At 37.7% G+C, this 72,089-nt stretch overlaps 2 protein-coding genes across 2 annotated transcripts; one reads left to right on the top strand and one right to left on the bottom strand.

The window, feature by feature from the left end:
- The first annotated feature begins 38,724 nt into the window (after positions 1-38,724).
- LOC122041177 (low-temperature-induced cysteine proteinase-like) lies at positions 38,725-43,151 on the top strand. The gene is made up of 5 exons (XM_042600777.1): positions 38,725-39,259; positions 41,530-41,762; positions 41,844-41,981; positions 42,068-42,580; positions 42,733-43,151. Exons 1-5 carry the CDS (start codon positions 38,761-38,763, stop codon positions 42,868-42,870), a joined length of 1,521 nt encoding a protein of 506 aa, XP_042456711.1. The 5' UTR covers positions 38,725-38,760; the 3' UTR covers positions 42,871-43,151.
- A 642-nt stretch (positions 43,152-43,793) lies between these two features.
- LOC122041176 (peptide-N4-(N-acetyl-beta-glucosaminyl)asparagine amidase A-like) lies at positions 43,794-45,797 on the bottom strand. Its single transcript, XM_042600775.1, has one exon. It carries the CDS (start codon positions 45,723-45,725, stop codon positions 43,920-43,922), a length of 1,806 nt encoding a protein of 601 aa, XP_042456709.1. The 5' UTR covers positions 45,726-45,797; the 3' UTR covers positions 43,794-43,919.
- Between the last annotated feature and the right edge of the window lie 26,292 nt (positions 45,798-72,089).

The following is a 72,089-nucleotide window of genomic DNA, read 5'->3' as shown; positions in this document are numbered from 1 at the left end:
AAGAGGAAAGAAAAGGAAAAATAAAAAGGGAAAAGGAAAAACATGAGGAATATTTTAATTTTTGTAAAAAGTTTTTCCTTATTTGCCTTGGGCAAGTATTATAAAAGAAGGGGAGGAGAAGCATCATAGGTTAATGAATTCTTTTTCTCTCTTCTCTCTAGTCTCCTCCTTAGGGACTACCCCTAGCTCTTTATCATGCTAGGGCCGGCCACATATTACTTGTGATTCTTTTAAGTGGCCAGATACAAGAAGGAGGAGGAGGAGGAGGAGGAGGAGGAGGAGGAGAAGAAGAAGAAGAAGAAGAAGAAGAATGAGACATCTAATTCTAGTCTCTTGCTTGTGTTCTCTCATGGTGGCCGATTCTTTCCCTTTTCTTTTTCCCTTGCTCTCTTTTGTTCCTTGGTGGTGGTGGTGGCTGGATTTTAGAGGAGGAAGAAGAAAGATTTTGGGTGGTGTTCATCTTGGAGGATCGTCGCCCACACGATGTCCAAGGCGAGGCGAGGAATACGGCAGAAGATCTCGAGGTCATTAGCATACAAAGAGAAGGTATAATTAGCAATTATTTTCCGCATCATGCAAGTTATTTCTTTTTGTAAGAATTCCAAATACAAGAGGCATTAGATCTAGTTTTTCGAATTTATTTTTCGAGTTTGTGTTTTCTTTGTTTTTCGAATTTGTGATTCGATTGTTCCTTTTGGTTAACCTAGAGTTATTTAAGGAAATTAAATATTAGCTTTCTTTAAAAGACTTTGTATAGGCGGTGGTGGTTGCTCCCATATCCAAGAAGGCCATGTGCCTCGCCATGCAGTCCTGGAAGCCAATTTTGAAAATTAATATTTAATGAAATTAATAACATAGGTGGATTTGAATCAATAGTGTTAAGTTCTGCTTGCAATTCAAATCTAAACCATTAAGAACAGATAAGTTAAATTTGGAATCAATGATGTTAAGTTCTGTCTGCGATTCCTAATTTAACTTCTAAAGAACACAATAGGTTATTTAAGGAAAGGTTTGACACTTGTACAAAATTTTTGTACAGTGGAACCGGTACGTTTTCTAGGACTAACCAACAAGTTGCTGCCTACTTTAGCCACCGCCATCGGGTCAAGTTGTCGCATCTATCTCGCTTCTTATTCTGCTGCGTCTCTGGTTCTCCAAAAGCACCACGCCTCACTAAGATACAATCTGCGACAAATATAGAATTTTGCATATATCGATCCTATATTCCATAAAGGAATGTACATGTATTCTAGATCGAACAAAAATAAAATTCTAAAAATAATACAGCTCTTGCTGTATTTGATACATACAATCATGCACACAAAATAATGCCCTTGACATGTCCAAGGGTCCAATCACACACAATATCTATATGTCATAATAGTTGGAGCCTGCAACCACAAAGTTAGCACATCCTACTATTATCCTACCTAAATTATGTATGACATGCACATAATTAGTTTGAAAACCAAAATACACAGAGGCAAACCCTAGCTCTGATACCAATTGTTGGTTAGTCCTAGGAAGATCGTACCGGTTCCACTGTACAAAAATATTGTACAAGTGTCGAACCTTTCTTAAATAACCTATTGTGTTCTTTAGAAGTTAAATTAGGAATCGCAGACGGAACTTAACATCATTGATTCCAAATTTAACTTATCTGTTCTTGATGGTTTAGATTTGGATCACAAGCGAAACTTAACACTATTGACCCAAATCCACCTATGTTATTAATTCCATTAAATATTAATTTCCAAAATTGGCTTCCAGAACTGCATGGCGAGGCACATGGCCTTCTTGGATATGGGAGCAACCACCACCGCTTAGACAAAGCCTTTTAAAGAAAGCTAATATTTAATTTCCTTAAATAACTCTAGGTCTAACCAAAAAAACAATTGAATCACAAATTCGAAAAACAAAGAGAACACAAACTCGAAAAATAAATTCGAAAAACTAGATCTAATGCCTCTTGTGTTTGGAATTCTTACAAAGAGAAATAACTAGCATGATGCGGAAAACAATTGCTAATTATACCTTCCTTTGTATGCTAATGACCTCGAGATCTTCTGCCGTATTCCTCACCTCGCCTTGGACGTCGTGTGGGCGACGATCCTCCAAGATGAACACCACCCAAAAGCTTTCTTCCTCTTCCTCTAAAATCCGGCCACCACCACCACCAAGGAGAAGAGAGCAAAGGGAAAAGAAGAAGGGAGAGAGAGGGCCGGCCACCAAGAGAGACTCCACCAAGAGAATAAGAATTGATGTTTCATGAAGCCTCCCCTCCCCTTTCTTTTATATTACTTGCCCAAGGAAAACAAGGAAAGACTTTTTACAAAAATTAAAATCTTCCTCATGGTTTTCCTTTTCCCTTTTCTTTCCTCTTGATTGAATCAATCACCAAATATCAATTGGATGATGATTTATAATTATTTATTTTGGCCGGCCACCTCATCAAGAAAGAAACAATATTTTTAATAAAATTTTACAATCCCTTATAAAATTTTATAAGCTCTCTTCTAATTTCCTAAAGTAGGAGTTAAAAAAAGGAAAGTTTTAAAAAATTAAAACCATGTTTTAAAATTTAAAACTTCTCTTATAAAATTTCCTTTTTTTAACATGGTGATAGAAAATTTAAATTTTAAAACTTCTCTTCCTTTTTTTCTAAACCATGAGGATGGTTAAAAAAGGAAAGTTTTAAAACTTTTAAACTTTCTTTTTAAAACATGTGGCCTAATTCAAATAAGGAAAGTTTTTAAATTTAAAATCTCTCTTTTAAAACTTGTAGTTTTCTACAAAGAGAAGATTTTAAAAATTCAAAACACCCCTCCTTGTTTGAATTATTGTGGCTGGCCCCTACATGCTTGGGCACCAAGCAAAGGGGCCGGCCCCTTAAGAGGATAATGTCGCCGGCCATTGCTTGGTCACCAAGAAATTGACTGACCCCATTCTTGGACACCAAGATGGGTCTTTCATTGGATGGACTTGAGGCTTAAATGAGGCTACGATAGGGACCTAGAGGAGAGATTGGTTTTGGCCTTCCGATGAGCTTGAGTATCCTGTGTTCGCCCCGAACACACAACTCAAGTTCATCGATAATAACTCATTCCACTAGAGAGTTATTATCGCACTACCGCACCAATCCCAAATTACATTATGGGCCCCTTCTTATTATGAGTGTGTTTGAAACATCCCCAGTTTTTTTTTTATGTCTCCCATCAACTATTATTTGAATGATCGTAATGCAGTACTAACAGAGAAATTGTCATAACCCATGGACATGACCGTATCAACATACGTTTATCGTTATGAACATAAACTCCTCAAACTTCCCCACCCGAAGGACAAAGAAATGAAAATAACTCTCGCAGGTCATCCAGTACGCTCTGCACTCCCGGACAACGGACAGTACCATGAGTCCATCCCGCCTCCTCGTCTACTCTGTCCGTGGGCCTTTCGGCATATCCTGGAAGTCATCCTCACCTGTAATATAAATGTGGTGAGTCTACGACCCAACAAGTACAGACCAATATGAGTATGATGATATCCATAAGGTAGTAGAAATAGCAACTAGAAACCTTTTAAAGAAAACATAGCACAACCAAGTACGACATAAGAAAGATATAACATGCAACAGTGATCCTACGTAGCTATTAAGGTGAATATGTCACATATCCGGTAACTACATTTAGAGCCAGTCAACAGTCCCATGAACCTAGAGGTACCTCATAGAGAACATGCATCCAGTCATATAGCCGAAGCTAACCATATCAGTCAAGTTTGGATGGGCCCTCCCCGGGTCACCCATCCCGTACTGCTACCACATATGCTCATACTCATCCTATTAGCTACATAAGAAAGAAAAGATAAACTGTCCTCATTATTCTGTATCAGTTGAACATGCCTTTCTATTGCATTCTTTCTGTAACCATTTTCGTATTGAAGAAAAACAATGAAATCATGCATCCTCAAAAGAGAGTAATCAACCATGAAATTTCATCTTTTGTTCAGTTAGCCTTACTAGAAGAATCTAACAAAAATGTGCATCATGGTGAAAAGAAAAATTAAAATTACAATCCTACAGCACTGTACTAAGTTTCAACCCACATGAAATTTACTCCAATGAATCCAAAACTACATAAAGTTAACTCCCGGTATAACAACAGTATAAATACAACAATTAGATATTACTTCATTTTATAGATCTATTACTATCAAATGGTATAGAATATCTAGCATACTGTCTGAACCTTCCACTAACTTCATTCATATATGGCATAGGATACTTAGTGAATATGAAATCTGTTCGTGCATAATAGAAGATAGGCTATATTTCTAATTATTCCATATTTCTACATCTCCTGCAGCCAAGGAAAACAACTAAAAGCTTACTCACATAATAGAGCCCGAGATGGAATTAAACTCCTACAGCATAGATAAAGAACCAAAGTAGGATTCCAACAACCCGAATTCAGTTAACATGAGTAAACTTCAGCTACTTGGAAGATAAGCACTTTATTTAAAGAAGGACCACCCATCTCTATTATTACAACGAAGAGGAAACCAATGCCAACCCAATTGAATCAGTTCAACAACTCAAACAACAGATGTCATTCGATCAAAACAAAAGACTCGGCACCAGTACTTGGATCAACACTTCAACAGGACAAACTATAGCTGCTTAAGTACAGCACTACAACACAAGAAATTCCATAACCTTTTCAATTCTTCCAATCTTTACCGAACACAAATGTACAACATCTAGATAATGGAGACCAAAACAGAAATTGAAAACCTCAGCAAAGAAATCGAATAATCTTGAGAGGCAAATCCACATTGAATCCCAGCTTCAAACAATGCTCACAGAAACCTAACGGAATGCAGCTAGATCATTAACAAACCCTACAGAAACCCAAACGATCCTTCCCAAAGCTTCCAAATGCACAAAAGAACATGTTCAACATCATGGCAGGTACTTAGGGCTACCAAAGACTGGACACCAAGGTCAAATTGACAAGAAGTAACCATTCGAAACTCATTCCAATCACGTATTAAAGCAAAAACATTGAGAAAACCCAATTCAAAAACCAGATTTCCGCAGAAACCTCAAGCCGAAACATAAACACCATAGGGAAAGCTGATGCGCAACTCAATCCACCAATCTAACCCTACAATCGAGAATATCAACTTGTCTAGCTACTTGTTTCCTATCCTACTGATCTCAGATCTTCATCGTGACGAATACTTACAGAGACTGCCAAGAACTTGACCAAATCATCAAGACAAAGCCAAACCAGACCATTCCCAGCCACAAACATCGAAATCTACTACGAAATCTTGAAGGAAATCCCAATACAGAGCAAGAACACAAGGAAACTTGAAATCGCGTCAATTCCCAACCTAGCAGAAGCAGGAAAATTCACGAGGCGAAACCATAATATCACAGAAAACCCTAAATCACACTCCATTCAACCAAAACAACATCGAAGCATACTATCAGGCTCACCTAGGCTCCTATCCTCTACCGTATGGATCTCACATCCTCAAATAGACATGTACTTGCCTTTCCTTGTGCTTCCGCCAAAAGCCCACACCAAGCGTTACCTCGCCGCCGATGAGATTTGCCCGATCATGGTGTCCCCAGGGTCGGAGGCGTGGTGCTTCGCTTGGCCGGAGCTTAGAGCTTGGTGGGATGCTCCGTCGCAGCCGACGAGTTTGGACGAGAAGAAGAGATCGCCGATCGAAGGAGTCAGCGTTTTGGGCTACAGTGCACGGTAGCATAACTTTTTCCCTTTTATACCTAAATTATCTAGCCTAACCTACGATAATCATGTTTAATTAGTTCCTAGCTTAATTGTGTACCATTTGTTTCCATCAACCTTAATCGTTCCATCCCCTACCATGTGTTGTTCGGTTTTATTTTAATTCCCAAAACATTCCTAAAATTCATAGGAATCTTTATAATTTGATCTCGTAATTAGCGCTTGTGTGACCTTAGACACTTTCGTAAATAAATTCTTTAAATTCGCTCGTGGGTCCTTACAATTCTCCCCCCTTATAAAAATTTCGTCCTCGAAATTTGACTTATCAAATAATTCAAGGTAGCGGTTACACATTTCTAGTTGGGTCTCCTATGGTAAACTCCAAATTCCCCCGTCGTTGGTTGGCGTCACTCTTCTGGCGTCTTTACGCCGTACGTATCCTGTCCAGGATCTTGACCACTAGATTCACAATATGTGTCCTACTTTTCTAGGCCCAGAACTGCCATGTCTTCTACCTTATCCACGAACTAGAAAAATAACTTATTTCCAGTAAATTTATTCAAATTTCAAAAAATTTCCTGAAATGCCGAATTTCTAGGAAAATATCTTATGTATCTCAAGTAAGACTTATCGACCTCAACTGAATTGTATCAGTACTAGACAGTTTTGACATGCTAGTAAATGTGTTGTCACATTATGCATTTGGCTTGTTTAATGGTGTATGTATTACTATTTGTCATAAATTTTAAATTAGTTGTTAGTGTATAATTAAACATATACAAATAACATCCTACATCTCAATATGAATATGCCTTACTATAATTTGATTATAATAATCTTTACAACTTTACTGATTGGGCTTCCTAGAACTCATAATTATCCATTTTTCATATATATATATATTTTAATTGCACTTTCTTATGGGGTCAATTCTAGTGTTGTACAATCCAAACTTGTTGGTAAGCCTAATTTTGTATTTTGACTTCCACAACCACCGAATGTGTTTAGAATTGGTTAACAAATTGATCTCAAATCAAACTCCTTGCAGCTGTGCTATAAGCTTCTAAATATGCTGATGGTAGAGGCTAATATGCTATAAGTTTGCCATGTTTGTCAAATTTCATCTTATGATCATCTATCCTGTCATTTATTACTGATGCATATATTATAACTTAGTTCAAACATGACAATTTGTAGAGGTAATTAGATTTAAGCATGGATAACAACTATTCTCTTCAACCAAGCATGTGCCAAATATATTAACTATAAGGTATCATGATATGATGATCCTAGCTTCCATCCTAACATTTGTAGTGATGCATATCCAAACATGTACAAGACAATATCTAAAGAAAGGAACCAGAACTTATGAACGTACTTCACAAAAATTCAGATTTGGAAATTAAATCTTAGTAGAAGCCAATAGGACACATTGTTATATAAACTGGAACACTTACCACATAGAAACCCGTATCTTAAAACTTAGGTCCGGAACAGAAGCAAATAGAATTACATAAACAGTTATAATATCACCACATGATTCCAATTTACCAAATCATATGAGTTAGATTCAAAAAGGCATGAACATTTTCCACAATTTTAAGTAAACACTATATTCAAATACTAACATCCAAACTTTAGATCAAACATCTTAGATTATATGAAGCAACAACATGATTCTCCATTAAATCCCAACATATTTTATATTAAGTTCAACTAAACAAACCAGAACCTATAGCTTAAGCATTATTAAAATAACTAAATCTAAGTTACACATGTGCAGAGCAATTACAGGTATATTCTAGAGATAAATATCTACATCAGGTATGGAAATCGAATTTCACTTACTACTTCCCATGAGCTAAACAATTATTTACGCATGATGATTTTATTACCAATCTCACTTAGTTATACTAAGCTATACACATTTAAAGCGTCACAATGGGAAACACAACTTGATTAGACTCATTTGAATTGGCATTCCAGTATTTGTAACTGTACTTAAAACAAATAGCAAATAATAACAGAACAACAATTGACAAGACAACAACATATACAACAATATCAGGTAAGCCTACAGCTAAGCCCATAATGAAGAAATCCAAAACCTTAATCATTCCTTGAGACAAGTTACTCTATGTCGCTTATGTGCAGGACAACAAAATTTACAGCAAGTAACAGTTAAAACAGAGAACTAAATCTGGGACTTCCCTGAATCACCATAATAAACACCTAATACTACTCATGAAATTATGATTCCAGGCAAACCAATTTGATCATGATACTATTAACCCGATCTACATGTAATGAATTCATTGGGGCCATCACAGCCTGAACATTCTAAGGAAACAATTGAAATCAGTTCAAATATGCAAGGTCAGTGATATCCAACTTAACAGAAATTCATAGTTATTGACAATAAATGCATATCTAAAGATTTATGAGTGAAGCCCTTGAATTGAAATGAATGGAAATAGGGTATGTATCAATATGATGATATGACCCGTTAGCCCAAACAAATAACATGTGAAGATAGCATCAGTGACTCCTCCCAGCCAAACACCTTAATACCTAGGACAAATACTTAACTAAAGGTAATGGTTATTTATGCAATAGTTTGATAGGAAACATGATCAAAATGGTAACTTACACAAACTCTGATAAGTCAGAAAAACCCATGATCGTATCTATTTGTAAATACACTATGAAGGATGAGCAATACACCAAATTAAACCAAAGATGTTGGAATAAACTTCCATACGAAATAAAACGGAAATAAATCAGTCACTTCCATTCTTCATTTTCTTTAATTTTTCTTAGCTAATCACATAAAAGGAGGCAACACAAGGCACCTTATGGTTCACAACTCACCTGAGTTAATGAATTAAAAGATGATTCAAGCAAACAACTCATTTACTCTATGGTTGATGACCTTTGAAAAGTTGGGTTACCAGATAGCTCTCAACTATAATATTAACAAATAGCCCTATATTAACTTTGGTGATGCACAATAAAAGAAACTAGTTTAGGTAGTGGATAGACCAATTTATGTATTTCCTTTTTCCACCATTTCCCGAACAGTATTAACCTTACCTGGGAAATACCAAAGTTTCACAAATTCCCATCAAGAACAAAGACCAAAACTAGCTACACAAATTAGACCACCTTCATGGTTATGCTTAGATGACCCTAATAGAATCTCATACCTTATGCACCTTTATTTTAGATTTACATTTATTTCATAGAGCAACTTCAGTGTAAGGAAGTACATAATCTTAAACTTCAAACCAGAGAGATGATCAAGATATGCTGCTTAAAGGGACAATCTATATCACCAATGTTGGCAAAGCAATAATAGCCAAAATACTAGAATTTTTAAAGAAAAGTCTTACAATCTTGAAGGCAAGAGTAGTCGAGTTCCTGACGAGATGACATGCGCATGCTGTCCCTTAGGAGTGTCGCTCTGATACCAACTGAAACATGCCCAGTTTTTTTTTTTTTTATCTCTCCCATCAACTATTATTTGAATGATCGCAATGCAGTACTAACAGAGAAATTGTCATAACCCATGGACATGACCCTATCAACATACGTTTATCATTATGAACATAAACTCCTCAAACATCCCCACCCGAAGGACAAAGAAATGAAAATAACTCTTGCAGGTCATCCAGTACGCTCTGCACTCCCGGACAACGGACAGTACCATGCGTCCATCCCCCCTCCTCGTCTACTCTGTCCGTGGGCCTTTCGGCATATCCTGGAAGTCATCCTCACCTGTAATATAAATGTGGTGTGTCTACGACCCAATAAGTACAGACCAATATGAGTATGATGATATCCATAAGGTAGTAGAAATAGCAACTAGTAACCTTTTAAAGAAAACATAGCACAACCAAGTACGACATAAGAAAGATATAACATGCAACAGTGATCCTATGTAGCTATTAAGGTGAATATGTCACATATCCGGTAACCACATTTAGAGCCAGTCAACAGTCCCATGAACCTAGAGGTACCTCGTAGAGAACATGCATCCAGTCATATAGCCGAAGCTAACCATATCAGTCAAGTTTGGATGGGCCCTCCCCGGAGCTCATCCCAGGTCATCCATCCCGTACTGCTACCACATATGCTCATACTCATCCTATTAGCTACATAAGAAAGGAAAAGATAAACTGTCCTCATTATTCTATATCAGTTGAACATGCCTTTCTATTGCATTCTTTCTGTAACCATTTTCGTATTGAAGAAAAACAATGAAATCATGCATCCTCAAAAGAAAGTAATCAACCATGAAATTTCATCTTTTGTTTAGTTAGCCTTACTAGAAGAATCTAACAAAAATGTGCATCATGGTGAAAAGAAAAATTAAAATTACAATCCTACAGCACTGTACTAAGTTTCAACCCACATGAAATTTACTCCAATGAATCCAAAACTACATAAAGTTAACTCACGGTATAACAACAGTATAAATACAACAATTAGATACTACTTCAATTTATAGATCTATTACTATCAAATGGTATAGAATATCTAGCATACTGTCCGAACCTTCCACTAACTTCATTCATATGTGGCATAGGATACTTAGTGAATATGAAATCTGTTCATGTATAATAGAAGATAGGCTATATTTCTAATTATTCCATATTTCTACATCTCCTGCAACCAAGGAAAACAACTAAAAGCTTACTCACATAATAGAGCCCGAGATGGAATTAAACTCCTACAGCATATAGGAATAGATAAAGAACCAGAGTACGATCCCAACTACCCGAATTCAGTTAACATGAGTAAACTTCAGCTACTTGGAAGATAAGCACTTTTTGAAAGAAGGACCACCCATCTCTATTATTACAACGAAGAGGAAACCAATGCCAACCCAATTGAATCGGTTCAACAACTCAAACAACAGATGCCATTCGATCAAAACAAAAGACTCGGTACCAGTACTTGGATCAACACTTCAACAGGACAAACTACAGCTGCTTAAGTACATCACTACAACACAAGAAATTCCATAACCTTCTCAATTCTTCCAATCTTTACTGAACACAAATGTACAGCATCTAGATAATGGCGACCAAAACAGAAATCAAAAACCTCAGCAAAGAAACCGAATAATCTTGAGAGGCAAATCCACATTGAATCCCAGCTTCAAACAATGCTCACAGAAACCTAACGGAATGCAGCTAGATCATTAACAAACCCTACAGAAACCCAAACGATCCTTCCCAAAGCTTCCAAATGCACAAAAGAACATGTTCAACATCATGGCAGCTACTCAGGGCTACCAAAGACTGGACACCAAGATCAAATTGACAAGAAGTAACCATTCGAAACTCATTCCAATCACGTATCAAAGCTAAAACATTGAGAAAACCCAATTCGAAAACCAGATTTCCGCAGAAACCTCAAGCCGAGACATAAACACCATAGGGAAAGCTGATGCGCAACTCAATCCACCAATCTAACCCTACAATCGAGAATATCAACTTGTCTAGCTACTTGTTTCCTATCCTACTGATCTCAGATCTTCATCGTGACGAATACTTACAGAGACTGCCAAGAACTTGACCAAATTATCAAGACAAAGCCAAACCAGACCATTCCCAGTCACAAACATCGAAATCTACTACGAAATCTCGAAGGAAATCCCAATACAGAGCAAGAACACAAGGAAACCTGAAATCACGTCAATTCCCAACCTAGCAGAAGCAGGAAAATTCACGAGGTGAAACCATAATATCACAGAAAACCCTAAATCACACTCCATTCAACCAAAACAACATCGAAGCATACTATTAGGCTCACCTAGGCTCCTATCCTCTACCGTATGGATCTCACATCCTCAAATAGACATGTACTTGCCTTTCCTTGTGCTTTCGCCGAAAGCCCACGCCAAGCGTTACCTCGCCGCCGATGAGATTTGCCCGATCATGGTGTCCCCAGGGTCGGAGGCATGGTGCTTCGCTTGGCTGGAGCTTAGAGCTTGGTGGGATGCTCCGTCGCAGCCGACGAGTTTGGACGAGAAGAAGAGATCGCCGATCGAAGGAGTCAGCGTTTTGGGCTACAGTGCACGGTAGCATAACTTTTTCCCTTTTATACCTAAATTATCTAGCCTAACCTACGATAATCATGTTTAATTAGTTCCTAGCTTAATTGTGTACCATTTGTTTCCATCAACCTTAATCGTTCCATCCACTACCATGTGTTGTTCAATTTTATTTTAATTCCCAAAACATTCCTAAAATTTATAGGAATCTTTATAATTTGATCTCGTAATTAGCGCTTGTGTGACCTTAGACACTTTCGTAAATAAATTCTTTAATTTCGCTCGTGGGTCCTTACAGTGTTAGTCTCCTTGTGTTTAAGATAACGAATGTCCATTAATTAGGTAAGTTACTAACAACTCACTTAATTAATATCCAGCTCCAAGAGTAGTACCACTCAACTTCATTTTCATGTCGGACTAAGTCCACTTGCAGGGTTTAGCATGACAATCCTTATGAGCTCCTCTTGGGGACATTCTCAACCTAGATAACTAGGACACAGATTCCTTCTATAAACAACAACACACACTATAAGTAATATCATTTACCAACTTATCGGGTCTATTGATTTATCGAGCTAAATCTCACCCTTTGATAAGTTAAAGAAATAAATACTAAATATATGTGCTTGTTTTTATATTAGGATTAAGAGCACACACTTTCATAATAACTAAGGTCTAGTTCTTTTATTTAGTCAGTACAAAAAGAACTTACCTAAAATGGTCCTGCTCAACACACTTAGAGTGTACCAATGTAATTTATTAGTCATGATAAACTAATACTTAATTACACTACAAATATTATAATGGTTTGTTCCTTTCCATCTTAGTCGTGAGCAACTGTTTATAATTTATAAAGAACCGACAACATGATCTTTTGAGTGTGACACCACACACCATGTTATCTACTATATAAATTAATTGAACAATTACATTTAACAAATAAATATAGATATTTACCAATGTGATTCTTTTATTTCAAAAATAAATGTTTGCAAAAGCTAGGCTTTTAGTATACATTCCAACAACCCTATAGGTTCTTGTAACGTTGGCAATGCTCCTAAATCCATTTAGAAATATAACCAATGAGCGGTATCTAGCAACACATCATTACTACCCAAGTTACAAGAATGTTGAGATCCAACATCACCATTGTGACTATTAATTGTGACTCTCATAATATGTGACAATGTCCTTCTATCCTTGACATCTAAATTGATCAATTGAGGCACAGACCGTGTCATCCTCTAATCAATCTATGTCTTGAACTCCAAGTAGACTCACTCTAATCAAATTAGCTCAATATCTCATATTGACTTATTTGGGCATGACCATGCACTTAGTGGTCTCACTCTATTAAGAATCATGATATCACTTCCGTCATATAGGAGGGATAGATCCCTTCTACATCACTCACATCCCTCGGCATAATTTGTTACATACCCAGTAATCGCCTTTATAGTCCACCCATTTACAGGCGACGTTTGACGAAGCCAAAGTATGCAACTTCTTATGTAGGGAACCATGGTGACTTCAGGTCCAAGGACTGATAGTCATACTAATAGTCACATAAGAAAGTATATGACACTCATATAATGATCCATGATACTTTCTCATGGCGGATCATTCAGTATACATTTTCCAATGCATACCCATGTGTCAACTTGATATCTAATATTCATGACTTGTGAGATCAAGTCATCGAGTTGACCTACATGCTAGTCTCATCCCATTAACATTGCCCCTGAATGTTAATACTTGACTAGGAATGATTAAGAGTAGTGTTCTCTATATCATCTCATTATCAATTCAACCAATCGATTGATATAGATAAGAACCTTCTACTCAAGGACACTATTATACTCAGTTATTTGATACCAATACAAGTAAGTATAATAACCATAAAGAAATGCCTTTACAAATATATATAGGAATATGATACATCAAGTCCATACAACAATCATCACATGATCGGTTCTAGGACTCTCACTAACAATCTCCCACTAGCACTAGTGCCAATCAGTGTAGGCTCTAACACCCAATGACCTAGTGTGACCATCATGCTTTCTCTATGCCAAAACCTTGGTCAAGGGATCAGCGATGTTAGCCTCTGTGATTACTCTACAAATTTTCACATCTCCTCTATCGATGATCTCTCGAATGAGATGGAAGCGCCGTAGTATATGTTTGGTCCGCTGGTATGAGCGAGGTTCCTTAGCCTGCGCAATTGCTCCATTGTTGTCACAATAGAGCTCTATAGGATAGACTATGCTAGGAACCACCCCAAGCTCAATAATGAACTTGCGGATCCAAACTGCCTCTTTTGCTGCTTCTGATGCAGCAATATACTCGGCCTCTAAAGTGTATACTAAATGTTGGGTTTTCCGGGCCACAAAAACCGATTTTTGTGTTGCGGAAACCCCGAAATTCCCATGCCACGGATCCGTGCGAAGATTAAAATTTTGTAAAACTTCGAGTATGAGTTTGTTAACCTAGATCTACACTAGATCTACAAAAGATAAGAGGTTACCCTTGATGTGAAGCCCTTCGCGTAATCCCGCTCGTCCAAGGTTCGCTGGATCTCGAGAGTATCAAAGTAGATACTCCTCTATGTGTATCCACACAAGCAAGAGATGGAGAGAAACCACTAGGATGTGCTAGCACCCTTGATGGTCTTGGCAAGGAGGAGGAGAGGGAGAGAAGAAACCTAGAGAGGAAGAAGAAGAAATGAATGAGAATGAATTCTCACCTTGTGTAACCCCCAAGTGGTCGGCCACTTTAGGCTTATAAACTCCCATGGAATATCAAGAGTCAAGTCTCTTGATCTCCTCCATGAGGTGACATTTAGTCAAGTCAAACTTGACCAAATGAAGAAGCCTTGATGATGTGGCATTGGTCAAGTCAAAGTCAAGTCAAAACTTGACTCTTCATCTTCCTACTTAAGTCAAGTCAAACTTGACAACTTCTCTCCCTTGGTTGATCTAATCTAACCATTGGTTCAAGCCAATTTTAATTTAATGGATCTCTATTCATTGAATTAAATTAATTAAATGAGTTTAAGTCCAAATTAGACTCGCTTAACACATGAACCAAATTGAGTCCAACTCAATTAGCTCAATTTGAATTACTCTTAATCCAATTTGGTTCATCACATGAACCTAATTCTTTAAGTCCATCAAATGAACCTAATCTCCATCAAATTGCCCTTTGTGTGTGACCCTATAGGTTCTTGTAATGTTGGCAATGCTCCTAAACCCATTTAGAAGCATAAGTAATGAGCGGTATCTAGCAACACATCATTACTACCCAAGTTATAAGAATATTGAGATCCAACATCACCTTGTGACTACTAATTGTGACTCCTTACAATATATGACAATGTCCTTCTATCCTAGACATCTAGATTGATCAATGTGAGGCATAGACCGTGTCATCCTCTAATCAATCTAAATCTTGAACTCCAAGTAGACTCACTCAATCAAATGAGCTCAATATCTCATATTGACTCATTTGGGCATGGCGATGCACTTAGTGGTCTCACTCTATCAAGAATATCGATGTCACTCCCATCATATAGGAGGGATAGATCACATCTACATCACTCACATCCCTCTGCATAATTTGTTACATACCCAGTAATCGCCTTTATAGTCCACCCTATTACGGGTGACGTTTGACGAAACCAAAGTACGTAACTCCTTATGTAAGGAACCATGGTGACTTCAGGTCCAAGGACTAGTAGTCATACTAATAGCCACACGAGAAAGTATATGACACTCATATAACGATCCATGATACTTTCTCATGGCGGGTCATTCAGTATATATTCTCTAATGCATACCCATGTGTCAACTTGATATCTCCATATCCATGACTTGTGAGATCAAGTCATCGAGTTGACCTATATGCTAGTCTCGTCGTATTAACATTGTCCCTGAATATTAATACTTGACTAGGAATGATTAAGAGTAGTGTTTCCTATATCATCTCACTATCGATTCAACCAATCGATTGATATAGGTAAGAACCTTCTACTCAAGGACGCTATTATACTTAGTTATTTGGCACCAATACAAGTAAGTATAATAACCAAAAATAAATACCTTTATTTATATACAAGAATATGATACAACGAGTCCATACAATAATCATCAAATGATTGGCTCTAGGGCTCTAACTAACAATCTCCCACTAGCACTAGTGCCAATCACTGTAGGCTCTAAGGCCTAATGACCTAGTGTGACTGACCATCATGCTTTCTCTGTCCCAAAGCCTTGGTCAAGGGATCTGCGATATTAGCCTCTGTGGGTACTCTGCAAATCTTCACATCTCCTCTCTTGATAATCTCTCGAATGAGATGGAAGCGCCGTAGTATATGTTGGTTCGCTAGTGTGAGCGAGGTTCCTTAGCCTGTGCTATTGCTCCATTGTTGTCACAATAGAGCTCTATGGGATCAACTATGCTAGGAACCACCCCAAGCTCGGTAATGAACTTGCGGATCTAAACTGCCTCCTTTGTTGCTTCTGATGCAGCAATATACTCGGCCTCTATCATAGAATCAGCTACTATGCCCTGCTTCGAACTCTTCCAGCTCACAGCACCACCATTTATGCAAAACATGAACCCTGACTGCGATCGATAATCATCCTGGTCGATCTGGAAGCTGGCATCACTGTAACCCTTTACAGCTAGCTCGCCATCGCCTCCATATATCAAGAAATATTCTTTAGTCCTTCTTAAGTACTTAAGAATATTCTTGACCGCTATCCAGTGACTTTCACCTGGATCTGACTGGTATCTGCTCGTCATGTTCAAAGCATATGAGACATCAGGACGAGTACATAGCATGGCGTACATGATAGATCCTATGGCTGAGGCATAAGGGATCTGATCCATGCAGTCTCTCTCCTCTCTAGAAGAGGGACCTTGAGTCTTCGAAAGACTCACACCATGTGACATCGGCAGAAATCCCTTCTTGGAGTTCTGCATGGCAAACCGTAGGAGTACCTTATCAATGTATGTACTCTGACTTAGGCCAAGAAATCTCTTAGATCTATCTCTATAGATCTATATGCCTAGAATGTGGGATGGCTTCACCTAAGTCCTTCATTGAGAAACAAGTCCTTAGCCAAGTCTTGACAGACTGCAACAAAGGGATGTCTTTCCCAATGAGTAGTATGTAATCCACATACAATATAAGGAAGACAAATGTGCTCCCAACAACCTTCTTGTAGACACAAGGTTCATCTTCATTCTTGATGAAACTAAACTGTTTGATTGCATCATCGAATCGAAGATTCCAGCTCCGAGAAGCTTGCTTTAGTCCATAAATGGACCTATGCAGCTTGCATACTCTGCTAGTATGCTGTGGATCTACAAAACCCTCAGGTTGTGTCATGTACACATCCTTGAGCAAGTTTCCATTCAGAAACGTGATTTTGACATCCATCTGCCAGATCTCATAATCGTGGTACACTGCAATAGCAAGCATAATCCGAATGGATTTAAACATCGCTACTGGAGAAAAGGTTTCATCATAGTCAATACCATGAATTTACTTGAAACCTTTAGCTACCAAGCGACCCTTATAAATAAGTCCATCCATGTCAGTCTTTCTCTTAAAGACCCACTTACACCCAATGGGTTTGACCCCTTCAAGTGGATCAACCAAAGTCCATACTTGGTTAGTGTACATGGATTCCATCTCAGATCTCATGGCCTCTAGCCATTTCTCGGAATTTGGACTCATCACAACTTCCTGATAAGAGATAGGCTCATCCTCAATGAGCACAACGTCATCATGGTCAGACAAGAGAAATGAGTATCTCTCAGGCTGACGACGTACCCTATCAGATCTGCGAAGAGGTAGGTCTACTTGAACTGGTTGTGGTTCCTCAACTCCTTGTGGAACAACATCATCCACAACACTCTGTGGTTCCAGTTCAACTTCCATCGAGGCTTTAGTGCTATGGTCCACATCTTGAACTTCTTCAAGATCGAACGCACTCCCACTAGTCTTTATAGAAACAAAATCCCTTTCTAGAAAAACCCCAGTCTTAGCCACAACTATCTTGTGTTGACTGGGAATGTAGAAGTAATATCCCTTCATTTCCTTGGGATATCCAATGAAATAGCACTTGTCGGATTTGGGTCCCAATTTGTCCAAGACTTGACGTCAAACGTAAGCCTCACAACCCCAAATCCTCATAAAAGACACCTGGGTATTTCTCCCAGTCCATATCTTATATGGTGTCTTTATTACAGCCTTAGATAGAACTCGGTTGAGAATGAAGGCTGCTGTGTTTAGAGCATAGCCCCAAAGATACATAGGAAGATCTGCGTGACTCATCATAGATCGTACCATATCTAATAAGGTACGATTCCTCCTTTTGGATACACCATTCCACTGTGGTGTTCTAGGAGGAGTGAGTTGAGATAGAATCCCACACTCAGCTAGATAGTCACGAAACTCATGGCTAAGGTATTTACCACCTCGATCTGATCGAAGTATCTTAATACTTTTGCCAAGCTAGTTTTGTACTTCATTCTTGAATTCTTTGAACTTTTCAAAGGATTCTGACTTATGTGTCATCAGGTACACATAACCATATCTGCTGAACTCATCAGTAAATGTAATGAAGTACCTATAACCACCTCTAGCAGTGACATTGAAAGGGCCACATACATCACTATGTATAAAACCTAACAATTCAGTCGCTCTCTCACTGTGTCCACTAAAGGGAGTCTTGGTCATCTTGCCTAGAAGGCATGACTCGTATGCCTCATATGATTCGAAATCAAATGAGTCCAGCAAACCATCTTTATGGAGCTGGGATAAGCGTTTGTTATTTATATGACCTAAGCGACAGTGCCAGAGATAAGTTTGGTTCATGTCATTTGACTTGAACCTCTTGGTACTTATGTTATAGATAGAGTTCTCAAGGTCTAGAATATAGAGTCCGTTCATCAGAGGTGCACTACAATAGAACATATCATTTAAATAAACTGAACAACATTTGTTCTTTATTATAAATGAAAAACCTTTCTTGTCCAAACAAGAAACTAAAATTATGTTCTTAGTTAAAGCAGGCGCATAACAACATTCATCTAATTCTAATACAAGCCCAGAAGGCAGAGATAGATGATAAGTTCCTACAGCAACAGCAGTAACCCGTGCTCCATTGCCTACTCGTAGGTCCACCTCGCCCTTCGTCAATGCCCTGCTATTTCTCAACGCCTACACATTAGTACAAATGTGAGAAGCACATCCAGTATCTAATACCCATGATGAAGAAATAGATAGATTGACTTCTATAACATAGATACCTGAAGTGGAAGTCTCACTTCCCTTCTTCTTAAGATCTTCTAGGTACACTTTGCAATTCCTCTTCTAGTGCCCGGTCTGACCGCAGTGGAAGCAGGTAGCATCCTTGGCAACCCCTCCTTTGGGCTTCAGTACCTTGCCTTTGCCCTTGGCTTGGGACTTTCCCTTACCTTTAGGCTTGCCCTTGCCTTTGCCCTTTTGCACCATCAAAATGGAGTTGGGCTTAACCTTCTTAAGGTTGAGCTCAACAATTCTTAACATGCTAAGCAGCTCAGGCAGTGGCTTGTCAATTTTGTTCATGTTATAATTTAGAATGAATTGACTATAGCTATCTGGCAAGGATTGCAAGATCAGATCAGTGGCCAGCTCTTGGCCAAGTGGGAATCCCAACCTCTGTAGGGTTTCTATGTACCCAATCATTTTGAGTACATATGGGCCTACGGGAGTCCCATCTTGCATCTTGTACTAAAACAATGCCTTAGAGATCTCGAATCTCTCGTGCCTCACTTGTCCTTGATATAGTTGACGAAGATGTTCAACCATATCATAAGCGTCCATCAACTCGTGTTGCTTCTGAAGCTCAGAGTTCATGGTCGCGAGCATAAGACATGACACATCTAATGCGTCATCTTGATGTTCTTGTAAGCATCACGGTCAGCTCGCGTGGCAGTGGCAGGAGGTGCCTCCAGAATGGACTGCTCCAGAACGTACAGTTTACGTTCTTGTGTGAGAACGATTCTCAGGTTCCTGTAGCAGGCTAGGAAATTTGCTCCGTTGAGCTTGTCCTTCTCAAGGATGGAACGCAGGGAGAAAGAGTTCGTATTTGACGTCATGGTTATCTACAACAAAAAAATACAGAAAAATAAATAAATATCATATTCTATTAATCATTTAATTAGGCCTTTTAATTAAATGATGCTCCCACTGAATTCTATAATTCATGTGGGATAAGATCCACATTATACTACGCCTTGAGTTAGCTTTGCCTAAATCGCCCAAGACTTAGTATGATCAGTAGGTAACTAATTACTAATTACATCTCTATGCAACTCTTATTTATAGGATCAAGATCTGCATTTATATTAAAACTCGAGTTTGCTTTGGCTAATACGCCCAAGAGTTAATATAAACGTGATTTTGACCTATCTACCAACCATTGGAAAAATGTCTATAGTTAAACTCGATCCAATTGAGTTAACGAGTTACTCAATCTAATTGAGTTGTACTCACCCATGCGTTGATAGGCGGGACCAAAATTGTCCCTCCATACCCTACCAAGATAATATGTGTTGCTTTGCTTTGACAAATTCAACAACAACATGTGATCGAGGTAGTGATAGGTATCACGGCATGGTAGGCATTACGAGTTGACACGATTGAGATCTAATTTAATCGACGAGGTATATCATATACGTGATTTAGATCTAATCTAATCGTTAGGGCGCATCATGTACGCGATTTAGATCTAATCTAATCGTTAAGGCGCTAATTAATTACTATTCTAGCATGCATCACATATACACACACAAGCAATTAATTAAATATTTTGTGATTAGTCATGGTCCTACTACGATCTTCTCAAGCCAATGAGAAGATCGGATGGTCAACCTAAAGTCAACAGCTTCTCAAGCTCCTTCCTTGACCACCTTGTGTTGCTCGCGCCCTCCTCGTAACTCCGTCTCGAGTGGATCTTCCACCGCTCCAATTTGTACATTACAAAGGTGAAACTCGAGTTACATTCGAGTCTAAACTATTTACAACAGGAATATAAAAATAGGAAAGGCACGACGCGCAGGTCGCGTATCATATACAACACGCACATCACAGAAAATGGCACGCAGACCATAATATGAATTACAACACAAATTTCCAATCTAATTGGGTCTTTTGGGCCATGACCATCATAAAATAATACATAATTCTAAATTATGTAATTTCTATACATTTCTATAATTTTTCTTACAATTTTTATGAGTAAAAATTTTCGGCAGTCCCGTTTAGCGATTTTCGGGCGCAATCGTGGAACGAATCCCCTTGCGGGGTCAGGGGCAGCACCCCTACCCGCGATATAACCATCGCGAGTGTTCCTAAGCGATCCTACAGTGTCTTAGTCTGCTGTCCCAAAATTATTTGGGGCGAAACCTTGCCGTTTCGGAAATATTTTCTCGGTAGTCAAAGCCTACAAGTGTCTAAACACTTGCGCTTCACTTCTACGAGAAAAATACCCATAAAAATACCAAAAATCATAAATTCACAGAAAGTTACAGATCTGTAATTTTCATAAAAATACAAATTAAAACTCATACTCGCTTCGCACGTGGCTCTGATACCACTGTTGGGTTTTTTGGGCCGCAAAAATCACTTTTTGCGTTGTAGAAACCCCGAAATTCCCATGCCACGGATCCGTGCGAAGATTAAAATTCGTAAAACTTCAAGTATGAGTTTTCTAATCTAGATCTACACTAGATATACAGAAGATAAGAGGTTACCCTTGATGCGAAGCCCTTCGCGTAATCCCGCTCGTCCAAGGTTCGCCGGATCTCGAGAGTATCAAAGTAGATACTCCTCTATGTGTATCCACACAAGCAAGAGATGGAGAGAAACCACTAGGATGTGCTAGCACCCTTGATGGTCTTGGCAAGGAGGAGGAGAGGGAGAGAAGAAACCTAGAGAGGAAGAAGAAGAAATGAATGAGAATGAATTCTTACCTTGTGTAACCCCCAAGTGGCCGACCACTTTAGGCTTATAAACTCCCATGGAATATCAAGAGTCAAGTCTCTTGATCTCCTCCATGAGGTGACATTTGGTCAAGTCAAACTTGACCAACTGAAGAAGCCTTGATGATGTGGCATTGGTCAAGTCAAAGTCAAGTCAAAACTTGACTCTTCATCTTCCTACTTAAGTCAAGTCAAACTTGACAACTTCTCTCCCTTGGTTGATCTAATCTAACCATTGGTTCAAGCCAATTTTAATTTAATGAATCTTTATTCATTGAATTAAATTAATTAAATGAGTCTAAGTCCAAATTAGACTCGCTTAACACATGAACCAAATTGAGTCCAACTCAATTAGCTCAATTTGGATTACTCTTAATCCAATTTGGTTCATCACATGAACCTAATTCTTTAGGTTCATCAAATGAACCTAATCTCCATCTAATTGCCCTTTGTGTGTGACCCTATAGGTTCTTGCAACGTTGGCAATGCTCCTAAACCCATTTAGAAGCATAAGTAATGAGCGGTATCTAGCAACACATCATTACTACCCAAGTTATAAGAATGTTGAGAACCAACATCACCTTGTGACTACTAATTGTGACTCCTCACAATATATGACATTGTCCTTCTATCCTAGACATCTAGATTGATCAATGTGAGGTATAGACCATGTCATCCTCTAATCAATCTAAATCTTGAACTCCAAGTAGACTCACTCAATCAAATGAGCTCAATATCTCATATTGACTCATTTGGGCATGGCCATGCACTTAGTGGTCTCACTCTATCAAGAATATCGATGTCACTCCCATCATATAGGAGGGATAGATCCCATCTACATCACTCATATCCCTCTTCATAATTCGTTACATACCTAGTAATCGCCTTTATAGTCCACCCAGTTACGGGTGACGTTTGACAAAACAAAAGTACGTAACTCCTTATGTAGGGAACTATGGTGACTTCAGGTCCAAGGACTAGTAGTCATACTAATAGCCACACGAGAAAGTATATGACACTCATATAACGATCCACGATACTTTCTCATGGCGGGTCATTCAGTATACATTCTCTAATGCATACCCATGTGTCAACTTAATATCTCCATATCCATGACTTGTGAGATCAAGTCATCGAGTTGACCTACATGCTAGTCTCGTCGTATGAGCATTGTCCATGAATGTTAATACTTGACTAGAAATGATTAAGAGTAGTGTTCCATATATCATCTCACTATCGATTCAACCAATCAATTGATATAGGTAAGAACCTTCTACTCAAGGACGCTATTATACTTAGTTATTTAGCACCAATACAAGTAAGTATAATAACCAAAAACACATTCCTTTATTTATATACAAGAATATGATACAACGAGTCCATACAACAATCATTAAATGATTGGCTCTAGGGCTCTAACTAACACTAAAAGCCTAGCTTTTTTAAACATTAAATTTTGAAATAAAAGAGTCACATTGGTCAAATGTCTATATTTATTTGTTGAATATAGTTGTTCAATTAATTTATAAAGTAGATAACATGGTGTGTGGTGTCACACACAGAAGATCATGTTATCAGCTCTTTATAAATTATAAACAGTTGCTCACGACTAAGTTGGAAAGGAACAAACCATTGGTATAGTCGTAGTGTAATTAAGTATTAGTTTATCTTGACTAATAAATTACACTAGTACACTTTAAGTGTATTGAGTAGGACCATTTTAGGTAAGTTCTTTTTATACTGACTTAATAAAAGAACTAGACCTTAGTTATTATGGAATTGTGTACTCTTAATCCTAATATAATAACAAACATATATATTTAGTATCTATTTCTTTAACTTATCAAAGGGTGAGATTTAGTTTGATAAATCAATAGGCCCGATAAGTTGGGAAATTATATTACTTATAGTGTGTGTTGTTGATTATAGAAGAAAACTGGGAACCAATTATGGAAATTAATATTTAATGGAATTAATAACTTAAGGTGATTTGGGTCGAACGTGTTAAGTTCCGCAGGAGACCCAAGTCAAAACCTAAAAGAACGAATAAATTAAGTTTTGGATCAAACGTGTTAAGTTCCGCAGGCGATCCAAAATTTAATTTAAAAGAACACATGGTAGCTAGGAAAAGGTTCAGACCTTTGTACAAAATTTTTGTACAGTGGAACCTCTAGGTTTTTCGAGTAGCAACCAACACCTCTTACAAATGTTGAATTTGTATACGTCCACACTAACGTGGTATGCAATATTCACGGTGTTTTAAGGTGTTGGTAAATTTAAATAGTATTGTTTGAGGAATCAATATTATTCTAAATTTAGAGTCCTGACCAAAATTTATTTTGTGATTCTTAGGATGACTTTTAACCCACTGGTCATTATTTTAAAAGAGAATAGACTTACTGGTCCCAACTATATAGATTGAAAAAGAAACCTGGATATTGTCTTAACTACTGAAAGCTATAAGTTTGTACTGTCAGAGGTATGCCCAGATACACCTAATGGTGACTCTACCCCAAAGGAGATTGAGTATCATAAGAAATGGGTAAAAGCAGATGAGATGGCGCGGTGTTACATTTTGGCTTCAATGTCAAATGTATTGCAACATCAGCATCAAGATTTACCAACTGCTTATGATATAATGAACAATCACAAAGAACTCTTTGGGCACCAGAGTCGGACTGCTAGGCACGAGGCAATGAGAAAGTTAATGACAACCACCATGTCTGAGGAGACACCCGTAAGGGATCATATCCTCAAAATGATAGCTTATCTGAATGAAATACAAGTTCTTGGAGGAGAAATCGATGGGGAAATCCAGGTCGATATAATTCTCCAAACGCTACCCAGAAGTTTTGAGCAGTTCCACCTGAACTATAACATGAACAAAAGAGAGTATACGTTCGCAGAACTTCTGACAGAACTACAAGCAGCAGAAGGTATATTTCGTCACAGTTCTCAAATTCACTATGCTGAAAATGGTTCTACTTCTAAGTCGAAAGGCAAGAAGAAGAAGAAACATGTCTTTTCAGCAAAGAGAGTGAATAAACCTCAGGGTACAGGACAAAAAGCTGGAATGAAGAAGCCGAAGGGCAAGTGCTTCATCTGCAAGTAGTCAGGACATTGGAAGGCGGACTGTCCTCGTAGGAATCAGAACGATAAAGGTATATCTCATGCTCTAGTAGTTGAAACATGTTTAGCGATGTTATCTACCAACACATGTGTGTAGATACGAGAGCCACTGATCATGTCTGTAATTCTTTGCAGGGGTTCAGGAAACCTGACGACTATTTGAAGGAGAGATAACCGTCTACATGGGCAATGCTACTAAGGTGGCGGCTGTTGCAATAAAAGACGCCTACTTATCTTTTAATAGGAATAGAAGTTTTATTTTAAGAAATTGTCTTTATGTACCCAGTTTTAGAAAGAATTTAATTTCAGTTTCTAAACTGTATTTGGATGGATATTCTTTTTCCTTTAGTAACAATGTGGTTATAAAGAGAAATAAGGTGATTATCTGTTCTGGTGCATTGGTAAGAAATTTATATACTTTAAATCCAATTTCTCCCACAATGCAAAATATGGAAATTAATAACACATCTTCTAACTCTAATAAGAGAAAAGAACCTTCCGAAATGAACCAAACGTATCTTTGGCATCTAAGGCTTGGTCATATTAACTTAAGTAGGATTCAAAGGCTCATAGTCGATGGACTCTTGGGTTCATTAGAGTTGAAAAACTTTCCAACCTGTGAATCTTGCTTGGAAGGTAAAATGACCAAGAGACCTTTTAAGGCCAAGGGGTATAGAGCCAAAGATACGTTAGAATTGGTTCATTCTGATTTGTGTGGTCCTATGTCTATCCAGGCAAGAGGTGGTTATGAATATTTTGTCTCCTTTATAGACGATTATTCAATATATGGATACATTTACTTAATGCGCCGTAAGTCTGAATGCTTTGATAAGTTCAAAGAATATAGGGATGATGTGGAGAAACGTCTTGGTAAAAGTATCAAGACACTACGGTCTGACCGTGGTGGCGAATACCTCTTTGGAGAGTTTAGGAATTACTTATCAAAAGTTGGGATTCAATCCCAATTGTCCGCACCTGGTACACCCCAACAGAATGGTGTGGCAGAACGAAGGAATAGGATTCTAATGGAAATGGATAGATTGATGATGAGTTATTCAGAATTACCAAATTCGTTTTGGGGATATGCTCTGTAAACAGCAGTGTACATTCTGAATATGGTACCTTCTAAAATAGTTCTTTCTACTCCCATAGAATTATGGAATGGGCGTAGGCCTAGTCTAAATCATATTCGGATATGAGGTAGTCCAGCACATGTGCTGAAGGGAGATACTGACAAGTTGGAATCACGTACAGAAGTTTATCTGTTTGTGGGATATCCTAAGGGAACGAAAGGTGGTTTGTTTTATAATCCTAAAAATTAGAAGATCATTGTTAGCACCAATGCTTGATTTTTAGAAGAAGATTATGTAATGAACCATAAGCCCATGAGTGAAATAGTTCTATAAGAAAATAAGAGAACACACGTCTACTTTAGTACTAACAGTATAAGATGAAGTACCACAAGAAACTACAACACGTGTCACACATGATACACAACCAGAGACAGTGCCTCGTCATAGTGGGAGGGTTGTAAGGCAACCTGAGAGATTCATGTTTTTGGGAGAGTCTTCAGACTTGATCCTGGGTAAACATGAACCTGATCCCCGTACATATGACGAAGCACTCCAAGATATAGATGCAGTATCTTGGCAAAAGGCAATGAATTCTGAAATAGAGTCTATGTACTCTAATAAGGTCTGGGAGCTTGTAAAACCACCCGATGGTGTAAAAGTCGTTGGATGCAAATGAATCTACAAAAGGAAATGAGGGAAAGACGGGAAGGTAGAAACCTTCAAAGCAAGGCTTGTTGCGAAAGGGTATACTCAAAAAGAGAGAATCGATTATGAGGAGACTTTTTCGCCAGTAGCTATGCTAAAGTCTATCCGGATACTCTTATCCATTGCTGTTCATATGGATTATAAGATTTGGCAAATGGATGTCAAGACAGCATTCCTTAACGGAAGTCTTGAAGAAAACATCCATATGAAGCAGCCAGAAGGGTTCAATGAAAAAGGCAAAGAGCATCTAGTGTGCAAGCTTAATCGGTCCATTTATGGACTGAAGCAAGCTTCAAAATCTTGGAACATCCGGTTTAATGAAGTAATCTAGTCATATGGAATTATTCAGTGTCCGGATGAGTCTTGTGTATACAAGAAGTGTAACGGAAATGTGGTGGTATTTCTTGTATTATACATAGATGATATTTTGTTAATTTGCAACAATGTCAAAGTATTATCGGACGTAAGGGTATGGTTGTCCAAACAATTTGATATGAAGGACCTAGGAGAATGTGAACACATTCTTGGGATCAAAGTTATAAGGGATCGCAAGAAAAGAATGTTGTGCCTATCTCAAGTTTCATATATAGATACAATCCTTGCTCGTTTTAGCATGCAGAACTCCAAGAAAGGCTTCTTACCATTTAGGCATGGAGTAGCCTTATCTAAAGAGATATCTCCGAAGATATCAAAGGAGATAGAGGATATGAAGGTAGTTCCTTATGCTTCGGCTGTGGGAAGCCTAATGTATGCAATGCTGTGTACGAGACATGATATCTGTTTTACCGTGGGCATGATTAGCAGATATCAGAGTAACCATGGACAAGGACATTGGACTGATGTAAAGCATATATTGAAGTACCTGAGAATGACTAGAGATTATATGCTAGTTTACCAAGCAAATGATTTGCTCCCTGTGGGTTACACGGATTCAGATTTTCAATCAGATAGGGACAACAGTAAGTTACATTAGGCTATGTGTTTACTTTAGGAGGTGGAGCCATTGCATGGAGGAGTGTCTAGCAGAAATATGTTTCAGACTCAACCATGGAAGCTGAGTATGTGGCAGCCTCTGAGGCAGCCAAAGAAGCAGTATGGCTCAGGAATTTCCTAATGGACTTAGATGTGATTCCTGGTTTTCCCAAAATCATCACAATTTATTGTGATAATAGCGGTGCAGTTGCAAACTCGAAGGAACCACGAGCGCATAAGGCAAGTAAACATATAAAGCGCAAGTACCACCTGATACGAGACATCGTCAAGCGAGGAGAAGTTGTCGTCGCCAAGATTGCATTAGCAAATAACCAAGCAGATCCTTTCACTAAGGCCCTTCCGACGAAAGCTTTTGATCGACATGTGGGAGGGATGGGAATCAGATATATGGCAACAGATATGGCAGCTTAGTCTTTTAGTATAAGTGAGAGATTGTTGGAGTGTATACTAAAAGCCTAGCTTTTGTAAACATTTATTTTTGAAAAAAAAATATCACATTCATCAAATGTCTATATTTATTTGTTGAATATAGTTGTTCAATTAATTTATAAAGTAGATAACATGGTGTGTGGTGTCACACACAGAAGATCATGTTATCAGCTCTTTATAAATTATAAACAGTTGCTCACGACTAAGTTGGAAAGGAACAAACCATTGGTATAGTCGTAGTGTAATTAAGTATTAGTTTATCTTGACTAATAAATTACACTAGTACACTCTAAGTGTATTGAGTATGACCATTTTAGGTAAGTTCTTTTTATACTGACTTAATAAAAGAACTAGACCTTAATTATTATGGAAGTGTGTACTCTTAATCCTAATATAATAACAAGCATATATATTTAGTATCTATTTCTTTAACTTATCAAAGGGTGAGATTTAGTTTGATAAATCAATAGGCCCGATAAGTTGGGAAATGATATTACTTATAGTGTGTGTTGTTGATTATAGAAGAAAACTGTGTCCTAGTTATCTAGGTTGAAAATGTCCCCAAGAGGAGCTCATAAGGATTGTTATGTTAAACCCTGCAGGTGGACTTAGTCCAACATTACAATGAAGTTGAGTGGTACTACTCTTGGAGCTAGATATTAATTAAGTGAGTTGTCAGTAACTTACTTAATTAGTGGGCATTCGTTATCTTAAACACATGGAGACTAACACACTCATGATAAGAAGGAGCCCATAAATGTAATTTGGGATTGGTGTGGTAGTGCAACAATAACTCTCTAGTGGAATGAGTTATTGTTGATGAACTTCAGTTGTGTGTTCGGGGTGAACACGGGATACTCAAGCTCATCGGAAGGCCAAAACCAATATCTCCTCTAGGTCCCTGTCGTAGCCTCATTAAAGTTTCAAGTTCATCCAAATAAAAGTCCTTCTTAGTGTCCAAGAAAGGAGGCCGACCCATTTCTTAGTGACCAAGCAATGGTCGGCCACCATCTCCTTAAGAGGGTCGGCCCTCTTGCTTGGTCACCAAGCAAGTAGGGGCCGGCCATAATAAATTCAAATAGGAAGGGTGTTTTGAATTTTTAAAATCTTCTCTTTGTAGAAAACTATAAGTTTTAAAAGAGAGATTTTAATTTTAAAAACTTTCCTTATTTGAATTAGGCCACATGGTTTAATAGAGAGTTTTAAAAGTTTTAAAACTTTCTTTTTTTAACCATCCTCGTGGTTTTAGAAAAAAAAAAGAAAGAGAAGTTTTAAAAATTAAAATTTTCTATTCATGTTAAAAAAGGCAATTTTTGAAGAGAAGTTTTAAATTTTAAAACATGGTTTTAATTTTTTAAACTTTCCTTTTTAACATCTACTTTAGGAAAGAGAGCTTGTAAAATTTTATAAGAGGATCTCTTCTTGTAAAATTTTATAAAAGAAATTATTATTCCTTCTTATAAGTGGCCGGCCACCCTTGCTTGGTGCCCAAGCAAGGGGCCGACCAAGATTAAATCAAGCCAATTATTGATTTGGTGATTGATTCAATCAAGAGGAAAGAAAAATAAAAATAAAAAGGGAAAAGGAAAAACTAAAAGAAGATTTTAATTTTTGTAAAAATTCTTCCCTTATTTGCCTTGGGCAAGTAATATAAAAGAAGGGGTGAGGAGGCCTCATGAGAGACAATTCTTATTCTCTTGTTGGTGATCTCTTTGGTGGCTGGCCCTCTCTCCTTCTCTTCTCCCTTTGCTCTCTTTTGCTCCTTGGTGGTGGTGGCCGAATAATAGAAGGAGGAGAATCTCTTTTGGGTGGTGTTCATCTTGGAGGATCGTTGCCCACACGACATCCAAGGCGAGGCGAGGAATACGACAGAAGATCTTGAGGTCATTAGCTTACAAAGAAAAGGTATAACTAGTAATTTTCTTCCGCATCATGCTAGTTATTTTTCTTTGTTAGAATTCCAAACACAAGAGGCATTAGATCTAGTTTTTCGAATTAGTAATTCGTGTTTGTGTTTTTCTTTGTTTTTCGAATTTGTGATTCGATTGTTCCTTTTGGTTAAACCTATAGTTATATAAGAAAATTAAATATTAGCTTTCATTAAAAGTCTTTATCTAGGAAGTGGTGGTTGCTCCCATATCCAAGAAGGCCTTGTGTCTCGCCATGTTTAACCTGGAAGCCAATTTTGGAAATTAACATTTAATGGAATTTATAACGTAGGTGGATTTGAATCAATAGTGTTAAGTTCCGCTTGCGATTCAAATCTAAACCATTAAGAACATATAAGTTAAATTTGGAATCAATGATGTTAAGTTCTGTCTGTGATTCCTAATTTAACTTCTAAAGAACACAATAGGCTATTTAGAAAAGTTTCGACACTTGTACAAAATTTTTGTACAGTGAACCGGTACGATATTCCTAGGACTAACCAACAATATATATTCCAGCTCCGAGAAGCTTGCTTTAGTCCATAAATGGACTTATGCAGCTTGCATACTCTGCCAGTATGCAGTGGATCTATAAAACCCTCAGGTTGTGTCATGTACACATCCCCGAGCAAGTTTCCATTCGGAAACACGGTTTTGACATCCATCTGCCAGATCTCATAATCGTGGTATGCTGCAATAGCAAGTATGATCCGAATGGACTTAAACATCGCTACTAGAGAAAAAGTTTTATCATAGTCAATAACATGAATTTGTTTGAAACCTTTAGCTACCAAACAACCCTTATAGGTATGCATAAGTCCATCCATGTCAGTCTTTCTCTTAAAGACCCACTTACACCCAATGGGTTTGACGCCTTCAGGTGGATCAACCAAAGTCCATACTTGGTTGGTGTACATGGTTTCCATCTCGGATCTCATGGCCTCTAGCCATTTCTCAAAATCTGGTCTTATCACAGCTTCCTGATAGGAGGTAGACTCATTCTCAACGAGCATAACGTCGTCATGGTCAGACAAGAGAAATGAGTATCTCTCAGGCTGACGATGTACCCTGTCAGATCTGCGAAGAGGTAGGTCTACTTGAACTGGTTGTTGTTCCTCAACTCCTTGTGCAACAATCTCATCATCCACAATATTTTACGGTTCCAGTTCAACTTCCATCAAGGCTTCAGTGCTATGGTCCATATCTTGAACTTCTTCAAGATCGAACGTACTCCCACTAGTTTTTCTAGAAACAAAGTCCTTTTCTAGAAATACCCCAATCTTAACCACAAACACTTTGTGGTGACTGGGAATGTAGAATTAATATCCCTTCGTTTCCTTGGGATATCCTATAAAATAGCACTTATTGGATTTGGGTCCCAGTTTGTTTGAGACTTGACGACGAATGTAAGCCTCACAACCCCAAATCCTCATAAAAGATATCTAGGCATCTCTCCCAGTCCATATCCTATATGGTGTCTTTATCACAGCTTTGGATGGAACACGGTTAAGTGTGAAGGCTGCTGTGTCTAGAGCATATCCCCAAAAAGATATAGGAAGATCTGTGTGACTCATCATAGATCGTACCATATCTAATAAGGTACGATTCATCCTTTCGGATACATCATTCCACTGTGGTGTTCCAGGAGGAGTGAGTTGGGATAGAATCTCACACTCAGCTAGATAGTCATGAAACTCATGGCTAAGGTATTCACCACCTCGATCTGATCGAAGTATCTTAATACTCTTGCCTAGTTGATTTTGTACTTTATTCTTGAATTCTTTGAACTTTTCAAAGGATTGTGACTTATGTGTCATCAGATACACATAACCATATCTACTGAAGTCATCAGTAAATGTAATGAAGTACCTATAACCACCTCTGGCAGTGACATTGAAAGGGTCATATACATCACTATGTATAAGTCCTAACAAGTCAGTTGCTCTTTCGCTGTGTCCACTAAAGGGAGTCTTGGTCATCTTGCCCAGTAGGCATGACTTGCATGTCTCATATGATTCAAAATCAAATGAGTCCAGCAAACCATCTTTATGGAGCTGGGATAAACGATTCTCATTTATATGACCTAAGCGACAATGTCAGAGATAAGTTTGATTTATTTCATTTGACTTGAACATTTTGGTACTTATGTTATAGATGGGGTTCTCTAAGTTTAGAATGTAGAGTTTGTTCATCAGAGGTACACTACAATAGAACATATCTTTCAAATAAACGGAACAACATTTATTCTTTATTATAAATGAAAAGCCTTTCTTTTCTAAACAAGAAACTGAAATGATGTTCTTTGTGAGAGCAGACACATAACAATATTCATCTAATTGTAGGACAAGCTCAGAGGGCAGAGATAGAAAGTAAGTTCCTACAACAACAGCAGTAACCCGTGCTCCATTGCCTACTCATAGGTCCACCTCATCCTTCGTCAATGTCCTGCTATTTCTTAGTGTCTGTACATTAGTACAAATGTGAGAAGCATATCCGGTATCTAATACCCGCGATGAAGAAATAGAAAGATTGACTTCTATAACATATATACCTGAAGTAGAAATCTTATTTCTCTTCTTCTTAAGATCTTCCAGGTATCCTTTGCAGTTCCTCTTCCAATGCCCGGTCTGACTGCAGTGGAAGCAGGTAGCATCCTTGGCAACCCCTCCTTTAGGTTTCATTACCTTGCCTTTGTCCTTGGCTTGGGACTTTCCCTTACTTTTAGGCTTGCCCTTGCCTTTATGCTTTTGCACTATCAAAATGGAGTTGGGCTTTACCTTCTTAAGGTTGAGCTCAGCAGTTTGCAATATGCTTAGTAGCTGAGGCAATGGCTTATCAATTTCATTCATGTTGTAATTTATGACAAATTGACTGTAACTTTCTGGCAAGGATTGCAAGATCAAGTCAGTGGCCAGTTCTTGGCCAAGTGGGAATCTCAACCTCTGTAGGTTCTCTATGTACCCAATCATTTTGAGTACATATGGACCTACGGGAGTCCTATCTTGCATCTTGCACTGAAACAGTGCCTTAGAGATCTAGAATCTCTCGTGCCTTGCTTGTCCTTGATATAGTTGACGAAGATGTTCAACCATATCATAAGCAGTCATCAACTTATGTTGCTTCTGAAGCTCAGAGTTCATGGTTGCGAGCATAAGGCATGACACATCTAATGCATCATCTTAAGCATCTCAGTTGGCTCGCGTGGCAGTGGCAGGAGGTGCCTCCGGAATGGGCTGCTCCAAGACGTACAGTTTTCTTTCTTGTGTGAGAACGATTCTCAGATTCCTATACTAGTCCATAGTTCATGGTTGCGAGCATGAGGCATGACACATCTAATGCATCCAGGACGTACAGTTTTTTTTCTTGTGTGAGAACGATTCTCAGATTCCTGTACTAGTCCAGGAAATTAGCTCCATTGAGCTTGTCCTTGTCAAGGACAGAACGCAGGGAGAAAATGTTCATGTTCGTCGACATGGTAATCTACAACATAAATAAAGCATAAAGTAAATATCATATTCCACTTATCATTTAATTAGGCCTTTAACTAAATGATGCTCCTACTGAATTATAGGGCTTTTGTAGAATCAAGTCATGGATGTGGTCAAACCACACTACTAGATTCATACTAATTAGATATAATTCTCGTGGGGCAAGATCCACATCATACTACGCCTTGAGTTAGCTTTGGTCAAATCGCCCAAAACTTAGTATGATCGGTAGATAACTAATTATCAATTACATCTTTATGCAACTCTTGTTTATAGGATCAAGATAAATGTGATCTTTATCCTATCTTCCCAACCGTTGGAAAAATGCCTATAGTTTTACCCGATCCAATTGAGTTAACTAGTTATACTCAATCTAATTGAGTTTGTTCTCACCCAAGCTTTGATAGGTGGGACCAAGATTGTCCCTCCGCACCCTACCAAGATAATATCCGTTGCTATACTTTGGCAGATTCAACAATAACAAATGTTCGAGGTAGTGATGGGTATCAAAACTTGGTAGGCATTTCGAGTTGACTTGATTAAGATCTAATCTAATCATGAATGTGTATCATATACGCATTAAGGCACTAATTACCCTACATTAGCATGCATCACATACACACAAGCAATGGTAGATACATATATATATATACACACACACATATATACTGATTAATTAATTTGTGATGAGGTCATGACCTTACTACGATATTCTCAAGCCAATGAAAAGATCGGATGGTCAACCTAGGGTAAACGGCTTCTTCAAGTGCCTCCTTTTGACCGCCATGTGTTGACAGCACCCTCTTCGTAAATCCTTGAGTGGACCTTCCACCGCTTCATTTTGTGCATTATAAATATGAAACTCGAGTTACATTCGAGTCTAAAATCTATTTACAACAGGAACATAATAAGGGAGGCACGACGCGCAGGTCGCATATCATATACAACACGCACAATATTAAAATGACGCACAGGCCATATTATGAATTACAACACAATTTTAACCAATCACATTGGGGGTTTTGGGCCATGACCATCAAAATATCATACATAATTCTAAATCATGTATTTTACATAAATTTCTATAATTTTACTATTGTTTTATCAATTTTATGAGTTACAACTTCTCGGCGGTCCCGTTTAGCGATTTTCGGGTGTGATCGCGAGACAATGCCCCTTGCGGGGTTAGGGGCAGTGCCCCTTCTCGCGAAATGAATATCGCAAGTGTCCCAAACTGATCTAATAGCGCCTTAAGTCGCTGTCCCAAAAAAAATAATTTTGTTTGGGCGAGACCTTGCCATTTCGGAAGGTTTTTCTCGGTATTTGAAGCCTACAAGTGTCCAAGCACTTGTTGCTTCGCCTCTACAAGAAAAATACTCACAAAATCCATAAAAGTAGAAAAATTACAGAAACTTACAGATCTGAAACCTTTTCGTAATAACAAATACAAACATGTACAAGCTTCGCACGTGGCTCTGATACCACTATTAGCGATTTCGAGCCGCAAAAACTGTTTTTTGCGTAGCGGAAACCTCGAAGCTAGCCACGGATCCGTGCGAAGATAAATAAAATATTCATGTACATGTTTGTCTACACTAGATCTACCTTAGATCTACATGAAAAAGAAGTATTACCCTTGTAGCGATACCCTTCGCTTATCCCGCTCGTCCAAATGGTTGTCGTATCTCGTAGAGTGTCAAGTGTACACTCCTCTACACGTATCCACACGGACAAAAGGTGGAGAGAACTACTTAGAGTGTGCTAGCACTCTTGAGAGGTCTCGACAATGGAGGAGAGGGAGAGAAAAGAAGAGAGGAAGAAGAAGAAGCCTTGAATAAGCACACACTTATTCTTCATTACCATGGTCGACCACTTAATAGAGGTTTTATACCTCCATGTAATAGCAAGAGTCATGGCTCTTGATCTTCCTCATGAGGTGACACACAATGATGTAGCCTTGATGATGTGGAATATTATCATTGGTCGGTCCATGTCAAGTCACAATAAGGTGTCATTTGGTCAAGTCAAACTTGACCCTTCATCTTCCCTCTCCAGTCAAGTCAAACTTGACCTCTTATCTCCCATGGTTGATCAAATCTACCCTTTGATTCAAATCAATTTAATTTAATGAATCTCTATTCATTGATTTAAATTGACTTAGTGAATCATAGTCTAAATTAGCTCATTCGATACATGAATCAAATTGAGTCCAACTCAATTAGTCTAATTTGGATTACTCTTAATCCAATTTGGTTCATCACATGAACCTAATCCTCTTGTCCATCATATGAACCTAATCTCCATCTAACTGCCCTTTGTGTGTGACACTATAGGTTCTTGTAACATTGACAATGCTCCTAAACCCATTTAGAAACATAAGCAATGAGCGGTATCTAGCAACACATCATTACTACCCAAGTTACAAGAATGTTGAGATCCAACATCACCATTGTGACTACTAATTGTGACTCTCACAATATATGACAATGTCCTTCTATCCTTGACATCTAAATTGATCAATTGAGGCACAGACCGTGTCATCCTCTAATCAATCTATGTCTTGAACTCCAAGTAGACTCACTCTAATCAAATGAGCTCAATATCTCATATTGACTTATTTGGGCATGACCATGCACTTAGTGGTCTCACTCTATCAAGAATCATGATATCACTCCCATCATATAGGAGGGATAGATCTCTTCTACATCACTCATATCCCTCCGCATAATTTGTTACATACCCAGTAATCGCTTTTATAGTCCACCATTTACGGGTGACGTTTGACGAAACCAAAGTATGCAACTCCTATATAGGGAACCATAGTGACTTCAGGTCCAAGGACTGATACTCATACTAATAGTCACATGAGAAAGTATATGACACTCATATAACGATCCATGATACTTTCTCATGGCGGGTCATTCAGTATACATTCTCCAATACATACCCATATGTCAACTTGATATCTAATATCCATGATTTGTGAGATCAAGTCATCGAGTTGACCTACATGCTAGTCTCATTGCATTAACAATGTCCCTGAATGTTAATACTTGACTAGGAATGATTAAGAGTAGTGTTCTCTATATCATTTCATTATCAATTCAACCAATCGATTGATATAGATAAGAACATTCTACTCAAGGACGTTATTATACTCAGTTATTTGACACCAATACAAGTAAGTATAATAACTATAAAGAAATACCTTTATAAATATATATAGGAATATGATACATCGAGTCCATACAATAATTATCACATGATCGACTCTAAGGCTCTCACTAACAACTATAACCTAGGGACTTTTTGCTTCTCTTTTTATTTTAGTTTTTAGTTAGCATAGACATCCAACTCACGTTAACTAATCTTAAGATAACTAACTAAATTCTATAAAAATTTTCCAGTGATAAATCATAAAATACTTACAACGAACCACCTATTATCTCAGTATTCTTACCTCAATCATTTATTAAAAAAAATTATCTATTAATTCATTAAAACTCTGAATCGATTTTTAAATATTTAAAAAAAAATAAAAATTAAAAAGGCACCCCTACCGAAGCCCTGGGCAGATTCTAGTTGTTAAGGATAATTTAACAAAAATGCCAAGCCCCATCTAACTATCACTAACCACACGATGGTCATAAAAGTTGTCCTAATCAACATCCGTGCATACTATCAAATCTTAAATCGATAAACAGTGCTGAAATACAACACTTGGGTTCACTATCACCATAAACCCAACTCTCTGTTTATCCAACACTTAATAAATCCAAATCTCTATTTGATACCCAATGATAATCTAAAATTAAAGAGTGGGATACGGATAGCCTCATAAGCCTAAATAAGTGGGTCAGGCCGACCCTGGTCCAGCCGGTCGGGCCCAAAAAGAAAACGATTGAAAAATTAAAAAATAATAATAATAATAATAATTCAGTTAGTCTTATTGATTAATTTGAGATAATCAATTCGCCTCATAAAATTTTTCTACCTACTACCAGAATAAATTGGAAAAAATACGTAGCAGGCAGCCCAGAAGTCCAATATCTTTTAGTTGCGCGTTCCATTTAGAGAAAAAATTTCTACAAACACCATAAATAGGGATCGAATCGTAGATACTTGGATGACAACCTGAAATTTTTCCACCCCTACCAAGGTAAATTGGAAAGTGCACACGATGAGCAACTCAAAAGTCCAGCATTCGTTGCTTGCGCGGCTCATTTGGAGAAAATTTTTTTATAAACTAAGGATCGAACTATAAATATCTGGATGATAACTTATATATTCTACCATGACACCATAATCTCGGGACATTAAAAAAGAAAAGAAAAAGGATTAAAAAAAATGATAATCTCAGTTAACCTTATTGATTATCCCTGGGTGATCAGTCCAATCCAACACACGATAGTCAACTTAGAAGTCCAATATCCTTTGACACTATAATCTCGAGACATTAAAAAGAAAAGGAAAAGGATTGAAAAAAAAACTGATTAACTAGGCTCGGTAATGTCGAGCCTGGGGTGATCGGCCCGGCCCCATGAAAGTTTCCCACCGGCCACCAAGATAAATCGAGAAGCGCTCGCAGCGGGCAGCCCAGGTTCCCAGTATCTTTTAGTTGCGTGCTCCATTTGAAGAAAAAATTTCTACAGATTTATTATAATTGGGATTTGAATCATGAATACCTAAATAATAATTTGGATGTTCTATCGTTGCACCATAGTCCCGGGGCAAAATGAAAAGGATTGAAGCAAGTTATGAGTGTGGTCAATGTTACCAGATAAAATAAGAAAACTACACGTCACTGAAAGTGAGTGTGTTAATTAATGATGAGACAAGTAATAATTAATGCATCCATACTTCTCATTCAATAAATACATTACATACAATGGCCATGCTTCGTGGAAAGTACGATCTGGAATCTACCAAAATTCAGTTTTTCCATTCACTTCAAAATTTCAATAACGAAGATGGAACTGGTAGTTGTTGAAAGGTAGATACCACATCTTCTCCACGAAGCATGGCCATTCTACTATTACACACTAAATCCGGCCAACAACGATTCAAACTGCTTGTGCCAACTACTATTCAAGGCTGCCAAACAGCATATATGTCTCTAAGCTTCTACTCTCAGCTCACCATCAAGATTGATCCAAAATGCAATCTCGCACCACCACAAACGCTCTTGTTTCATTCCTATTCCTGTTCTTGTTCCTCTGGGCGATCCCAGTTTGGTGCTCTCTCCCCAGTGAATTCTCCATTGCAGGATATGACCCTGGTTCCAACACAACAGGACGCGCTCTTGAGCTCTTTGAGGAGTGGCGGATGGTGCATCGCAGAGTCTACAGGGACCCTGCTGAGAAAGCTCGGGGATTAGAGAATTTTCTCATTAACATAGAATATGTTCTTAGCCGGAACGCAAGAAAAACAGCTCATTCCCTGAGTCATGCAGTTGGGCTCAACAGGTTTGCTGATTTGAGCAACGAGGAGTTCAAGGCCAAGTACCTGAGCAGGATACCGCGGGTTAGAGAAAAGAGGCGAAGCAGGGTTGAACGCAATGATGTGGATTCGGCAACATTGAGCTGCGAGGCACCTAGATCACTGGATTGGAGGAAGAAAGGAGCAGTCACTGCAGTTAAAGATCAGGGAGATTGCGGTGAGTTGCTTATAAATTTTACTTCTTAACTCAAGATAGCATCAGAAGACAATACACAATTTTGCTTCAACTAGGAAAATGCATAATATCATAGGTAAAACAACAAGAAATGGCAGCACTGACTTGCTTGTTATAGTAGATTTGGTGAATATGCAAGACAGAGCAAATTGCAGTTATGAGCCATTGCAAGGATAATACTAACTATACTTCTTAATTTGAGTTTAGCTACTAATTTCATTCCACTTCGAATGTACGCTGGCATTCATTGTTACAGATACTCTTCAGGCAAAATAAGAGAAAGATAGGATGGTGCCAATGTATCAACTTGGCATGCAGACAAAGCTTGAACTGGTAGCTACTCTGTGAGAATGAGAACTAGCCAGTCACAATCCTGTAGAACATCAGAAAGTTAGGGTTGAAGAACTTCTCTTCTTGCCGAGTGATACCAACCTGACCCAACCTGACGACACATTCGGTCGACCGGGAGCATTCACCTAACCATTCAGCACACGTGGACCACTTGATTTGCCAAATCGACTACCCTAACATGCTTGCTTAGTCCACCCGGTAGGATAGGCCCAAGGAATCCTCATGACAAGACTAGAATGTCTAGTCCATTCAGCTTGATAGATTTGTTTAGGCTTAGCCCACTCAAATCATCTACCCTGCTCCCACTTGAAATGGGCACCTTGCCCATATCGTCTAGCTTGCTAAACAATTGAAAACATCTATCCTGCTTGAATCTTTAGAGTCATTTGACTCACTCGACACATTTAGACCAACCCATCCTATTCACTTAACTAAACTTCTCTTTTTACTTGATGAAACCAACCTAACAGGTCCAATCAGTTCACGGAGAGTGTTCAATCCATCCCAACCATTTAATATGTTGAACCACCTGACCTATAAGACCTCCTAGTCTGACATACTTGCTTAGTCTACCAGTTGTATAGTTCCAACCGACCCAACTAACCCTCTCAGCTAGACCAAAATGTTGTGTCCATTTGGCCCACTTGATTTATTCAGTCTAATTAACCCACCTATATCAAACTCATCAACTGGCTCAGCCCACTTGAATAATCATGCTCATTTGTTTGGCTCAGCTTCCATATTCACATGGCGTGCCCAACCGACCTAGACTGATAGATCAAATCAACCCACTCGAAATGATCAACCATCTTTACCATTCAGCCTGTCCAAACCTTCGAAACCATTAACCTTCAAGCCCTTTCAGCCCTTTAGAATTGTTTCCAAATTATCCAACCCAATTGGTCGAGCCAATTCAATTGATAACCTACTGAACCCATTTGATTCAACCAAACAAGTTTAGTGTTCATAACTTCAAGGATAGAACTTGAGAATGAGATTTGGTTCGGCTCTCTAGAGCAATTAATTAGGATTTTAGAATCACAGTGGATATTACTTTGCTAGAATTACAGTAGTGAGTATTTTGATGAGGAGAAAGTTTAATAGTTGTCTAATTAAGAAGAAATCAAAATGTTGGATGAAAGGGATTTCTGATTCACCTAACTTTTCATCCACTCTAAAATATCATAACAACTAAGTAAAAAAGAAGAAAAGAAAAATCTAAAATTACATCATCTTTATAATTCATCATCTCAGTTTTTCAATTCTAGCAGATAGAAAAGGTTTACGTTGACCATAGAATATGAGTATTTTATTCACCTAATTGCCTAGAAAATTGTAAGACAATGAAAAAAGTTATTTTTTGCTCCTCATACAGCAGAAATACTAACAAGGTTATGTGTCATGAAGAGTCTTTATAAAAAAAAGTAGATCCGTTACCTTAACAGTCTTCCTAGTGTCGGCCCCACGGATATGGAGGGAAGTTCATACAGGTACACAGGCCATAGGCGCATGGCGGGGTAAACCCCAGGTCGTCAGTTCCTGAGAATCGACCCCTGGCCATTACGCCAGAGATATCATGCGCCCACCGTCTACGCTACGCCCTGGGGGCCATGAAGAGTCTTTATAAATAGACTTCACTACTGCATTCATCATTAACCAAGGACAAATTCAGTAGGTAATTCAGTTAATTATCAATAAACCAACAATTCCATCTACAGGATCCAAAGATTAGCACTACTGGAACAATATTTAAACAGAATGATGTGTAAGTCGTCATAATAAACTAACTTGAATTTAGATTATGAATTTCACATATGACAATCATATCGTATGTTAGAGTTTAGGCAATTTTGATGATACCTTTTTCAGATATTCTCTGAAACTAAAGCTATCTGCTACAGGTTGCTGCTGGGCATTCTCTTCAACAGGGGCAATAGAAGGTATAAATGCAATAGCTACAGGAGATCTTGTCAGCCTCTCGGAACAAGAGCTTGTTGACTGTGATACAGCAAATGAAGGTTGTGAGGGAGGTTACATGGATTATGCATTTGAATGGGTAATAAGCAACGAGGGAATAAACACTGAATCAAACTACCCTTACACTGGTCAGGATGGGACATGTAACACTGAGAAGGTACAGCATACATGAAAAATCATCTAGTATAGCTTATTGTTAACTTTTTTCTCCTCTGACTCCATGTTGGTTCTTTATCAGGAGAAAATCAAAGTGGTGACGATCGATGAGTACAAAGATGTAGCTGAAAGTGAAAATGCTCTCCTGTGTGCTGTTGTTCAACAACCTATCAGTGTGGGAATTGATGGTTCATCATTAGATTTTCAGCTGTACACAGGAGTAAGTATGCTGCAACAAACTCTTTTATCTATCTACTATGCAACATTTTTAAGCATAGAGGGTTATGCTGACAAGGTGAAACTCAGGGCATCTATGATGGAGACTGCTCCAGCAATCCGGACGACATTGATCATGCAGTACTAATTGTTGGCTATGGATCACAAGGGGGTGTTGATTACTGGATCGTGAAAAACTCATGGGGCACAAGGTGGGGAATTAAAGGGTATATCTACATAAAAAGGAACACAGATTTAGCTTATGGTGTTTGTGCAATAAATGCAATGGCTTCCTACCCAACCAAACAATCTACATCACCATCACCATCACCATTTCCATCACCTGCTGTGCCAACACCATCGCCGTCGCTGCCGCCGCCGCCACCGCCTCCACCACCACCACCTAGCCCTACACCAGTTCAATGTGGAGATATGTCATACTGTTCTTCGGAAGAAACTTGTTGCTGTATATTTGAGCTGGGAAAATACTGCTTACTCTATGGATGCTGTGGCTATCAGAATGCAGTATGCTGCACTGGGACTGCATACTGCTGTCCTCATGACTACCCCATTTGTGATGTAGCAGACAGACTATGTCTGAAGGTATGTTAATTTCACAAATCATGGAATCGGTAGTTAGGATAATTGATCATTCAGAAGAAAAAGAAAAATGACTTAAATAATTATTCAGAGTTTTCACTTAGTCCGCATTAAGCTTAGTTAATGATTTTCCCTCAAATCTGCATTCCATGTAGAACAATGGAGATTCCTTGGGTATAGCAGCAAAGAAACTGAAGCTTGCCAAACACAAGTTACCATGGACAGAGTTTGAAAGGGAAACCAACTATCAGCATTTGCCACAAGAAAGTAATGAATTTGAAGCTTCAAGTTGAAGAATGAACAGTAGCTGTATGGAAGAAAGATGGCCTTGAAGGCTCGCGTTGAAATTATATGGATTTGCCTACACAGAAAGGATTTATTAATATGATTTTTCTGCACACTCCAAATTTATTAGTTTCTCAGGCCAAATTCAATAAAATTAAAACATCAAACAACTGCATCTGGTCTGTAGTTGTATTATCCCAGATTATTTGCATTTCATACCTATACATTTGGCAAATGCAGCGGGGAAAACTGATTACACTTCAAATACTCTGCTTGTGGTCATTAAACTATCTGGCCTTGTACTTTAGCATACAATACTATCGCTTGAAATATTGCATAAAGCAACAGTAGATAAGCATGAAAAACTAAACTTTAAATTGGCTTCTGCATATGGGATTTTGCAAAGCAAAATCTAGGTAGACTAAAAGGTCTCATATTCAAGTGCAATAACAGATTAGTGTCTTATCTTATGTAGGATCCATGATCACATAGATCTTAGCAAATTTACTAGTGCGAATTCAGATTCTACTTTCTTTCTGAAAGAAGGAAGAGCAGATCTTTATTACATTCTTTTCCTTCCAACTATTGCCAGACTTGTTTTAGGAAAAAGAGGCGCATTGGAAGGTCACTATAGTGATTTTTTTGGAGCTGAAAACTTAGATGGCAATTGAGCATAAGCATGAGATACTAAAATTCTTTGTTATGTCACTACATTTGCAAGCTGTAAACAAAGAAGGAAAAAAGAACTTAAAGATAAAGATAATAAATTGACTTGAAGAAAGCAATTAAGTGAATCAAATTAAAATTAGAAAGCTAAAGCAGAGTCTTGTTGTTAGAGTATTAAACTTAGAAAGCTAAAGCAGATTCTTGTTGATGCAATACTAAAACCATATTATTGGTAAGTTCTAACTTAGATGATTGTTCAAAGAGGTGGCTGCACAGAGTTGGAAGTTCTTTTATTTAGTAGTGAACGAATAAACATGATTTAACATTTTAATCACGATCCTCCGTGATACACAATTCAAATGCAAGAAACTCTCAGATGGAAACAGGATTTTTATCCGGTGCCGAACTGCTTGCCTAATGGTAAGCTCTTCGTGCAAGAATCATTTGAATTGTCATACAGAATTGTATAATTACTGCTGCTCACGTTCCTAAAGTAGCAACCGTCTGTGCTCTCATACGTGTACACTTGCTGAGTGCTGCCCAGACCACTCTGCACCAAGTTTCCCTTCACCTTCATGTAACCGCTGGCGGTCTGCAAATTCTTTAAGGAGCTGTATGCAAACCCAAATTTCTGCCCTGAGAATCTGTTCTCATCAAACCCTATAGATAAATTTGCAACCTCAGTGTAAGTATCATTCACTTGGTCGGTAGTCCCTGTGTACAGATACAGCGGAAAGCTTCGAAGAACGTGTTCAGAGTACAAGACAGAAGACGGATGCTTGGTGTTAATACCATATTCAAAATCTATAGTCTGATTGATCATTTGGTTGCTTCCATTCCCAGAGAACACCATCAAATTACCAAATTCAAGTTTTTGGAAGAAATGGGTGGTGATTTCCCCGTAAGAAGAATTCACCCATCCGGTTGAGGAAATGTACCTGCTTGCGATCGTCTTAAACTCCCCATCAAGTCCCTCAAACTGGGAATAAAGTGATGGTGCATAGCTTGGTGCTTCATACGCGATCAGGCTTCCTGAAGTATATGAGCTCTGCCTGTCCAACCAGAGATGCAAATTGGCATCGATGAACCACACATTCAAAGCATCAGTGACACTGAAACCATATTCATGAAGCTTCCCGTCCAAAACCTTCCCCAAGAAGGGGGTGATCTCGATGTCATAAGAGGGGAGATCAAACGATCCTATGCCGGAAATGGGCCTCCACAGTAGGGGGTTGACTCCGCCGGTGTAGATCACAGTGAACGGCCAGATGGCGCCGAGGACTTCGCCGTCTAGACTGGCTATGACTTCCCTGAATGCCCCATTTCCTGGGAGATAGGTGATGTTGTTCTCGGATAGGTAGACATTGGGGGGATTGGTGTACCAGAACTCATCTGCCGAGTGGAAGGACACATACACCTCGAGAACTGCTCGGTAGGTGTTCACCGGGATGGCGAGCTTTGTCGATTGGACATCCGTTGAGTTCTGGATCAAGAACCACAAGCCATCGTTCAGCGGAAGGCTCCGGGAGAGAGGGAGAACCAGATCCGCCGGGGTGGAGAACCCGGGAGCATGGTAGTCAGCAGCGCGGCGGGGTCCGTGCGAGGAATCGAAGTAGAAATGGAGGGAGACATTGACGTGGTAGACGCCGGTGTAGGTGTTGTCGACGAGATTGCCGAGGTAGACCGCGAGGGTTTGGGGCCGGACAAAGAGTGCGGCGTAGCGGGTGACATCCTTGCGGACGGTCCAGACAATACCATTGGGGCGGGGCTCAGCGGTACAGCTTCGGAGGAGCTCGACGCCGCCGAGCCAGACGCCGAATATGCGGTCGAACTGACGGCCCTGCGAGGAGGCGGACCACTGGAGGACGACGTGGGAAGGGGCGCGGCCGCGGCGGAGGCGGGCGCAGGAAGGGCGGTAGGCGGCGGTGACGGGAGGCCGGCCGTAGGTGTACCCGAAGTCGTGCTGGAGGAGGAGGGCGGAGCAGGCGGGGGCGGAGGCGGGAGGGAGGGGGGCGGGCTTGGTGACCTCGAAGAAGGTTGTGGGTGAGAAGGGAGGGAGATCGCGGGGCGGCGTCGCCGCTAGGGAGGGCTGCTCCTCGTCCGCGGGGGTGAGCTTTGCTCTGTGGAGACGGGCAGTTAGGAGGTTGACGTGGAGTAGGAGGAAGAGAAGGAGGAGGCGAGGAGAGGCGCCGCCCATCGGGAAACGGAAGAATGCCCGATTCGCTGGAGGTAGCGAACCAAATTATTTAATGTCCCGAACTTTACAGAATGGCATGAGAATCAACGAAATTAATTGTTTTTAATTTTTAACGAAAATGATTTTTAATTAAACAAATAGAAGAAATAAATTAAATATGGAGATATTGTCTCGATTCAGGGTTATCCGATATTATCTACCGGTCTTTTGATGAACACAAAAGTTTGGACTCAAGAGTCATTAAGCATGCATTCCATATGGCCCTATTGATAAGCACTAACCACTAAGGGCATCTCCGTTAAACCTTTAAATGATATATATTTTTTTTAACCTCCAATCTACTATATCAATGCCATTAACAAATAAAAAAAAAATCTACTATTCTACCTCCATTATATATATAAAAAAAATCTCTTTATAACTTTTTATATATCCTATATTACAAATCATATTATAAATCACAAATCACACTATAACAATATTTTATTATTAATTATAAGTTCAATTTTTAAGAATTTTTTTTTAAAGTTTTTAATATTTTTCTTAAACTACAAACCTCAAACCTCACCTCTATAATGATTCAAATTTTTTTATTATTATTTTTTTAATTTTACAAATCTCTCATAATTTTTGTATTGAAAATGTCCTAAGAAAAATAGGATGTAGCGTACATGTGTCTTATTAATTTTCGAAGATTTAAAAATTGATTTAATTTTGTTGAATTAAGGAATAAATTTAGTTAATAAATGTTATATTGATGGGAAAGATTTATAAATTGATTTAATTTTGTTGAATTAAGGAATAAATTTAATAAATAAATGTTATATTGGTGGGTCATCTAGTAGGAATAATTTTCAATTTATTTTGTTGATCAATGAAAAATTTTCATAGAACTGAATTGGTCATCTCAGAATTCACCTAAAAATATATAATAAAATATTTAAGGAAATAAATATGAGAACTGAGTTTGAATTTTAATATAGATGAATATTCTAAAATGTAGAACTGCTATATTAACAGTTCTCTTATATCGACCATATAAATATGGAAGGAGATACATACAGGTACACAGGCATCAGGCTCTGGTCATTACGCCAGAGATGTCATACGCCCACCGTATATGTTACGTCCTGGGGACATAGATGAATATTCTAAAAATTGACCTATAGGTGTAGATAAGTTGTGCTTTAGATTTATTAATAGAAATATATTTGACCCAGGTTGAGAATTGATAATTTAAGGGTTCCTAAGGGTCAACTCTTAATCTTAACCGTCTAAAACAGTAATAGTTTATAGTTCGGGAATCGTCAATTCACGATTAGTCACAATTCAAAATTATTATATTATTTTTTTAGAAAAATATATGAATTTATAAAATTATTTATCGGACTAAGATGCGGTTGGATTTATTAAAATTAATTATATAGTAAAAAATATTAATTAGTTATTAAATAATTAATTAATGTATAAAATGATATAGAGATAAATATTTATAAATTAATTAATAAAAAAATAAGCGTGATTTTTACTAGACTTATTAAGAATAATTATATAGTAGAAAATATTAATTAGTTATTAAATAATTAATTAATATATAAAATCATTTAGAGATAAATATTTATAAATTAATTAATAAATAAAATAAGAATAATTTTTCTAATGGCTTTGAATAATAATAATAATAATATAATAAAAGAAACTGATTAATAATTAATTAATTAACATATGAAAAATTAATAGATAGAGTATGGTTGATTAGGATATTTGTTTCTAATTAAAAAAAAAATCCTAGTTCTAATTTTTAATTTGGTCCGAACTGAGTGGGTATCAGGCCCGTTGACCCGACTTCGGCTCTGGCCCCGGGCCCGGTCCAATTTAGACATGACCCGGGGTCAAAAATTAATTGGACAAATTCATTAATAATATTTTTAAAAAATACTCCTATTTTTCTTCATTATTAAAAAAATATTATTCTATTTTATTTTCCATCACAAAATATTTCTATTCCATTGCAACTATAACTAAAATTGTTATAATATAGAATAAAATTATTCCATCTAAATTGAAGTTATTATATAGAGAGTATTATTATATTAAAATAATTTTTAACTTAGTTAAAAATTATTTAAACTTGATCAAATTTATTTTAATTTAATCAAAATCACTTTAACACTACTATAATAATTTTAATCAATATTATTATATAAATTAATTTAACCAAAAATTATTTATAACAAAACTACTACAGATTAACTCAATTTTAAACAATACTAATTGATATAAAGGTGCTTTTGAAATGAAAAATACAATGGAATACCCTTTAATATATTATTTTCAACATAAAATTCTTTTTTAATAATAATGAAAAGAAAAAAGTACCTTTTTAATTTTCACCCTTTTTCAAATATATGTTTAAAATTATTAGGTAAAATTATAAATTTTACTTTTAGATGAATAAAATTCATAGCTTAATTTGTGTTGAAGGATGTTTATTTTTTTTTCAACAAAAAGATAAAATATGAAATTATCAGAGGTAAATTATAAAATATATCGTATACCATGTTTTTAAATTTTTTTAACAAAATTATTATATTTTTTTATAAAATTTATTCTATTTTACTCTTCTCTTCTTCTTCTTCTTCTATTATTATTATTATTACTAGTGATCGTGCACACGCGTTGTGTGTAAACATCTCTAACGACTAAAAAAAAATCCAATGTTCATTCTATATCTAATGTACTGAAGGAAAACATAATACTAACCTTTCTATCTTCCATCATCTGGTAATAGTACATCTTTGTAAACGACATTTCTGGTATACACACCCAATCGACGCTCTATATTTCCATCTGTTACCAAAATTTTTGTAGTTTGTTCAGAAACTCCTCTCGAAAGTGCAACATACAACTGCCCATGGCTAAACACATGATTGCGAAGAAAAATGCCAACATTTGGTATTGTTTGACCTTGTGATTTATTTATCGTTAAAGCGAAACTCAGTCTTATGGGGAATTGTTTACGTGTCAATTCAAATGGTAGTCCTGAATTTTCTTCACTTTTCAAAGGCATTCGATGAAGAAAATACCTAGTATCCTTATGAGGACGTGTAATGATCTCTGCATTTATGAAGTTTCTACCAAGACTACGACATATCAACCTTGTGCCATTACACAATCCAAGTTCAGGTGCAACATTTCTCAATAGCATAATAGGACAACCTACTTTCAGAGTAATTATATGTGGTGGCAAACCGCTTGGAGTAAGAGAATTTAAAAATTCCTCTTGGAAAAAGTTGTTATTGTCATCTTCAACGCTATCCCAAGATATATATTCCTTCTCTTCCCTGGAAAATTTGAAATAAGAATGTCATTAATTATGTCAACATCAACATTTTTTGGTGTGATAATTACTCTTCCAACCATATAGTTTGCATCATTGACATTTTCCATCATATTTGGGAAAACAAAGTCAATCAACTGTTTCATTGACTGTTCACCTTCACACGGTATAATCATAGTTTCTGGTAATCTTATAAAATCACTTTTTACAGTATCTTGCAAACCACCCCCCACACGTAACAAAAATTGTGAAAACTCAATGTCTCGTATAGATCTCATATTTTGCTGAAGATGTATTATATTTACACGATTCCAAAATGTCGACCTCGAAATACTTGCAGCGATTTGTTCTCTTACATATCCCCTTTTTACAACTGGTAGTACTTGACGAAAATCTCCACCAAAAACCATAGTCTTCCCACCAAATGCCAAGACATTTCCCATAATATCTTGAAATGTTTTGTTAACAGATTCAAACGAATAACGATTTGCCATTGGAGCCTCATCCCATACTATAGCCGAGGCACGTCTAATTAACTCTGCAAGGTCACTTTGTTTTTCAATTTTGCAAAGAGTATCTGTTGTTGGCATAAGTGGTATTTTAAGTCGTGAATGTGCTGTCCGTCCACCAGGTAATAGTGTTGCAGCTATCCCTGACGTTACTACCGCAATTACAATTTTACCTTGCTTTCTTAAATGAGCCAAAATTGAACGATATAAAAAGGTTTTCCCAGTTCCTCCTGGACCATCAATGAAAAAAAGTTTTGATTCATTGTGCACTACACTTTGAGTGATAATGTCAAATGCCATCTTCTGTTGAGGATTCAATAATTGAATGGATCTCAAATCTTCATCTAAAATTTGAATGGAAAGCTCATCTTCAATTATCCTAGGAAGTGGTGTATCATCCATAAACTCAATACTTATTGATGGCAAATCAAAATCATCGAGCTTTTTTTTTATACTAATGTAATAATCTCCGTAGCTCAAGCAATAATCTATTTATGATGAAAACATTATTCGATGAAGCCGATCTACCAAAATCATCTGACATTTGGGGGTGAAATTTATCCCCAAATTGTTGACAGTTGTCAAACTCTTGTAGGTTGACAGAAAACCAATATTGATACAAATAACCGTCTTAATGCAGATGGCATTTTCATAGAGCATGCTTCTTGTAGACAATGATGAATATAATTGTCATGTTGAAGGAGGCCTCGATTTTCAGCTGCTTCTTTAAATGTTGTATATAGGATCTCATTCACCCTCATTAGATCTTCAAAAGACTTAGGTCCTCTTACATGATTCAGAAGGATACGTAGATAGAATCTTTCACCTTCATACGGTGAAACAACATATATCCTCCCAACGACTTTATTTTAGCCAACCCGTGGGACCCATATCTTTTGACTTTGTATCCATCTGTAATATTGTGGAAATTCCCGATATAAATATTTTCCAATCAAGATAGAGCCATTATTTACCTTGAAAAATTCTGTAAGCATAGTTTTTGATATATCATCATCTTGAAGTACATCACTTATCTGTCGACTTGAGGTAAAAGTAATTGTTTGTTGATTTGGCAAATGTAATTGTAATCTAATTACAGAAGGATACATCCGGCTAAATTCAAACGCAAATATTCGCCATAATGCCTCTGGCGGACAAATCCACCTCCCATCCACATATTGTTGTATTTCATCACATCCCTGTCGGTTTCGTAATTCTAATGCCACTCTATCTGGTCCTTTATGAATATATTTGTATATATATTTGACACAATTTATTCCTCCACACACTTCAACATTTATATGGCAATCGTATTTGATTAGAAGCCACGGATTATATGGAACAACCCAACCATTGTCAACCATGATTTGGCTGTCGTGGTTAATTGATATAGGTGCTCCTTCACGTCTTCGATATAATGGATATGAGTCATTTCCCTGAGTTTTGTATGGTTGAAAGGGTTTTGGGAATTTCTTTTTGCAAATACCATCTCGCATACATGGACTTTTAGTATTAAGTGATCCACATGGTCCATGTATCATGTGATGAATAACTGCTTCGTAAAGTTGCACTTCGTCTCTTGGTGATGGTATTTCAGCACGAACAACTGAATCAAAGTCATCTGGAGTATGTAACTTGTCAGGGGTTGCGAATATGATCAACATATGAACATGAGGTAATCCCCTCTTTTGGTACTCGATCACATATGAGTATGAAATAACCTTTCCTAGTACCCCTCTATCCAGAATATCTTTTTTAAATTCCTCAAATTTTGCTTTAAATACTCTTGTTATCAAATCTGGACGATCTTGAGGTGATTGGCCAGATAATAGTTGTTCTTTTATCTCAATCCAATTTGGATTACATGTCATCGTAAGCATTAAATCTGGTTTTCCATATGTCTGGACCAAAGTCATGGCATCTTGATATCTCTGATACATATCACGTGGGCTTCCGATGAAGGTTGAGGGAAGTACTATTCTACGACCAACATTTCCTGAATTATTTGGTTGGTAGCTCAATTAGTTGCATGAAATAAATAAAAGGAAGTATAATGTGAAAAAGTGTGTCACAGTCAAACAAATAAACCTGCATTATTCTGTCCGCCATGTAAGCAATCTTGTAGTCCTTGATATAGTTTGGATCGAATATTATTTTGATTTGTACGTATCCATCTGAGTCTTTGGCTTTCAATCTTTACGTAATTGTCAACCACGTATTGTTGTAGTAAGCGGCCTCCTCGGAGCAATATTGACGCAGAATTTATCCGTATCTAATATAAAGTTCATTTAGAATATATTGCTATCAGTAAGAGATTAGAATTCTACTATGTATTAGTTATTATTAAAACATAAATTTACCTGTAACATGTGGGCATAGTAGTGCAAGCATGTCAACCGTGTTTCATCAATATTTCGAGTGTTTATATCCCATCCATATGTACCATATGCTAGAAGAAGAGGATATTGTAATGGATCATAATAGCCGGCAACATCTTGAATATTAATAAGACTTCCAGCGACACTTTCAACAATAATATCCCTACCACTCAAATTATCCATACCTTCGTTGTCGACAATAACAGCTGCAACTTGAGATGCTGTTGGAAGGCTATATTGACGTTGGTTAGATGGTTGTTGCTTAATTATAAGTTTGCAATAGGTATATCTTTGCGTCATCCAATTTGCCTAAATATGTGAACAAATGGATTGTACTGGTCAAGAATATGTTGTATCTTTATAAGCAATTCTCGTCGTAGTCCTTGATTTTCAAGAAGTCTGTTGTTTACTTCATTATCTGTATCTACAGTCCACATTTGCATGTATCTCGGCCTATTAGTAGCTGATGGTAGTAGACTCCCAATAGAATGATATATATTGCCTTGAGTGCGAAATGTGTAAATTCCATTTGCACCGGATGCCAAAGTTTCATCTATATGAACACCCATAGATGTGAAAGCAAACACATGATTATATGCCCTACATATTGTCTAAAGTGTCTCCCTTCTTCATTTTCCATAGCGAACAATGACTGAAGCTCAACTGGGGCAGGTATTGGTTCCAATTGTACGCGTCCATGTCTACAACACAATTGTGATGTTTCACCACTGAGCAATAGGGCTTGACAGTGTGGGCAAATCGTCGGATGTGGCAATTGCCATCGTGCATAAAGATGGTTTATATTAAAACTCCTAGCCAAGTTGTGGTATCACCATGGACGTAAGGAACATATATTTTGCAAGTCCTGTGTGACACAACCATTCATCAGTTGTTGATTTGTTCTTGGACTATCATGTTGAAGGTTTGAAGATGAATTGGCATTAGGTATTGGTTCTAAATCAACTGGATAGGTGCCTAGCATTACAACAAAAGTTAAAATAAAATAATTATATTTCAATAGCAAAGGAATCAGGGAGTATATATATATATAGGAATCAGGGAGTATATATATATATATATATAATCATAAAAAACCAATGTATATTTGATCTAAAATTATAATCCCTAACATAAAACAATGAAAGAAGAACTTACCATCTTCATCAGGCACCGTAGTATGTTTTGTAAGTATAGGTTATGTGATTAATATTAGCACATATCTTACCAGGTGTATTTATAGGCAAATTCAAATTTGCAAATGTTTGATGGGCAATGTCACGGTTTTGCCCACGATAATTTGCTCGACGCTGGGAAAGATATGCTTGTCGTTGTTCTTGTGTCATTGTCTCTCTTCTTTCTCTTTGACGTGATGTGCGTAGCTGACGACGTCTTTCGTCATTAGACCGGGTCAGACGTGTTGGAGGGCGTGAAGAACCAAAATACATTGAAACCACCTTTATAATGAAATTATATTAATTAACGCATTTTAAGATTAAAATACTAAAGTAGAGTCATTAGGGTAAAGTACCTGTCTCTTGAAAATCTAAATTATTTGGGTCTTTGAAAATCCGAATTGTTTGGATTTTCGAATATTACCCTTATGTTCAGAACCAAGAATTAATTATTTGGTAAAATTCGTCAGACTCATGCAATAGTGCAAGGCTGACGCTAGAGAATCCCGGCAACAAACTACTGTAACGGGCTTCCCTATGCAAAAAAATAATTTAATTTAATATTATACTTATATCTTAGTAAAAAAACTAAGAAAAGTATATTTTTTAACATCGTTGGCCTAAAATATTTATAGATGCTTCTTTGATCATAGTGTTGTCAATTCTAAGATGTGGGACTAAAAAGAACTATATTTTATTTATATAAAACAAAATATTAGATTGTTTCGCTTATGGAATTACTAAAAAACCTTGGAATTATTTTTAGTGTGAATAGAAATATATTTTATTTATATAAAATAAAATATTACTGATTGTTTCGCTTATGGAATTACTAAAAAACCTTGGAATTATTTTTAGTGTGAATAGAAAAAAGGATATTAACGTAAATTCATTTTAGGCTTCACCAAAGTTAGTTAATAAAGGGGGGAGATTTTTAATAAGATAGTAAGATTATACTTATATCTTAGTAAAAAAACTAAGAAAAATATATTTTTTAACATCGTTGGCCTAAAATATTTATAGAAGCTTCTTTGATCATAGTGTTGTCAATTCTAAGATGTGGGACTAAAAAGAACTATATTTTATTTATATAAAACAAAATATTAGATTGTTTCGCTTATGGAATTACTAAAAAACCTTGGAATTATTTTTAGTGTGAATAGAAATATATTTTATTTATATAAAATAAAATATTACTGATTGTTTCGCTTATGGAATTACTAAAAAACCTTGGAATTATTTTTAGTGTGAATAGAAAAATGGATATTAACGTAAATTCATTTTAGGCTTCACCAAATTTAGTTAATAAAGGGGGGAGATTTTTAATAAGATAGTAAGATTATTATTATTATACCCAACGTTCGACTTCTTGAATACTTATAGGAAAAGGTCTTGGACATAAGATCTGCATATGTGATACATGGACATAAGATCCAAACCTGACCAACTTGAAACTTAGACCCAAGTTAATAAGCCCTAAGTTTGACTGGTTTGCCCTTAAGGGCTCCATTTTCTTTCTAATCGAGATATGGAAATTTTTTTGAATAGACTAATTCCAAAAGTAACCAATATGATATCCTATAATTTTTTTTTACTAATACTCAAGGGAAATTAAGAAGTTTTCTCATAGACTCATCTAAGTGGCCAACATTCTTAATTTTATCGTCCCACTAAAGAAAAATCCCTGTAATGTACTATAGTAGGATTTCGAATCTTAGATACTTGGTTAGTCTAACCATTACACCGTAGTGTTAGACATTTTGCTGGAGATTTAAAAAAAAATACTGAATTGAAATTATACAAAATCAATTCTAACTTATTTGTTGTGATGATCTGAGTGGATAATCTCAGGCTGCCAGTGGGAGCTGGTTCTGCCAAGCTTTCGGTGATCCGAGTCACAGAGTCGATGCAGTATGCAGCCGAATCAAGAAAGGAGTTCGTCGAGGAAAATGCCGAGGCTTGCGCTTAATGTAGTTTCCTTGAAATAGATTAACCACACCTCCGATTGTGCTTTGAAGTTCTCTTTGATCATCTATTTTCCATTATACAACGACAAAACCACACACAACTAAGCACTGGTTGTTCGTGGTAAACTAAGAATGCACTTGAGTGCTATCACGAGTAGTTCAGCCGAACGGATGCACGACTGAGAGAAAATGTAGGATCGTTGCGATAGAGGGGGGCTGAATAATGCTCATGGGTTTTCACTTTTTTTGGAAATCGATAGTGTAAACGTGTAGCGGAAAGAACAAAGGAGAAAGAAGAACACACAAGAGCACAAGTCATTTACTTGGTTTTGAACCTATGGCAACTCTTACTCCAAGGCGTACACATGAGAGTGCTTTCATTGGACAATCACTGATCAATCGAAAAGTTACAAAATCTATTACAATTTGTACAATTTGAGTACAAGTAATTTGAATAATAAAAGAAATACCGACAATGTGGAGGAAGAGATCTTCAGCGTAGTTATCATCGGAGTAGCTTTCTAGCATCGTAGAGGCCTTTTTAGAGTAGCGTGTAGGAGCATAAGTTGTTTGAATTAATGTGTTGAATCTACTGGTCGAACCCTCCTTTCATAGCCCCATTCGAGAGCCTAGATCTCCTCCCGGGCGCCTGGAGTGTGCTAATGTGGCGAACTCTCATCGAAACTTCATCCTAGAAGTTTATTCATGTCCGAGCGCCCGAACCCCCTCCGGACGCCTGGACCTAGGGGTGTAAATGAACCAAACCGCTCATGAGCTATTCGAAGCTCAATTCGATAAAATCTCGTTTGCGTTTGTTTAATGAGGCTCCTTAATATAAACAAACCAAGCTCAAGCTTCATAATACTCGGCTCATTAGCTCGTGAACATGTTTGTTAAGCTCATAAATCAACTTTTAAATGAAAAAATAATAGTTTTGATATTGAATTTATAGATTTTACATTCTACTTATGGAAAATATAGACAAATATATCAATTTATTTATTAGAATAAATTTATAAATTTTAATAAGAATATTATAATTTTCTCTAAATATATAATTTAAATTTAATGAATATATAAATTTATAATTTATATTTATTAAGCTCGTTTAGACTCGATAAAATCTCGAATAAGCTCGTCAGCCATAAATATATTCGTTAAATAAAGCTCGAGCTCGGCTTGATTATAAATGAGTCAAACTCAAACATTCAAGAGTTCGGCTCGGCTCGACTCAACTCGATTACACATCTACCTGGACCGCTAACGTGGGTCAGTGAGTCATTGTGCTTCAACTCGACGTGATGATGAGATTTTTCTTGTCCGGGGTACCTGGAGCAACTCCAGGTGCCCGGACCGCCCGGGTGCCTGGCCAAGCACCCGCCCGGGGTGCTCCCTCATCGCAGCTTACACGGGCGCTTGGAGCAACTTCGAGTGCCCAGCGTCTGGGCGCCTGGAGCAACTCGAGGCACTTGGATGTTCGGGCGCCTGGAGCCCTGTTTCCCAGCCAACTTTTGCTTTCAACCACCTGCACCACAGAGTTATAAAGACAAGCAATAACATGAAATGTAATGAAGTTTTCGACAATCTTCGGAGCAACTTTGATGCCTACTGTTTCCTTTTCGGGAATACTCCTCATCTACTCCTTTTAGAAGAGATTACCTTTTTCCAGACAGGTCCTTTAGATCGTTGGACTTTTGCTCAGCATTTGAGACCTCGAGACTTTCACTAAGTGTCCTCGACCTTTCACTTAGTGTCTTCGATCCTAGGATTTTGCCCGACATCCTCGACTTGCCAAGTATTTGTCCAATCCCACGAACTAGAACTTCATTGCCTAACCGTAGCTAGGACTTTTCCACATTTTTCCTAGTCTCAACTAAGACTTTCACTTTGCCTAAGATCACTTAGAACTTTCCTGCACACTTAATTCAACTCGTTATATCACAACACAACTTAACTTTGAACTTGTATCAATATCAAAACACAAGTTTGATTAGCTAGTGCTTCTGTTAGTAATTAGCCCTAAGAGCCAATTATGAGATGATTAGGCTTTTTGGGTTACTCATTAAGTTAGACTCAAATGAATCCACTCATTGGATTGAGTCCAATCCGAATTAGACACATTGGATTAATGGGTTAGACTTATTGAGTTATTGGATTAATGGTTAATCCAATACAATAATCCAACCCATTAAAAGGAATACAAAGAGACAAAAATCCTTGGTATTCATGGGATAAATATAAATAGATTTTGGAATGAATTTTTCATTAGATAAGAAAGAGATGAAAAGTGTGGCTCTTAATCTTCCCTCTTCTTCCTCCTTGGGTGATTTTTGCTCTTGGCCGAACCTCTATGAGTGGCTAGCACCATGAAGGTGGTTCTTCTCCAAAGGCTTCGTTCGTGTGACGAATGAATGATGTGTTCATGTGGATACCGTAGAGGCGCGAACACTTGATCGCGTTGAGATATGCATCCAAAGAAAAGGTTAATGTCGGGATTGCGAAGGGCATGCAACAAAGGTATACCTCTCATGTAAAAATTAGTATATGATTATTTTCTCCTTCGCATGCATCTTCTAGAGAGGATCTAGTTAATTTTCCCTTACGCTTAAGCGTGTTTAGCGCGCTAGATCCCTACAGTGGTATCAGAGCCACTTACGAAGGGATATACTAAGTTGTTAGAATTTTTATATGTGATATAGAAATGCATGATAGGTTTACTAAGATCTGTAAATTATGAGTTCCAGCCAAAAAATTAGTATTTTGTTAAGAACAAAACATAGTTGGTATGTGACCAGCAAGGTCTCGGCCGAAGGTGTTTTGTTCAGAATGAAACATAATCGGTTTTTGAGGATAGTAGGGTCTCGGGTATGGCAGCAACTCATAAATGAGTATGCAAAATATTTTTGGCTTCGGGGGCGCTGCCCCCTAACCCCCGCAAGGGGCACTTCCCCTTAACCCCGCCCACTAATCGGCTAGCAGGATCGCCGTGGCATTGCGGCTCATAATTTGATATTCACATCATAGCAGATTTATGTCATAAGGATATTGTGAATATATATATATATATATATATATATATATATATATATATATATATATGACATGGTGCATGGTTATGACCCTTGAACCCCTATATGATTGTGTGTGATGTTGTAATTCATAATACGGCCCGCGTGTTATGCCTTCATCCTTTTATTTTTGTTGTAATTTTAGACTACACCCGAATGTAACTCGAGTTTCTTTAGATTTTGTAATGTATAAATTATAAAGGAGTTAGTCTACTAGACGATGGGCGAAAAGGAAGGAAGGACAACAACACACGACGACCAAGGAAGCGCTTGGAGAAGCTGCTTTGACCTAGGTTGACTTATCGCTCTTCTCATTGGCTTGAGAAGATTATAGTTTATATATGTGATGTGTACTTTGATTGTATTCGATATATGCCTAGTTTAAATATAATTAGATCTATTTAATATATGCCTACCAAAGTTTAGTACTCACTTCTAACTCGATCAATTGTAGTCAGATTTTGCCAAAATAAAGTGACTCAATTTATCTTGCTAGAGTGCGACAGGACAATTGTGATGTCCGACTATTAAACTTGAGTGCGACTTAACTAAATTATCTCATTTAGATTGAGAGCTTAGAGGCATATCCCATAAGATGAAATTCAAATTGTACTAATCTTGGGCGATTAGCCAAATCTAACTCAAGATAAGCTATAATATGAATTTCATAAGATAGACAAATGAACAAATAGTATTGTTCATCTAGCTATACAAGAGTTGCATTTGATGCAATTGGTATATGATGCCTACCTACATTATACGGGTCTTGGGCGATTAGCCAAAGATAACTCAAGATGAGGTATAATATGGATCTTGTCCCACATGAATGTCATTGCGATTGGATTTGAAGCTAGTAGTGTGGGTAAAACCACAACCATGACTCGCTCCTACCAAGCTTTACAATTCTATGGGAGAATTATTTAACAAAGGCCTAATTAAATGATCGATATATGATACTAAGTTTTGCATTATGTTGTTGTAGATTACCATGTCATCAAATACGTTGAACACTCTCTCTCTCTATGATCTGTCCTTGATAAGGACAAGCTCAATGGAGCTAACTTCCTGGACTAGTATAAAAACTTGAGAATATTTCTTAAGCAAGAACGGAAACTATACGTCCTAGAGCATCCTATTCTTGAAGCACCCCCCACTACTGCTACTAGAGCTGATAGGGATGCTTACAAAAAGCATCAAGATGATGCATTAGATGTGTCATGTCTTATGCTCACCACCATGAACTCTGAGCTTCAGAAGCAACATGAGAACATGGATGCTTATGATATGGTTGAACACCTTAGACAACTATATCAAGGACAAGTAAGGCATGAGAGATTTGAGATCTCTAAAGTGCTATTTCAATGCAGAATGCAAGAAGGACGTCCCGTAGGGCCATATGTACTCAAAATAATTGGGTATGTAGAAAACCTATAGCGATTAGGATTTTCACTAGGCCAAGAATTGACCACTGATCTTATCTTGCAGTCATTACCCGATAGCTATAGTCAATTTGTCATGAACTACAACATGAATGAAATTGACAAACCACTGCCTGAGATGTTGAGCATGTTGAGAACTGCTGAACTCAACCTTAAGAAGGCAAAACCTAGTACCATTTTGATGGTGTCTAAAGGCAAAGGCAAGTGGAAGTCTAAAGGTAAGGGTAAGACCCAAGCCAAAGGCAAGGGCAAGACTCATGCACTGAAACCCAAAGGTAGGGTTGCTAAGGAAGGAACCTGCTTCCACTGTAGTGAGACCAGACACTGGAAGAGGAACTGCAAGGTATACCTAGAGGAACTAAAAAGGAAGAGAAGTGAGACTTCTGCCTCAGGTATATATGTTATAGAAGTCAATCTATGTATTTCTTCTTTATAAGTATTAGATACCGGATGTGCATCTCACATTTGTACTAATGTGCAGGGGTTGAGAAATAGTAGAGTGTTGGCAAAGGGTGAAATGGACCTACGAGTAGGCAATGGTGCAAAAGTTGCTGTTGTCGCTGTAGGAACATATTCCTTATCTTTGGCCACTGAGCTTGTTTTAGAACTAGAAGAGTGTTGTTATGTGCCCGCTTTGACAAAAAACATTATTTCTATTTCTTATTTGGGCAAGAAAGGTTTTTCATTTGTAATAAAGGACAAATGTTGTTCCGTTTATTTCAATGATATGTTCTATTGTAGTACACCTCTTATGAATGACCACTATGTTCTAGACTTTGAAAACCCAATCTATAACATAATACCAAACAGTTCAAATCTAATGATTTGAACCAAACATATCTCTAGCATTGTCGCTTGGGTCACATAAATGAGAGTCGTATATCCCAACTCCATAAGGATGGACTTTTAGACTCATTTGATTTTGAATCATATGAGGCATGTGAATCTTGTCTTCAAGGCAAAATGATAGAGACTCCATTTAGTGGACACGGCGAAAGGGCTAATGATCTGTTAGGACTCATACATACTAGTGTATGTGGCACTTTCAGAATAACAGCTAGAGGAGGCTATTATTGCTTCATTACCTTCACTAATGATTTTAGTAGATACGACTATGTGTATATGATGAGACACAAGTCATAATCCTTTGAAAAGTTCAAAGAATTCAAGAATGAAGTACAAAATTAACTTGGTAAGAGTATTAAGATGCTTCGATCAGATCGAGGTGGGGAATGCCTTAGCCAAGAGTTTCATAATTATCTCATTGGGTGTGGGATCATATCTCAACTCACTCCACCTGGAACACCACAATGGAATGGTGTATCAGAAAGGAGAAACTATACTTTATTAGATATGGTACGATCGATGATGAGTCATACGAATCTTTCTACTTCTTTTTGAGGGCATGCTCTAGAGACGGTCGCTTTCACACTTAACTGAGTTTTATCAAAGGTCGTCATAAATACACCATATACGATATAGACAGGGAAGAGTCCCAAAATATCTTTTATGAAGATTTGGGGTTGTGAGACTTACGTTAAACGACAAGTCTCAGATAAACTATGACCCAAATCAGACAAGTGCTATTTTGTTGGATATCCCAAGGAAACAAAGGGATATTACTTCTATAATCCCACACAAGGCAATGTGTTTGTTGCCAGAACTGGTGTCTTTCTAGAAAGGGAATTTATTTCTAGAGAAACTAGTGGGAGTGAAGTCGATCTTGAAGAAATTCAAGATACATAAACTAACACCGACGCCTTAATGGAAATTGAATAGGTACCACAAGATGTTGTGGATCAGGATTTTGTTACACCACAAGAAGTTGTGGAACAACAATCTATTCAAGTAGCACATGCTTTACGCATATCTGATAGGACTCATCGTCAACCTGAGAGATATTCATTTATCTTGTCTGACCACGGTGATAACTAGGTTATTGGTCTCGATGAGCCTACATCTTATCAAGAAGTTGTACAGTGTCTAGATTCTGAGAAATGGCTAGAGGCCATGAGATCCGAAATGGAATCCATATACACTAACCAAGTATGAACTTTGGTTGATCCACCTGAAGGGATCAAACCCATTGGGTGTAAGTGGGTCTTCAAAGTGAAGACTGACATGGATGGACATATGCATACCTATAAAGGTAGATTGGTAGCTAAAGGTTTCAAGCAAATTCATGGTATAGACTATGATGAAACTTTTTCACCAGTTGCGATGCTTAAGTCCATTCAGATTTTACATGCTATTGCAGCTTACTATGATTATGAGATCTGGAAGATGGATATTAAAACCGTATTTCTTAATGGAAATCTACTCGATGATGTGTACATGACACAACTTGAGGGTTTTATAGATCCAAAGTATGCTGGAAAGGTTTATAAGTTGCAAAGATCCATTTATGGATTAAAGCAAGCTTCTAGAAGTTGGAATCTTCGATTCGATGATGCAATCAAAACGTTTGGTTTCATTAAGAATGAAGATGGACCTTGTGTCTACAAGAAGGTTAGTGGAAGCACAGTCATTTTTCTCATATTGTATGTAGATGACATACTACTCATTGGAAATGATATCCCCACTCTTCAGTCAGTGAAGACTTGGCTTGGGAATTATTTTTCAATGAAAGACTTAGGTAAAGTAGCCTATATTTTAAGCATCAAGATCTATAGAGATAGATCCAGGAGATGGCTTGTTATAAGCCAGAGTACATATATATTGACAAGGTGCTTAAACATTTTGCCATGCAGAATTCCAAGAAGGGATTTATGCCGATGTCACATGGTGTGAGTCTTTCGAAGACACAATGCCCTTCTTCTAAAAAAGAAAGGGACCGCATGGACCAGATTCCTTATGTATCTACTATAGGGTCTATCATGTACGCCGTGTTTTGTACTCGTCCAGATGCCTCGTATGCGTTAAGCATGACGAGAAGATACCAATCGAATCTAGGTGAAGGTCACTAGACAACATTTAAGAATATTCTTAAGTACTTGAAAAGAACTCAAGATTATTTCTTGATCTTTGGAGACACTGAAGAGCTTGCTGTAAAGGGTTACAGTTGTTGCTGTAAAGTGTTACAGTGGTGCAAGCTTCCAAATTGACAAGGGCGATTCTAGATCACAGTTAGGGCATGTATTTTACTTAAATGGTGGTCTTGAGTATTGGATACTACAACGATTCCATCACATTCTAGGGATCATAGATATATGAGATATGAGAATATGTAGAGAACCAAACAATGCTAACATTACGGGTCCTTTGACTAAGGCTTTGGCACCGAGGAAGCATGAAGGTCACACTAGGTCAATGGATATTAAATATTTCAGTAATTGACACTAGCGACAAAAGGAGATTGTTAGTGTAAGCCCTAAGAGGCAATCAAGAGTTAATTGACTCAGGATATTTTGTATCATATTTCGTTATTTCATTAGAAGGCAAAGGTTATGGTTATTATATTTACTTCAATTCAGTGTCGAATGAATAAGTATACTAATGTCCTAAAGTAGAAGGTTCTAATCTACAATATATCAATTGGTTGAAATGATAGTGAAATATTGTAGAGAACGCTACTCTAAACTATTCCTAGTCAAGCATTAATATACAAGGACAATATTAATGCATTAAAACAAGCATGTAGATCAACGGATGACTTAATCTCACAAGTCATGGATATGAGATATCAGGTTGACACTGTTAGTTAGAGCCCTAGAGCCAATCATTTGATGATTGTTGTATGGACTCATTGTATCATATTTCTTATATATAAAGGCATTTGGGTTTTGGTTATTATGCTTACTTGTATTGGTGCCAAATAAACTAAGTATAATAGCGTCCTTGAGTAGAAGATTCTTACCTATATCAATCGATTGGTTGAATCGATAGTGAGATGATATAGAGAACACTACTCTTAATCATTCCTAGTCAAGTATTAACATTCAAGGATAATGTTAATGTAATAAGACTAGCATGTAGGTCAACTCGATGACTTGATCTCACAAGTCATGAATATGGAGATATCAAGTTGACACATGGGTATGCATTGGAGAATGTATACTGAATGACCCACCATGAGAAAGTATCATGAATCATTATATGAGTGTCATATACTTTTTTATGTGACTATTAGTATGACTACTAGTCCTTAGACCTGAAGTCACCATGGTTCCCTACATAAGGAGTTATGTACTTTGGTTTCGTCAAACGTCACCTGTAACTGGGTGGACTATAAAGGCGATTACTGGGTATGTAACAAATTATGTGGAGGGATGTGAGTGATGTAGATGGGATCTATCCCTCCTATATGACGGGAGTGACATCGATATTCTTGATAGAGTGAGACCACGAAGTGCATGGCCATGCTCAAATGAGTCAATATGAGATATTGAGCTCATTTGATTGAGTGGGTCTACTTGGAGTTCAAGATTTAGATTGATTAGAGGATGACACGGTCTATGCCTCACATTGATCAATCTAGATGTCTAGGATAGAAGGACACTTGTCATATATTGTGAGGAGTCACAATTAGTAGTCACAAGGTGATGTTGGATCTCAACATTCTTATAACTTGGGTAGTAATGATGTGTTGCTAGATACCGCTCATTACTTATGCTTCTAAATGGGTTTAGGAGCATTGCCAACGTTATAAGAACCTATAGAGTCACACACAAAGGACAATTAGATGGAGATTAGGTTCATATGATGAACCAAGAGGGTTAGATTCATGTGATGAATCAAATTGGATTAAGAGTAATCCTAATTTTACTAATTGAGTTGGACTCAAGTTGATTCATGTGTTCAATGAGTCTAATTTAGATTATGACTCATTGAATCAATTTAATTAAATGAATTAAATTCATTATATTAAATTGTCTTGAATCAAATGGTTGGATTAGATCAACCATGGGAGTTATAATGTCAAGTTTGACTTGACTTGAGAGGAAGAGGAAAAGTCAAGTTTGACTTGACTTTATGCCACATCATTTGTGAGTTGGCATTAAGTGGCCAATGATGATGTGCCACATCATCATAGTTAGCACATGTGTGTGCCACCTAATGGAGGTTACAAATCCCCTCTTTAATGGCCACATTAAATATGAATGGAGGTTACAATTCCATTATGTGGCCGGCCACTTTTGTGATGAATGGGATTTTGATTTCATTCAAGGCATTCATTCTATCATCTTCTTCCTCAAGCTCTCAACCTTTCTCCCTCTCCTCTCTTGGCCGAACCTTACCAAGGTGCTAGCACACCTCTGTGTTAGGTTTCTCCACCTATTTGTTCGTGTGGATACTTCTAGAGGGTTGTACACTTGACAACCTCGAGATTCGACATCACTTGGAAGAGCGGGATACGCGAAGGGCTTCGCACCAAGGGTAAAGATCTTCTCCTAATGTAGATCTAGATGTAAGAAACTCGTACTCGTAAATTTTATTTTATTTTACTTCGCATGGATCCGGTGGCATGGGTGTTTCGGGGTTTCCACGACGCGAAAAAGTGATTTTCGCGGCCCAAAAGACCCAACAGTGGTATTAGAGCCACGTGCGAAGTCTTGTACGAGTTTATTTTGTATTTTTATGAAAAATAGCAGTTCTGTAATATTCTGTAAATTTCCTACTTTTATAGTTTTTATGGGTATTTTTCTCGTAGAAGCGAAGCACAAGTGTTTCGACACTTGTAGGCTTCGACTACCGAGAAGATTTTTCCGAAACGGCAAGGTTTCGCCCCAAATCTTTTTGGGATAGCGGGCTAAGGCACTGTAGGATCGCTAAGGAACACTCGTGATGGTTAGATCGCGGGTAGGGGCACTGCCCCTGGCCCTGCAAGGGGATTCGTTCCGCGATTGCGCTCGAAAACCCGCTAAACGGAACCACCGGAAATTTTACTCATAAAAATTATAAAAATTATAGTAAAAATTACAGAAAATTATAGAAAATACATAATTTAGAATTATATATCATTTTGTGATAGTCATGGCCCAAAAAGACCCAATTTGATTGGAAATGTGTTGTAATTCATAATACGGCATGCGTGCCGTCATGTGATGTGTGTGTTGTATATTTGATTCGCGACCTGCGCATCGTGCCTTTCTCTATTTTTATATTCTTGTTGTAAATTAGTTTAGACTCGAATGTAACTCGAGTTTCAAAATTGTAATATACAAAATTGGAGCGGTGGAAGGTCCACTCGAGACGGAGTTACGAGGAGGGCGCGAGCAACACAAGGTGGTCAAAGGGAGGAGCTTGAGAAGCTGTTGACCTTAGGTTGACCATCCGATCTTCTCATTGGCTTGAGAAGATCGTAGTAGGGCCATGACTAATCACAAATAATTTAATTAATTGCTTGAGTGTATGTGATGCATAATTAGTAATTAATTAGTGCCTAGCGATTAGATTAGATCTAAATCGTGTACAAGATGCACCCTCTCGATTAGATTAGATCTCAATCGCGTCAACTCAAATGCCTACCGTGCTGTGATACCTATCATTACCTCGATCACATGTGTTGTTGAATCTGCCAAAGCAGAGCAACACATATTATCTTGGTAGGGTACGGAGGGACAATCTTGGTCTCGTCTATCAACGCATGGGTGAGTAGAGATTCAATTTGATTGAGTACAACTAGTTAAATCGAGTTTAACTATAGGCATTCTTCCAACGGTTGGAAAGATAGGACATAAATCACATTTATATTAATTCTTGGGCGTATTAGCCAAAGCTAACTCAAGTTTTAATATAACTGCGGATAATGATCCTATAAACAAGAGTTACATAGAGATGTAATTGGTAAATCGTTACCTACTGATCATACTAAGTCTTGGGCGATTTAGCCAAAGCTAACTCAAGGCGTAGTATGATGTGGATCTTGTCCCACATGAATTATAGAATTCAGTGGGAGCATCATTTAGTTAAAGGCCTAATTAAATGATAAAAAGAATATGATATTTACTTTCTGTATTTTTCTATTGTAGATAACCATGACGTCAAACACGAACACTTTCTCTCTGCGTTCTGTCCTTGAAAAGGACAAGCTCAACAGAACAAATTTCCTGGACTGGTACAGGAATCTGAGAATAGTTCTCACCCAGGAACGCAAACTGTACGTTCTGGAGAAGCCCATTCCGGAGGCTCCTCCTGCCAATGCCACACGAGCTGACAAAGATGCTTATAAGAAGCATCAAGATGACACATTAGATGTGTCCTGTCTTATGCTCGCAACCATGAACTCTGAGCTTCAGAAGCAACACGAGTTAATGGGCGCTTATGATATGATTGAACATCTTCATCAACTATATCAAGGACAAGCGCGACACGAGAGATTTGAGATCTCAAGGGCACTATTTCAGTGCAAGATGTCAGATGGGGCTCCCGTAGGCCCATATGTACTCAAAATGATTGGGTACATAGAAAACCTACAGAGGTTGGGATTCCCGCTTGGCCAAGAGCTGGCCATTGACCTGATCTTGCAATCCTTGCCGGATAGCTATAGTCAATTCATTCTAAACTACAACATGAACGAAATTGACAAGCCACTGCCCGAGCTACTTAGCATGTTAAGAACTGCTGAGCTGAACTTTAAGAAGGTTAAGCCCCACTCTGTTCTGATGGTTCAGAAACACAAGGGCAAGGGCAAGCCTAAAGGAAAAGGAAAGTCCCAAGCCAAGGGCAAAGGCAAGGCACTGAAGCCTAAAGGAGGGGTCGCCAAGGATGCTACCTGCTTCCACTGCAGTCAGACCGGGCATTGGAAGAGGAATTGCAAGGTGTACCTGGAAGATCTTAAGAAGAAGCGAAGTGAGACTTCTACTTCAGGTATTTATGTTATAGAAGTCAATCTATCTATTTCTTCATCATGGGGATTAGATACCGGATGTGCTTCTCACATTTGTACTAATGTGCAGGCGCTGAGAAATAGCAAAGCATTGACAAAGGGCGAGGTGGACCTACGTGTAGGCAATGGAGCACGGGTTGCTGTTGTTGCTGTAGGGACTTATTTTCTATCTCTGCCCTATGGGCTTGTACTAGAGTTGGATGATTGTTGTTATGTGTTTGCTTTAACTAAGAACATAATTTCAGTTTCTTGTTTGGACAATAAAGGTTTCTCTTTTATAATTAAGGACAAATGTTGTTCTTTTTATTTAAAAGATATGTTCTATTGTAGTGCACCTCTGATGAACGGACTCTATATTCTAGACCTTGAAAGCCCTATTTATAACATAAATACCAAGAGGTTCAAGTCAAATGACTTGAATCAAACCTATCTCTGGCACTGTCGCTTAGGTCATATAAATGACAAGCGCTTATCCCAACTCCATAAGGATGTTTTGTTGGACTCATTTGATTTTGAATCATATGAGACGTGCGAGTCATGCCTACTAGGCAAGATGACCAAGACTCCCTTTAGTGGGCACAGTGAAAGAGCGACTGATTTGTTAGGACTTATACATAGTGATGTATGTGACCCTTTCAATGTCGGTGTTAGAGGCGGTTATAGGTACTTCATCACATTTATTGATGACTTCAGTAGATATGGTTATGTGTACTTGATGACACATAAGTCTGAATCCTTTTAAAAGTTTAAAGAATTCAAGAATGAAGTACAAAACCAGCTTGGCAAGAGTATTAAGATACTTCGATCAGATCGAGGTGGAGAGTACCTTAGCCATGAGTTTCGTGACTATCTAGCTGAGTGTGGGATTCTATCCCAACTTACTCCTCCTGGAACACCACAGTGGAATAGTGTATCCGAAAGGAGGAATCATACCCTATTATATATTGGTCTATGATGATTCACACAGATCTTCCTACATTTCTTTGGGGCTATGCTCTAGATACGACAACTTTTATACTCAACCGAGTTCCATCCAAGGCCGTGATAAAGACACCATATAGGATATGGACTGGGAGAGATGCCCAGGTGTCTTTTATGAGGATTTGAGGTTGTGAGGCTTACGTTCGACGTCAAGTCTCAGATAAATTAGGACCCAAATTCGACAAGTGCTACTTTATTGGATATCCCAAGGAAACTAAGGGATATTACTTCTACATTCCCAGTCAGCACAAGGTAGTTGTGGCAAAGACTGGGGTCTTTCTAAAAAGGGACTTTGTTTCTAGAAAGACTAGTGGGCGTACGTTCGATCTTGAAGAAGTTCAAGATGTGGACCATAGCATTGAAGCCTCGATGGAAGTTGAACTGGAACCACAAAGTGTTGTGGAAGATGTTGTTCCACAAGGAGTTGAGGAACAACAACCAGTTCAAGTAGACATACCTCTTCGCAGGTCTGATAGGGTACGTCGTCAGCCTGAGAGATACTCATTTCTCTTGTCTGACAATGATGACATTGTGCTCATAGAGGATGAGCCTACCACCTATCAGGAAGCTGTGATGAGACCAGATTCCAAGAAATGGCTAGAGGCCATGAGATCCGAAATGGAATCCATGTACACCAACCAAGTATGGACTTTGGTTGATCCACCTGAAGGGGTAAAACCCATAGGGTGTAAGTGGGTCTTTAAGAGAAAGACTGACATGGATGGACTTATCTATAAGGGTCGCTTGGTAGCTAAACGTTTCAAGCAGATTCATGGTATTGACTATGATGAAACCTTTTCTTCAGTAGCGATGTTTAAGTCCATTCGGATCATTCTTGCTATTGCAACATACCATGACTATGAGATATGGCAGATGGATGTCAAAACCGCGTTTCTGAATAGAAACCTACTCAAGGATGTGTACATGACACAACCTGAGGGTTTTGTAGATCCACAGTATATTAGCAGAGTATGCAAGCTGCATAGGTCCATTTATGGACTAAAGCAAGCTTCTCGGAGCTGGAATCTTCAATTCGATGATGCAATCAAATAGTTTGGTTTCATCAAGAATGAAGATGAGCCTTGTGTCTACAAAAAGGTTGTAGGGGACATAGTTGTCTTCCTCATATTGTATGTGGATGACATACTGCTCATTGGGAAAGACATCACTTTGCTACAGTCTGTCAAGACTTGGCTAGGGACATGTTTCTCAATGAAGGACTTAGGTGAGGCATCCCGCATTCTAGGGATACAAATCTATAGAGATAGATCTAAGAGATTGCTTGGCCTAAGTCAGAGTACATATATTGACAAGGTACTCCTACGGTTTGCCATGCAGAACTCCAAGAAGGGATTTCTGTCGATGTCACATGGCGTGAGTCTTTTGAAGACTCAAGGTCCCTCTTCTAGAGAGGAGAGAGACCGCATGGATCAGATCCCTTATGCCTCAACCATAGGATCTATCATGTACGCCATGCTATGTACTCGTCCTGACGTCTTGTATGCTTTGAACATGACGAGCAGATACCAGTCAGATCCAGGTGAAAGTCACTGGATAGTGGTGAAGAATATTCTTAAGTACTTAAGAAGAACTAAAGAATATTGTTAGGATGTATACTAAAAGCCTAGCTTTTGGTATAAACATTTATCTAGAAATAAGAATCACATTGGTCAAGTGTCTACATTTATATATACCAAATGTAGATGTTCAATTAATTTATATTGTAGATAACATAGTGTGTGGTGTCACACACAGAAGATCGTGTTATCAGTTCTTTATAAATTATAAACAGTAGCTCACGACTAAGATGGAAAGGAACAAACCATTGGAATAGTCGTAGTGTAATTAGGTATTAGTTTATCTTGACTAATAGATTACACTAGTACACTCTAAGTGTATTGAGTAGGACCATTTAAGGTAAGTTCTTTTTATACTGATTTAATAAAAGAACTAGACCTTAGTTATTATGGAAGTGTGTGCTCTTAATCCTAATATAATAACAAGCACATATATTTAATATTTATTTCTTTGACTTATCAAAGGGTGAAATTTAGTTCGATAAATCAAAATGCCCGATAAGTTGGGAAATGATGTTACTTATAGTGTGACTTGTTGATTATAGAAAGAAACTGTATCCTAGTAATCTAGGTTGATAATGTCCCCAAGAGGAGCTCATAAAGATTGTCATGTTAAACCCTGCAGGTGGATTTAGTCTGACATGACGATAAGGTTGAGTGGTACTACTCTTGGACTAAAATATTAATTAAATGAGTTGTCAGTAACTCACTTAATTAGTGGACATTCGACATCTTAAATACAGGGAGACTAACACACTCATAATAAGGAGCCCAAAAATGTAATTTGGGATTGGTGTGGTAGTTTAATAATACTTCTTTAGTGGAATGAATTATTATTGATGAAATTAAGTTATGTGTTCGGGGCGAACACGGGATGCTTAATTTCATCGGGAGACCAAAACCAATTCCTCCTCTCGGTCCCTATCGTAGTCTCTTGTATATAGAGATTTATACCCACCACATACCCACCTTCTTACCCACTCTTTGGTGGCCGGCCAAGCAAGCTTGGAACCCAAGCTAGGGCCGGCCAAGACCCAAGGATTAAGCCAAGTTAATTGGCCGGCCATGGCTTAGAGCCCAAGCTTGATTGGCCGACCATATTAAAAGGGAATTTATTTTATTTTAAATTTTTTCTTATGTGGATATCATGGTTTTAAAAGAGAGTTTAAAATTTAAAATCTTTTCTTTTATAACTTTCTACAAAAGATTAAGAAAAGATTTAAAATCTTTCCTTATTTGTAGATTGAAAGGAGGATTTTAATTTTTAAGAAAACTTTCCTTTTTTGTATCCATGTTCATGATTTAAGAAAAAAGAAAGAGTTTAAAAATTAAATATTTCTTTTTATAAGTTTCTACAAAAGATTAAGAGAAGATTTAATATCTTTCCTTATTTGTAGATTTAAAAGAGATTTTAATTTTTAGAGATAACTTTCTTTTTTGGAAATTATCCACATGTTTAAAAGAAAGATTTTAATTTATAAAATTTTCTTTTTACTAACCAATCATGAAGGGATAAAAATTATTGGAGAAATTTTTATAAATTTTCGGAAGTAAATAAGGAAGTTTTAATTTGTGTTTCAAATTTTATTTGCTTGGAGATTTTTAGTGTGGCCGACCATTGATATTAAGAAAAGAAAATTATTTTTAATTAAATATTTTTTTATTTTTCATGGCAAAGGAATTAAGGAAGTTTTTATTAAAATTTCCTTATTTGCCAAGACCAAGGAATATAAAAGAGGGGGTAGAAGTGCCTTCATGGTGAACAACTCTATACTTTTCTTCCTCTCTTTTTCTCCTTGGTGTGGCCGGCCCTTAGAGGTTCTCCCTCTCCTCTTCTCTTCTTCTTTAGTGGCCGGCGGCAACCCCTCTTGGAGCTCTTGATGGTGGCCGGTTCTAGCTAGGAGAAGAAGGAGAGAAAGGAGGTTTTGTTTCTTACATCCCTTGGAGCTTGGTGGTGGTGGCCGGACCTCTACTTCTCTTGGAGAATTGTGGTGGCCAAAACCTAGAAGAAAGAAGAAGGTGCTTGGTGGTTCTCGTCTCGGAAGATCATTGCCCACACAACGTTCGAGGTTAGAAGAGGAATACGGTAGAAGATCAAGAGGTTA

The sequence above is a fragment of the Zingiber officinale genome, chromosome 2A, assembly GCF_018446385.1.
Source record: "Zingiber officinale cultivar Zhangliang chromosome 2A, Zo_v1.1, whole genome shotgun sequence".
Taxonomy (NCBI): domain Eukaryota; kingdom Viridiplantae; phylum Streptophyta; class Magnoliopsida; order Zingiberales; family Zingiberaceae; genus Zingiber; species Zingiber officinale.
Note: the sequence above shows the minus strand (reverse complement) of the source record. Positions and strands in the feature narration are given on the sequence as shown.

Excerpts from the sequence above, each read along its gene's own strand:
- LOC122041177 (XM_042600777.1), top strand. The coding sequence starts at position 38,761 with ATGCAATCTCGCACCACCACAAACGCTCTTGTTTCATTCCTATTCCTG. Across the intron at positions 39,260-41,529 it reads TAAAGATCAGGGAGATTGCG|GTTGCTGCTGGGCATTCTCT; the intron begins GTGAGTTGCTTA and ends TATCTGCTACAG. Across the intron at positions 41,763-41,843 it reads GGACATGTAACACTGAGAAG|GAGAAAATCAAAGTGGTGAC; the intron begins GTACAGCATACA and ends GTTCTTTATCAG.
- LOC122041176 (XM_042600775.1), bottom strand. The coding sequence starts at position 45,725 with ATGGGCGGCGCCTCTCCTCGCCTCCTCCTTCTCTTCCTCCTACTCCAC.